This window comes from Paroedura picta, chromosome 1 (genome assembly GCF_049243985.1).
Source record: "Paroedura picta isolate Pp20150507F chromosome 1, Ppicta_v3.0, whole genome shotgun sequence".
NCBI lineage: Eukaryota > Metazoa > Chordata > Lepidosauria > Squamata > Gekkonidae > Paroedura > Paroedura picta.
Genome location: NC_135369.1, coordinates 202,630,004 through 202,701,129, shown reverse-complemented (window position 1 = coordinate 202,701,129; position 71,126 = coordinate 202,630,004). Strand labels below are relative to the sequence as shown.

Genomic DNA, 71,126 nt, shown 5'->3' with positions numbered 1-71,126 from the left:
GGGAAATGCAGTTTGTACCAGATTCAGCCAACTCGTGCCCAAACCCAGGCTGATTTGAATACTTTTCAGACAGATTGAATCACACATGCCTAGTACAAACATATATGCAAAAAAATATGCTCTCGCTGATCTAGCGAGGAATCACTAGCACATTTATGTTTGCATGCTATGCATTGAGCCCAATACTTATTTCAGTCTTTTGCAACATTCATCTTTAAACCTCCCCTCCCCCCGCTCCGGAGGAGCGGGAGGAATAAAGGATAAGGGCAAGTGGGGAGGAGTTAGGGCGGGCCCTGTCCGTGATAAAAACTCGGAGGGCCCAATCAGGAGCCGCGAAGCGGCTCCTGATTGGGCCCTCCGAGTGTCACTCGGGGGCCAAGCAGCCAATGGGGAGCCGCGCAAAGCACGGCTCCCCATTGGCTGGTTGGCCCAGCCTCGCCTGGCCCGGCCGGAGAGTCACCGCTCAGAGGAAGAAGCCTTCCCCAGCGGTAAGTCCTCCGGCTGGCTTCCCCTCGCCCAGGGAGCCTTCTGCCGGGCCCTGGGGCAGGCTCGCCTGCCCTTGGGCCTGGCAGAAGGCCACAACGCCCACTCCCGCCGTCTGGAGCCTTCTGCCGGCCCCTGGGGCAACCAAGACTGCCCCTGGGCCCGGCAGTAGGCCGCAGAGCCCACTGCCCCTGTCCGGAGCCTTCTGCCGGGCCCTGGGATAGCCGAGCCTGCCCCTAGGCCCAGCAGAAGGTCCCAAGGCCACCTACCTTACTCTGTTCAGACAGATTGAATCACACATGCCTACTACAAACATATATGCAAAAAATATGCTCTCGCTGATTTCTTGCAGTGTTATACATGCTCTATTCTGAGCTGTTTTTCCACCTCAGTGAGATGTTGTGCAAGGAATCACTAGCACATTGAGCCCAATACTTATTTCAGTCTTTTGCAACGTTCATTAATGTATATCGCTAGTGAGTATCTGTTGACAAAACTGGCAAGGTGTAGTGGCAGGGCTTGCAAAATTGCAAAAAATTTATATCCAGGTTCATTTCCACTTCTGCATCTGTAGATCCAGCTCAATAGCTTCCACTTATGAACGGCGATACCTGTTTTGGTCTCTGTCTCTGGTAAGTTGTTGTCTCTAATTTTGCCGGAGGAGGGGGGGTTTCTACATTTCTAAAACATTGCTTACGCAAGCTGCCATTCCTTTTCAATTTAGCTTCCTTCTCAGGATCTTTAGAAGTTAAGTCTTTTAGCAGGAGTGCATGTGTGCTGTGATGATTAATACACCCTGGTTCTAGTGTGCATGCATGTAAACACATGCATGCAAGCAGTAGGGTACCATGTGCAAATACTGCCATGGTGGCCCTGAAGCATGGGCAGACTAGAGGTGAGAGAAGCAAAAAATAGCAGAGCTGTTGATCCCAAAATTGCCCAGGCAGCATTCCTATAACTCCTCAGCTGTTGGAAGGACCAGAATCCTGGAGGTACTTACAACTAGACTGCCCAGTATCTTGCAAAGCCTTCTGACTGCCAGCTCTGAGTTGAGAAATACCTGGAGGTATTTTGGGAGTGGAGCTTGAGGAAGGAGGGTTTGGAGATGGGGAGAGACCTGAGCATGGTAGGATGACATACAGCAGGGAGGCCAAACTGTAGCTCTCCAGATGGACTAGAATGACCATGGAGAGACTAGTGCCCTGGCTTCCTTACCCTGCTGCTGAACTCACCAAGTCCTTGGTCCTGTATCAACTCTGTATCAGAAGCCAAGTCCAATATCTGCTTTCATCTTTGGCGCTCTCTCAGCTCAGGAGACCCTGGAGGGGAGAGCCAAACTGGTTTATGTTCCTTTGTTCCTTGCCAGAATGAACAGTCCTCACCCCCTGAAGCTTCTTTTGCTGGTTTGACTCTAGATCTTCCATCTCCTCAAGACATCATGCTTGCTCAGAGCCACTAGAGAAAGGGACAGACCAAGCCTGTATGAATGCTGATTCACACTCTTTGGGTCTGGAGGGGTGTCAGGTACACATGAGCTTGGCACTGCCTCCAAACCTCAGCGGATAGTCATGCATGTTGCCCTCAGTGGATAACCCTACAGCCCCATTGCTTGCACTCAACACTCATAATTGCTTTCCCCTTCCCTTTTAAAATAAATTTCCTACTTATGGAGATCTGTCCTTGGAAAGTGTGCTTACAGTTTTAGGGATGTGGAGGGGGGGGGGCTAGTGCCCTGGCTTCCTCACCCTGCTACTGAATTCACAAATCTCCTAAATGTACCTGTTTATTCCCTTTTTCCAGACACTTTGGCACTGGAGCCGAGGCTGCTACCTCACCCTTCAATCAGTGATGCAAGATGGAAGAGGAGTTTCTGGTTTCTCCCTGTCTTGTGCCATACCTGGCTCATGTCCCTTTGGTTGTTTTCTCCCAGTTTGGAGTTGTACTCTTTAGAGATGCCCCCCTCTCTCCACACATGGCCTTCCCTAGCACTCTGTAATGTGAATGCCTTATTTCTGTACCCAGTGGCAATGCAAAACAAATCTGCTTTCTTCTTAGCACCTGGCCAGAGCTAGACCAACAGTACTTATTCTCACACTTTGGTAGATAAAACACAAGCAGTGCTGGAAAGTAACTTTGCACCCAAGCCCTGGTCAAGGATATGTGTGTATGTGTGTGTGTGTGGGGGGGGGGTCCGAAGGTATAACTAGCCTGGTCTCTTCTGCATCTTGTCTCTGACAATGTTTATCTGCCGATGATTCACCTCCGGCTACTGCCTTCTCCTAAAGATAGCCATCTGACGGAGAGGCTGATTCTGTGAAAGCTCAAGGGGGTGGCAGGTGGCAGTGGATGAGCGATAGGGTTGGGAGTGTCCTGCATAGTGCAGGGGGTTGGACTAGATGACCCATGGGGTCCCTTCCAACTTTATGATTCTATGATTCTAAGAAAGATTGCCTTAGGTTTTTCCAGTGATTGGGACTCCCGTGTGTTTGTCTTGAGGAGGGTTTGGAATTACACTCCATGGTCATGACACTCTCCCCCCTTCTGCAAGAGGGAGGAGGAATTCCTGGTCCCCCCACACAAACTTTTGCCATTTTGCCACAGAAAAGAGGCACAGTGCTCCCCCTGGTTGCTACCCTTTCCATTGGGAAAAGTGGAGTGGGAGGGAAACAGCTCTTTGTTCTTTTTGCAGCACTGAGCAAACGAGGAGTGCTTTTAAAAGCAAGTTCCCTTAGTGTGTGTCTGACTGCCACTCTAGTTGACCTGACGCACGCCAGGTATTTCGTCTTGTTACACTCATAGTTAGGATTTGACCTGCCAAAAACAGTTGGAAAGCATTTTTATTTGCCAGCTGAAAAATCGTGTCTCCAGCATCTGCCCGAGGAGGCAGACTAACTCATGGGGTTAAAAAAAAAATAGCAGCCATGACACTTGCCGTGAATATACAAAAGAGTCACCCTTAAACGAAGAGAGAAAACAGGGCAAGCTCCAAGCTATTAAAAGCCTGGTGGGACAAAAATATTTTGGCCAGCCACCGGAAAGCCAGTAATTTAGGGGCCAGGCCAGCTTAAATGGGCAGAACGTGTGAGTTGTGGCAATCGACAATCACAGTCTCAAACCAGCTGAAGTAGGTAGATAAAACATTTCTCATGTACTGAGGTGACTGTAAGCATGGCCACCACCGCCACATGGGAGTGGCCTCTCTGTGGACAGCACTGGCCCCAGTTGTGTGGGGAAAAAAGTCCCAACTGAGAGTCCCTGGCACACTTGAGTGTGTGTGGACATTTGATCCAGGTGTACAGAAGCTGGCCACAGGTAAAAGATTCCCACATGACTGGGAAATGGTCTGAAATGTCCTTGAGCTTCGATTAAATTTCAATCAACGGTGAATTTGCCTGGAAGGTGAAAAGATGGATTGATCACTTCAGAATGTCAGCTCCGTTCCCTTTAATTTCAGCAAGGAAAAAAAATCACCACACATTTTCCTCGCCTGGAAAGAATGAGTGGTGGGGGAAGGGGGACTTCCAGCAATGAGAAAGGAGCTTCATGTCTTAGAATCGTAGAATAATAGAGTTGGAAGGGACATCATGGGTCATCTAGTCCAACCCCCTATATTATGCAAGACACTCAAAAACCTATCGCTCATCCACACTAACCTGCCACCCCCTTGAACCTTCACAGAATCAGCCTCTCTGTCAGATGGCTACCCAGCCTCTGTTTAAAAACTTCCAATGAAGGAGAACCCACCACCTCCCGAGGAAGCCTGTTCCACTGAGAAACCGCTCTAACTGTCAGAAACTTCTCCCTGATGTTTAGACGGAATTTCTTTTGAATTAATTCAGCCACAATCAGATTTGCCTTTTTAGCCACCGAGTCACACTGCTGACTCATGTTCAATGTATGGTCTACTAAGACTCCTAGATCCTTTTTGCACCTGCTACTGCTAAGTCTCCCCCATCCTATATTGGTGTAGATGGTTTTTCCTACCTAAATGCAGAACTTTACATTTGTCCCTATTGAACTACATTTTATTCATTTTATATTTTGGAAGATCAAACTCTGAAAGTCTTGGTAGTCTTAGTAGTGGATTCAAATCTTGCTTTTGTCTTGTAGATCAACATGGTTGCCCAACTGTATCTATGAACAATGGGAAAGTGGCACAGATAAGAGATGTTGCTCTGCAAGGAGAAGAGACAGATTTTTGTCCAGTTGCAAGATTTTGGAGGGGATAAGCTTTCAAGAGCCACAGCTACCTGACAAAGGAAGCTGGGATTCTGAAAAGGTCATGTGCTGGATATCTCATTACTCTCTGAGGTGCTACAGGACACAAATCTAGCTGATAATGATTCAGCCCTACCTGAGTCCTGCCTGGTGAAATGAGCTCCCTGAGGACCTTGCCAAGTTCTGCAGGGCCTATAAGACAGAGCTCTTGTGCTGGGCTTTTGGTTGAGGCTGGCCAGGAACTACACCATAACAACTAACCGGATCTCCCCCTGTCCTCCTTCCTTCCAGCCCCATTCACCTCCTTATTCTGTACCATCTATACCAGTAATTAACTATACATTTATAATTTTAAATTTTAAGTTATGTTTTTATTGTTACTAAATGAATTGCAAGTTGACCGTGTTGTTCACTGCCCTAAGCTGTGGAGTCTGAGAGGGGTGATATAAAAAGTAAATTACAAATAAATATAAATAAATAAAAGGTGAGATAATATAGGAGTTTTTATTTTATGGTAAATTCAGGTGAGTATGCTCCATGCTTTGGTGGAGATGGATGGGGTTAGCAACAAGTCTCTTTTAAATGCCTTCTTTCCACAACTGGGAAAGTGTCTGCTATTAATTACTAACCTTAACATTTTTATTCCCCCCATGTGTGTGTGAATGACAATTGAACCCAAAGGACAGATTTTGTTATTCTTGCAAAGAACTAGCCAGGCTTCGTCATCATGCTGCATATTTATTGTGATGCTGTTTTACTAATTTACTACTAATTTACTTTCTCCTTATATCTGTACTCTTGTGATTCTTGTTCTATTGTCTGAGGAAATGTGTGTACACATGTACACCTAGAATAAAACTTTGCTGACCTTAAAAGTGCCACTGGACTCAAATGTTGTTGTATTTTATGGTAAAAACGACTATGAACTCACCTTGTATGATTTCAGTAGCTGGAAAAATGGCTGACTTGAGATTAACTCTGCTAGTGGCTCAATAAAATCAGCGTGCAGTAGCACCTTTAAGACCAACAAAGATTTATTCAAGGTGTGAGCTTTCGAGTGCAAGCACTCTTCCTCAGACTAGGAAGAGTGCTTGCACTCAAAATCTCATGGCCTGAATCAATCTTTGTTGGTCTTAAAGGTGCCACTGGACTCTGATTTTATTGTGCTACTTCAGACCAACACGGTGACCCACTTGAATCTGCCAGTGGCTGTAAACTTTAACATGAATGTATGGAATACTTCCCCCAATCTTACAACTGTGGGCAAAAGTACCTCCCATATTTTAATTAAAATGATAAGACTACCAGATTCAGCACCAAATAAAACTGTTTTTTGGGGGTGGGTGGGGCAGATAAGGTCAGCACACACCTGGCCAAACTGTACAAGTTCAGGGATTTAAAATAAAGGATTTGGGAATATCTGTTACACTGACAATGATTCCAGGCAGCTTGTTTCTGGGGAGGAAAAGGACCCGATCTCTGAAATTCCAGTTTATGGCTGTACAAGAAATATGAAATACGACAAGTATTACTGACATTAAGATCCTGACAATGAGACTGCAATAATAATAAAATGATCCTTGCACTCCTTCACTCAATGTAATATATAATATAATGATAGCGGACATAATATTGTAATGAGAAAAAAAAGAAGTGACAGGGAGGAGGGAATAATATATTTTTTACCAGATCAGTTTTACTTGCCAGAGATTTATAGGGCCAGCCAAGGTTGGAGAAGGTGCACTATTAAGGTGGTTCAGCATGGCACAACTATTGCAATCCATGTTTGCACTTACTGTGGGAATTGTAATCAGCAAGTCATTTGGTGAAATCAAAATTTCACCATTAAGCTGTTTAAGCAGCTGAGCAGTGCCAATGTGCCCACTAGTGATAAAGGTAAAGTAAAGGTAAAGGTATCCCCTGTGCAAGCACTGGGTCATGTCTGACCCTTGGGGTGGCGCCCTCTAGCGTTTTCATGGCAGACTCAATACGGGGTGGTTTGCCAGTGCCTTCCCCAGTCATTACTGTTTACCCCCCAGCAAGCTGGGTACTCATTTTACCGACCTCGGAAGGATGGAAGGCTGAGTCGACCTTCAGCCGGCTGCTGGAATCGAACTCCCAACCTCATGGGCAGACAGCTTCAGACAGCATGTCTGCTGCCTTACCACTCTGTGCCACAAGAGGCTCTCCACTAGTGATACCTAGTGATTAGTCTGAGGTTGCAGGGGGAAAATCACAAGCACATGGCTGGGATTCCATTTGTTTAAGCTAGTTTCCCACCCACTTCATCTTTATTAAAGAATAGAAAGAATGGGATGCAAGCAGAATGGGATGCAAGCAGAAGCAAGCAGGCAGCCGTCAGGCTCAGCTTGCTTTCTGTCTGTTGATGTGTAGCATATAGTCTGTCTGCAGTCTAGTCACAAAAGTCTTGCAATGTGCTGCTTTTGCAACTACTCTTTAAGCTTTTGTACTCCCCTTTACTAAGGAATGAGTACCCAGCTTGCTAGGGGTAAACGGTATTGACTGGGGAAGGGAATGGCAAACCACCCCGGATTGAGTCTGCCAAGAAAACGCTAGAGGGCGTCACCCCAAGGGTCAGACATGACCCGGTGCTTGCACAGGGGATACCTTTACCTTTTTTTCACTAAGGAAACTGAAACAGATGAATATGATATGTTTTGTAAAGAATCTTTCCCAGTAAAGATTCTCTCTTTTAAACCTCAAAGTGCTGTGAGTCTGGATCTGTGCCTCATCCACAAAGTTAATAATAACTGCATACTTTCGAAACACTCTGTTACTCTGCAGCTCTCAGGAGTGACTCTTGCAGTGACTCAGAACCAATTATCTTGTTTGGAACACTGGTCATCTGGAGGGCTGGGTTTTATTTGTTGTCAATGGTGTTTCATCAGACTGAAGGGAAGTGAGTAGCGGGGTACCTCAGGGCTCGGTGCTCGGCCCGGTACTTTTTAACATATTTATTAATGATCTAGATGAGGGGGTGGAGGGACTATTCATCAAGTTTTCAGATGAAACCAAATTGGGAGGACTGGCAAATACTCCGGAAGATAGAGACAGAGTTCAACGAGATCTGAACACAATGGAAAAATGGGCAAATGAGAACAAGATGCAATTTAATAAAGATAAGTGTAAAGTTCTGCATCTGGGTCAGAAAAATGAAAAGCATGCCTACTGGATGGGGGATATGTTTCTAGGTAACACTGTGTGTGAATGAGACCTTGGGGTACTTGTGGATTGTAAACTAAACATGAGCAGGCAGTGTGATGCAGCGGTAAAAAAGGCAAATGCCATTTTGGGCTGTATCAACAGGAGCATCACATCAAAATCACAAGATGTCATAGTCCCATTGTATACAGCACTGGTCAGACCACACCTGGAGTACTGTGTGCAGTTCTGGAGGCCTCACTTCAACAAGGACGTCGATAAAATTGAAAGGGTACAGAGGAGAGCGACAAGGATGATCTGGGGCCAAGGGACCAAGCCCTATGAAGATAGGTTGAGGGACTTGGGAATGTTCAGCCTGGAGAAAAGGAGGTTGAGAGGGGACATGATAGCCCTCTTTAAGTATTTGAAAGGTTGTCACTTGGAGGAGGGCAGGATGCTGTTTCCATTGGCTGCAGAGGAAAGGATGCACAGTAATGGGTTTAAACTACAATGATATAGGCTAGATATCAGGAAAAAGTTTTTCACAGTCAGAGTAGTTCAGCAGTGGAATAGGCTGCCTAAGGAGGTGGTGAGCTCCCCCTCACTGGCAGTCTTCAAGCAAAGGTTGGATACACACTTTTCTTGGATGCTTTAGGATGCTTTGGGCTAATCCTGCGTTGAGCAGGGGGTTGGACTAGATGGCCTGTATGGCCCCTTCCAACTCTATGATTCTATCATGGGGTGGAGCTTCCTCTGGTTCACCTTAAATGCACTGAAGCAACATTCAGCATGCATAACTGCTGATCACGCACACTGGGTTACGGTGCTGGAAAGTTGTCCACAGAGGGTTGTGAAATCCCTGGAGATTTCTTAGAACTGTTCTAACAGGGCAGTTCTCTTAGAGCTCTGACAGGCTCTCATACCTCCCAAGGTGTCTGTTGTGGGGAGAGAAAAGGAAAGATATTTGTAAGCTGCTTTGGAATACCTTTGGGGAATGAAAGGCAGGGTATAAAAACCAGCTGTTCTTCCTTTTCTTCTTCTCCTTCTTCTTTTTCCTCTCCTCCTCCTCAAAATCCACTCCACTGGGTATTTGCCAGAGGCAGATGGATAACAATCCACTGCTGCTGCATTCACTTTGCTCCCTGAAAATGCAAACGTTTGCGTACTTCGAGTGTGCTTCCTGAGAAGGCGAAAGAGCGGATGATTCGTGCTCCTTGCTGTAGGGAAAGCCAGTTGGTGCCTTAGCTTGTTCTGTGGGCTCTTTTGTTTTTGGAAATCAGTGAGATCATGACATTTATTAAGCACTGGAGGGAAAACCATTCTGAGCAATGAAATTGCTGAGCCGGATTACTGTGCATGGCAATTACTCCCAAAACAAGGTGGTGGCTTCCCTCTTTGACATGCAGGTTGGTGACTGGCTCAGCAACAGCTGTGGAATGAAGAGATTTCTGTTCTCATCACAGCCTCCCCACCAAAACAATTCCTGAAATTCAATCAAACTGCAGCACCTAGCGGCGACTACACAGGGGGCAGCTGGGCGGTGGTTGTCACTTTAGGGGACACACGGATCTGAAGACAAAGTGCAGCTTTCCGAGGGAGGGAAAACACAAACATAAATAGCCCCTGAGGATCTGGATTCATCGTCAGATCTTGGGAGCCAGGTAGGGTCCCCTGCGGTTAGTCCGTGCGTGGGAGACCACCACAGAAGATGGAGGAAGGAAAAGCCCGTCACCTCCGTTCATCTCTTGCCTCGAAACTGAAGGACTTGGCCCTATCTCTTCACTTCAGACATCAGAGGGGGACTACAGAGTGTCAGAGAGAGAGCAGCCATGACCCCGTGCCCCTTCCTTTCTACTGCTCCGGCTGCTATCCCTTTGATGCATGGAGTGTCCCTCCTGGAGAATCCTTCTGGCTTGACACCTTCTCTTTCCACACACTTCTCCATCTTGGCATCTTGAGGGCAGGCCATGCTTCCTGCATCTCCATCCATCCTTGATACTTTGTCTCAGTTGAAATCCTGTCCCTACTCCATCCTGTCCAGATTATATAATTATCAGGAATCAGGCAAAAGTCAGCGAGTGAATGTGATAAAGGAACTTCCAAGATCCAGGCAGAGTAAGGGTCCAAGGAAAGGCTTTATTAAACAGAACAATTGCTACTGCTAACATGGGTCAAGACTCATTGAGCAAACGTCTTGGCAGAGACAAAGATACATTAGACCAGGGGTTGTCAACCTGTGGTCCTCCAGATGTTCATGGACTACAGTTCCCATGAGAAATGTGATTAAATGTTAGATGTCTTAAAGGACTCATGATGCCATAAGGGGTGGCATTTAAAAAGCTTTGCATCTATGATTCTATGCATAGGCGTTTCAATTGAGAAGTATGCATTTTTTAATAATTAGCGGGCATCGTGAGACCTTTAATATATGGAGAAAGGAGATGGGTTGCCTGAAGTGATTGACAGGCAGAAGCACAATGTGTATAAGGCGTGTTGCTCTCTTCATTTCTAGCAGCAGTTGTGGAAGGTGAGATGCACAAAAAGGTGCAAAGGTAGCAGAAAATACAGCAGGAAATGCAGCAGAAAAGGTGAGGAGGGGCTTGGAAGCATGAAAAAAATAGCGCTTTGCCATTCAGCTGGCATAACACTTTTTAAACTGATGTGCGGAAATACCCTAGATTTCTGACTGCAAGCTAGTGGTTGTACCCATTGAATTGTCTACTCACCTGAACAGGACATGACCTGGGTGGCCCAGGTTAGCTAAGCAGGGTTGGTCCTGGTTAGGAGTTGGATGGGAAACCACCATGGAAGTCCAGGATTGGGACGGAGAGGCAGCCAATGGCCAACCAGTTCTGTTTATCTCTTGCCTTGAAAATCCAGACCCAGCCACATTAGTCGACTGCAACTTGATGGGACTTTCCATCACTAGTAAGAAGTGATTGTATCACAAGAGGAATCATATGACAAAAGATGAGAGAGTGCTGTTTTTTGTTTGTTTGTTTTGTATCCTTCTTTGTACGAGTGGAAGGAGTACCCTAACTGAGCAGTTGTGGGGTACCAAGCCCTGTTCTCCAGATTAGAGGTTTCTGTTCTTAACCACAGCTCCAAGCTGTCTGTCTTCAGAAAAACATCTCTCCACAAACGCAGCCAGGAAATTCGGTCAATGTAGCCAGGGAACATTTAATACAGAAGACCAAAGAATCTGAGTAATCAATACAAATGTGCTTGCCTAAGGAACTGGGAATCCGCTATGATGGTGTCAATAAACAGCAATAGGCACTTGAGGACGGGTGTGAATGACAACAAATTATTGAGTCGCCAAAGAACTTGGCATCGGTGTCATTTGACATAATTGGTGCGATAAATGGAACAAATCCCTCTCTGGGAATATGGAAATGATTAATCTATTTCTATGTCTCTAATAAGACCCTGTCTGGATTGCTAGAGCAATGGAGCAAAAAATGTCCTGGGCTCATAGCAGAGTGCTCATCTGGATATTTTTCCAGAGCTGTATGGTTTAGCGGTTAAGTAGAAGAAGAAGAGTTGGTTCATAGATGCCACTTTTCTCTACCTGAAGGAGTCTCAAAGAGGCTTACAATCGCCTTCCCTTCCTCTCCCCACAACAGACACCCTGTGAGGTGGGTGAGACTGAGAGAGCCCTGATATCACTGCTCAGTCAGAACAGCTTTATTAGTGCCGTGGTGAGCCCAAGGTCACCCAGCTGGCTGCATGTGGGGGAGTGCAGAATCGAACCCGGCTCGCCAGATTAGAAGTCTGTGCTCCTGACCACTACACCAAGATGGCTCTTTAATCTGAAGAACCAGGTTGGATTCCCCACTCCTCCATTTGCAGCCAACTTAATATCTTTGGGCTAGTCACAGTTCTCTCACAATAAAACCCCTAAAATACCCCAATTACATTGTTAAAATTCTTAAACCAAAAGATGGCAGCCTTTTATGGCTGTTGTGTGTTTCAGCCGTCAAAGTGGCCATTCCAGCTCGAAGCATCCAGTGCTGTGTTGCTGGGGGAGGGGAGGGGTGGCGCGGGTGCTGGCTTGCCAGTCAGCGTTGGCACCCGCGCCACCCCTCCTCCCCCCGGGCCGCGGTGCTGGCTGCCTTGGGCTGGAACGGCCGCTTTGGTGGCCGAAGCACACAACCCTATTTATAGCTCCATATCCTTTAAATTTTGCCAGTGGCAATTACTTCCATAATGGACTTCTGTTGTATTTTCCATAGCATATCTTAAAGATATACCCTATGGCTGCCATATAAGATGTTTTCAATCATAAAGTGACTTTGGGAACGACGAATTCTGCTCCAGTCAACAGCAGTCACCTGGACACACATTGTCAGTAGTCAGAAAATGCAACATTCACAGCTGTGGATGCAACATCCACACTGTACTCTGTGTAATCTGCTTTGATTCCAAGTGAGAAAGGCAGACTGTACATAACATCCTTATGCATTGTTGTTCCTCTATATATTTGTGAAACAGCCTAGGGGGTGGGATTTGACCGGCTGTCCAAGTTGGAATAGGGCCAATCAGGATGCAGCCAGCTTTGTCCTAGATTGGCCCTGCCCCTGCAGCTCCCACCCTCCGTCCCTGGACTCTAGCCTCTTTGCTCTCAGACTCCTCAGTGCCTGGAGCCAGCAGCAGGTAAGGGAAGAGGGCCCTGGGCAAAGGGTCATGATGGAGGGCTTCCTAATGAGGGCCTTTTGCCCTGCTAGGCTGGGTCTGCTGACCAGGGCCTCCCGGCCTGCTAACTGCCTGCTAAGGAGCTCTGTCCTGGGCCTGCTAACAAGCTGCCCAGCCCCCACTCACCCCACTTGATCCAGCTGCGAGCTGTGGCCCAAAGCCACCTTAAGCTGCCTGGCTGAGAGCCCTTTCAAGGCCCATTCTTAGAAATGGGCTTTGAAGCTAGTAAATGATATGAAACAAATGTTCTGTAGGTCAAGTACGTCTCCTCCAAGGAAGCTGGTTGACGGGCAGCCTGATTGTCACTGGGACATTCCAAGTGGCTGATCACAAACATGACTTTCTGGCCTGCACAATTAACACCTCTCTGCATCATCGCAGTGCTTGACCCACTGAGTGTCACAGTTGTAATGACAATGTTTCATTTGCTTTTTCCAAAAGCGGCTGTCCTTCTCTGGCACTGAATTCCATTGCAATAAAATGATTGCCAATGTATTTGGCTGAAGCAAGCAGAGAAACCACCCAGTGACCAACCTGGTTCAGGTTTCAATAGCGCAGTGGTCCTCAGCCTGGGTATCAGGACCCCATTACACTTTCTGTTTCAAGGGGGGGAGGGGATAGAGGAAGACCAGAGTTCAAATGGATCTGAATTCAGTAGGATCCACACCGGAATAAACAAAGTAAGTGCAGAATCGGCCCTGGCTCAACTGCCCACCAGCATCACTGCGTGCCCTTCATTTCTGGTTCTCCTCTTGCTCCAACTGCACGACTTGTCTGTTTCGTGACTCAGCCAGGCTTTGTGTGGACGCTATTAAAAATTTACTGTCTTCAGCATAATGCCACCCTTTGATACAAACAAAGAAAAACTGTGGCACAGGGATATAAACAAAAGCAGGGCTTCCCAAACAGAAAGTCCCCAGATGGCGATGAATAAGTCATGCAGTGTCCAGGGTCTGATGGCTGGAAGCTCCCAGATACCTGGGAAACATCAATTATACATTACAAGTTCTTCTTTTATTGCTTCTCACTAGCATTTCAAAAGGAAAAAAAGGAAATGGAGTGGGGGAAAGAGCGTTCTGAAGGCCAGGAAATATTCATCGCAAACTCTTTGGGTACCCTTAATCCAGGCTTTCTCAGCCAAGGTTTTATGAAACCCTGGGGTTTCTTGTTGACTCTCGAAGAGTTTTCTGAATGGGTGGGAGTTGTGTTTGTGTGTGTGTGTGTGTGCGCGCGTATACAGATATATATATATACTAGATTTTAAGCCCATTTTAGTTTTTAATAAAATGGGCGCTAGACTGACCTTGTGGGCGTCGTCCGTGGTTCTTTGTCAGCTCAGGCGAGGTGGGGCGACGATCCTAAGGCTGCAAGGGTGCTGCAGCGGCGGCGAGAAGGCGGGAGGGCCCTGGGCGGCCACGACAGGCATTTCCATGCGTCTCCCGGCCATTGGAGCGGCCGGGAGAAGGCGGCGCGCCCCCCCCCCCACCGCGAGCCATGGATAGGCTTCTTCCAGCGCGGCGGGGAGAAGGCGGGAGGGCGGCGGCCACCCACGGCAGCGATCTTCAGCCGCCCCCTGGCCATTGGAACGGCCGGGAGAAGGCGGCGCGCCCCCCCACCCCAAGCCATGGATAGGCTTCTGGAGGCGAAAAGGGGGGACGGTGCAGCCCGGCGACAGCAGCAGTCTTCAGGTGGGTCCCGGCCGTCGGAGCAGGCGGGAGAAGGCGGCGCGGCCCCCCCCCCACAGTGACCCAGCGGCCGGGAGAACGGACAGTTGGGCGGCTGTGCGGCTGGAAAGGAGCAGGGCCGCCGCGTCTGCGACGCGGCAGCCCTGCTCCTTCCCCCGCATCGACTCGGAGACAATGGCGGCCAAGGAGGCAATGGGGAGGCGCGCTTCGCGCGCCTCCCCATTGCCTCCTTGGTCCAGGATTGACACTCGGAGGAGCGAATCAGGAGCCGCTTCGCGGCTCCTGATTCGCTCCTCCGAGTTTTTATCCCGGACCGAGCCCGCCCTAACTCCTCCCCACTACCCCTTACTCTTTTATACAGTCCGTGGCGCCCGTGGCGCCACGGGCTGTGTACAGATATACACACAAATATAATTTGTTAAGTATCTATCAGGTGATATGACCATATATAGTCATGATGACCTGCTCTTCATCCCAAAATGGCCAGTGATGGGGCTGGAGGAAGTGGGAAGGGGTGGGGCCCCGGTGGGCCTGTACCCTGCTCTGCTTCCTAACCACATTCTGCATGATCACACCACTTCTGAGGTTTCTCCAAGCCTGAAGTATCTTTCAGGGCTTTCCCAACGGTAAAAAAGTTGAGAAAGGCTGGTTTAATGAACAGATTATAGGAATGGCACTGGGGATATCGCATCCAAGTGGATGCAGCCCTGTGGATATGGCACGTGTTGTTGTTAGGTGCGAAGTCGTGTCCGACCCATCGCGACCCCATGGCACGTGGGCCTGCCCAATTTGCAACTGGAAAAGGTAAACATGGCCCACCAATGCTGGCTTAACCGTTCCAAACAGGCATCAGAACTAGAGATCTGCTGAGTCCGGGAGTAGCCTGCCAGTTGGGTGGATCTAAGCACAATTACAATTGGGTATCACAGTTACAGGAAGCAGCCCTGGGTTGGGGAATATCTGGAGACTATGGGGATGGAGCTAGAAGTGGGAGGGACCTCAGGGGAGCATAATGCCACAGAGTGCAGTTCTCTTGGGGGACTCATCTCTGCCTCTTGGAGATGATTCCAGGAGATCCTCAGGTCCCACCTGGAGGCTGGCATCCCTAGTACCACAGTTAGGGTTGTCACCGATTCCGGATTGGGAAATTCCTGGAGATTTGGGGATTGGATCCTGGGAAGGGGAATTCCTGGGAAAGGAAAATTCCTGGGGAATTCTAGGGAAGGGGAAGGGGCAGACCTCATCCTTAGGAGCAGCCATTTTGTCCCGGGGGATGGATCTTTGCTGTCTGGAGGCCAGGTAACTCCAGCACCAAGCTTTGCCACTGCTGAAGATGTGTCAAGGTGGGGATGGGGGGTGGGCCAGCACTAGGATTGCCAGCTCTGGGTTGGGAAATACCTCGAAACTTTGTGGGAGAAACTTGGAGTGGTCCGGAATTGAGACAGGGAGGGATTTCAGTGGAGTCCAAAGCTGCCCTTTTCTCCAGAGGAACTGGCCTCTGTCAGCTCTAATTTCAGGGGATCCCCAGGTCCCCCCTGGAGGCTGGCATCCCTAGGCAGCACTCAGGGAAACAAAAGCAGGTTCCAGGGGACAGGCCTGGGCAGCTGTGAGGTGGTCATAGCCAGCTGGGGGAGGGGAGGAACCAGGAGATGCAACCCCCTTGTGGAGACCTGAGAAGACGGGATGGCGAGCAAGATGGTGGAGCACAGGTCTCCCCGGGTTACAAATGCCTGCAGGCATGTTTTGATTTTTCTGGGTCTGTGCCTGCCTGTAAATGCATACTTCTACCTACCATGAGGCAGGCAAGTATCTGCAGGACCACCTCTCCCTGGGTCCTCCCCTAAAAGGGCATTAAGATCAAGCCAGCAGAATTTGCTTAGGATCCCCAGTCCCAAGGGCCTCAACCAGACTGGCCTCAACCAGAAACAGGGCCTTCTAGGACATGGCCCCTGCCTGGTGGAACGCTCTCCCAAGGGAGATTGGAGGCCTGCAGGACCATGGATGGTTCCACAGGGCTTGATAAGCAGAACTTTACACCAGGCCTGTGGTTGAGGCCTAGAATTTCACTGACGTGAGATGGCCTCCCTATCAAAGCCTCAACGGTAGAAAATTTAGGGCTGGTCAGACTCCTCCTCTGCCTCCTCTCTCCTTCCTTGCAGCTGGAAGTTAGAATACGTAATCATGGGTAGTCAAACTGCGGCCCTCCAGATGTCCATGGACTACAATTCCCATGAGCCCCTGCCAGCATTCGCTGGCAGGGGCTCATGGGAATTGTAGTCCATGGACATCTGGAAGGCCGCCGTTTGACTACCCCTGTGACTTTTAATTATTTCTGGCATGCATTTATGTATTTGATTTGTCTGTATGTTTTATTATGTTGTATCCCACTCTGAGTGTGAAGAGAAAGGGCAATCTGAGGCAGAGGGCGTGGAGCTCAGATCATGGACTCTTGTTTGGGTTTTGCTGAATCCCCATTCCTAACCAATATTGGGCAATGTAATGGTTTCCAATAAAGTGCAACAAAATAAAACAGTGAACCCTTAAAAACACAAAACTAAAAACAATGCAAGAAACTAGCGGTGGGATCAGCCAATCAAAATCCTCCCCCCATTTGATTCCTGTTCAGCTTGCTGGAGTCCACCCTGAGCCATGCCACAGACAGATGTTAAAGTATAATAAACCACAGAGCTACAGGTGGGCGAGAAGATGTAATATCGCCCTTAATGCCAGAGGCCTCCAAGGAAGAAAAAAGGCATCCAAGGAAGAAAAAAGAAAAGGAAGAAAAAAGGATCCATAAGTCTGCCGGTCCTAGCCCCGACCAGATGCCTGGTGAAAGAGCTCTGTCTTTCAAGCCCTGTGGAACTGGGAAAGCTGTAGTGTCAATGTCTTTGCTGAACCCATGGATTCAATAAATACAATCAATAATAAATATGGTTTTTATACCCTGCTTTTCACGACCTGAAGGAGCCTCAAAGTGGCTTACAAATGCCTTCCCTTTCTCTTCTCCCAACAGACAGCCTGTAAGGCAGGGGGTGCTGAGAGAGCTCTGACAGAACTGCTGTCAGACAGCTCTGAGAGGACTGTGACTGGCCCAAGGCCGCCCAGCTGGCTACACATAGAGAAAGAGTGAGGAATCAAATCCAGCTCTCCAGAATAGAGGCCACTACTCTTAACCAGGACACCAAGCTGGCCCTTAGTAATAAGTCGGCATAATTGGGAGGGGGACAAGGCAAGCAAGCAGAAAACTGATTGTATAAGGCCAAAAGCCCTTGCAGTTAAGACACACCAAGGGACGTACGCAACTGTAACAAAAACAAGAAGAAAATAAGGCTAAAAGCTCTTAAAAACCCATAAACACCTTCTGAATAAACCGTCCAAACCGTTCAGCCTTTAGGCGCAGCCTGACCCATATTTTCTTGGCTGCCAAGGCAAATTGTGCTGCTGTATGGGAGACACGCTGCTCCAAACCTGAAAGAAAGAAAATTAATTTCTCCTGCCCAGGAGATGAATTTATACCCTTTAGAACGTTAGCAAGAAATTTATTTCTGGACTATGTGTACAAAGGGCAAAACAAAACAGAATGAGGAATATCTTCTGGGACTGAAGGGCCAGACATATATAGATGAGCAGAAGTCGGTGTCTTTCCATAGTGTCCTGCGAAAATGTCAGAAAGCACAGTTTGAAATTGTGCAGATGTTAACGCTGTTCTATGACTGGGGGAAGAAAGGTTGGGCATAAAAGAAAAAGAAGAGCTGGTTTTATACCCTGCTTTTTATTACCTGAAGGAGTCTCAAAGTGGCTTTCCCTTCCTCTCCCCACAACAGACACCCTGTGAGGCAGGTGGGGCTAAGAGAGCTCTGACAGAACTGCTCTCTGAGGATAGCAGTCTCAAGGCAGTGACAAGCCTAAGGCCACCCAGAAGCTCTGATGACTTGGTCCTTTTAAAACTATTTTAGAACCAGGGAGAAAATCTAGAGCAAGATTTCTGTCCAATGTAGCATCATTGTTACATCAATCTTGTAGAGTGAAACCAGCCACTAGGGCTAGTGTCCCTAACCTTTTTGAACCTGTGGGCACCTTTAGAACTCTGACACAGGACACAACCACAAAATGGTTGCTGAAGCCAAGAACAAAATGTTTGCCACGGGAGGGGGAGCCACCCATACAATATCAAGGAGTGCAATTATGCATAACTAGTAGAGCCAGCCTGGTATGCCAATTTCTAATCTGCTGAGCCGGGTTCCCCAAGCTTGGAGGAAAGGACTTTAGCCACTTAAGGGCCACACCTCAAACTTCTACATCATCTAGGTCAGTGGTCCCCAACCCGCTGGCCGCGGCCCGGTGCCGGGCCGCAGCTCCCTCTCCCCGCCCCCCCCCGCAGTAAAAAAATTCTTACTGCGGGGGGGGGGGGAGAGGGAATCAGGGCCGTGGATGCACACATGCGCCATGTGCAGGCGAAATCGTGCATGCGCGAAAGTGTCGCACATGCGCGATTTCGGCAGCGCATGCACGGCATGCGCGGGCGGGCAGTTGCCCTGCCGGTTCCCAGCCTCAAAAAGGTTGGGGACCACTGATGGTGGTGGGCTCATAGGTGGTGGGCTCATAGCCCGCTGCTTTTACATCTAATAGGAACAGCAATACCGATCTGCCTAGATCCGACCTTGCCTGTAGATTTTGTGATGAGTCCTAGAGTGGCACAACATCACCTCTGGGTTTTCGAAGGAAGTGACATCATGTTGTGCATGACAACTGGAGCTTTTTAATTACAATCTCCTACTGTCCAAAGGAGTAGCAGCAGGAAGCACCGTTTGCAGTAGCAGGTGACTCAGCAATCTGACATATTTGCACACACATTTACATTGCACATCCCCTTATGCCAAAAATGATGTGCCTTGTACTCATAGACTGAAAAAAAGAAACAAGTGTGGATCCCTTACCCCCTCCGTTGGTACTGCTAATAACAAGCAGCATGAGACCCAACCCCTTGAGGAAAAACTGCAAACTAGTACCTAACCACATTTAACTCAATTGATAGCCCCATGGACTTGGAATCATCTGTAAAAAATGTTTAAGATTTTAGATGTTTTATCATTTTAAGCACTGATGATCATGGACATAAATCCTTATCCATTGTTGTTCCTCTGTATATTTGTGAAACAGCCTGGGGAAGAACATGTCCGGCTATCCAAGTTGGAATAGGGCCAATCATTGGCCCTGCCCCTGCAGCTCCCGCCCTCCATCCCTGGACTCTAGCCTCTCTGCTCTCAGATGTGCTTCAGTGCCTGGAGCCAGCAGCAGGTAAGGAGAGAGGGCCCTGGGCAAAGGTTCGCGTTGGAGGACCTGCTGACAACGGCCTCCAGGCCTGCTGACAGCCTGCTAAGGAGCTCTGTCCCGGCCCTGCTAATGAGCTGCCCAGCCCCCGCCCACCCCACTTGATCTGGCTGTGAGCTGTGGCCCAAAGCCACCTTAAGCTGCCTGGCCAGGGGCCAGGGCCAGGGATCCTTTCAGGGCCCGTTCTTAGGAACAGGCTTTGAAGCTAGTAAATAAACAAATAAACAAATAATTGTGATTTTAGGGGGATGATTATTTTTGTGAACCGCCATGAGCCCACTGTCAGGAAGGGTGGTATATAAGCCTAATAAATAAATACGTAAGCAAATAAATGTTACTTTTGCCACCTGAGAATTAGGAACAAATAAATACTGACATTGGAAAACAGAGTGTAGTAAGCAAAAGAAAGTGTATCATTTGGACACGAAACAGTCTGATACAGTCAGGGATAAAGAGGACAGGCAGCATATAACCTTGCCTTGGAAAGATTTTCACCCATTTCGAAATTGGTTTCTGTCAGCGCCTCCTCCCCAGATTTCCCAAAAGACAAAAGTCCTTGCTCTGGCGGAAAGCACCACAGAACGCAGAATGAATTTGCAGGATGCAGCCCAACGAGGTCACCCCATTTCTGTCACATGGAGTTGTCCTGAACCTTTTTTATAAATCAGAACTGACGTCTTACAGACTCCAAACTGCAGTTAGCCTCACTGGCTCTTGAGGGGGAGGAGTTGAGAATCTTAACCACAATTCTCATAGGATACAGTAAGATGCTGGAAAATCTTTTACAGATGATGCTGGTGAAATCATCTACGCAGAAGTGGTAGGGACAGCCTGACTTCTGCTTTGCTCCTGACAAACTCTTTCCAAGTAAAGAAGGCCCCACTGCAAACAAACCAGGCCTCCATATTCTGCTGTTATAACTCAGAAAGGTTCTTGCTGGTCTCCAGTACGGGTGTGCAAGGAGAAAAAAAGTAGGTATATTGGACCCCAAAATATTGATATTCACCAGTATTCCTTTATTTGGGATCAATTTTTTCCTAAGTTTGTTATACCTTATGGGGAACATTAAAGCCAATGGCAAACCCTATCGCTCATCCACTGTAACCTGCCACCCTCTTGGGCCTTCACAGAATCAGCCTCTCCGTCAGATGGCTATCCAGCCTCTGTTTAAAAATTTCCACCACCTCCCGAGGAAGCCTGTTCCACTGAGAAACCACTCTAACTGTCAGGAACTTCTTCCTGATGTTTAGACAGAATTTCTTTTGCATTAATTTCATCCCATTTGTTCTGGTCCGTCCCTCTGGGGCAAGAGAGAACTACTCTACTCCATCATCTATATGGCAGCTTTTTAAATACTTGAAGATGGTTATCAGATGTCTCCTCTCTAGGCTAAAGAGACCAAGCTCCCCCAGACTTTCTTCATATGTCTTGGTGTCTAAACCCTTCACCATCTTTGTTGCCCTCCTTTGGACATGCTCCAGTTTGTCTACATTCCTCTTCAACTGGGGTGCCTAAACTGAACACAGTACTCCATGTGAGGCTGAACCAGAGCAGAGTAAAGTGGTACCATCACTTCCTATAATCTGGACATGATACTCCGTTTGATACAGCCCAAAATCCCATTTGCCTTTTTAGCCACCGAGTCACACTGCTGACTCATGTTCAATGTATGGTCTACTAAGACTCCTAGATCCTTTTTGCACATGCTACTGCCAAGACTAGTCTCCCCCATCCTATATTGGTGTAGATGGTTTTTCCTACCTAAATGCCAAACTTTACATTTGTCCCTATTGAACTTCATTTAATTCAGTTTAGCCCACTCCTCAAGCCTATCAAGATCATCCTGTATTCTGATTCTGTCTTCAGTTGTGTTTGCTACCCCTCCCAGTTTAGTATCATCATCAAATTTAATAAGTATCCCCTCTAAACCCTCATCCAAATCATTTATAAATAGGTTGAACAACACAGGCCCCAGGACAGATCCCTGGGGAACTTCACTTGTCACTCTTCTCCAAGAGGATGCTGAACCATTAACAAGTACCCTCTGGGTACGATCTGTCAACCAGTTATCAATCCACCTGGCAGAATTAAATACCATGCTCCTGGGATCAGCCCACTTAAACACCCTAGTTAAAGTTTTACTTTAACAGTTAAGTTCAAAAATAATTGTTATAATCACTAAAACCCTTATCTAGTAGCAGCTGTCCAGTCATAAGCGGCTATGTCTCTCCAGATATTTCCGCCTTTGCACATTTCTGGGGGGGGGGGGAGAGCAATAGATGTTCTTAGTTCACTGGCCCCAACCAAAAGTTTGGGGGAAGAGCTCTGTTTTATATGCCCTGCAGAACTGTTGTGTCAGGTCCAGCAGGGCTTGGATCTCCTCCAGGAGCTCATTCCACCAAGTGGAGGCCAGGACATCCCGGCCCTGGTTGAGGCCAGATGTACTTCCTTAGGGCCAGGGTTCACCAGCTGGTTGGTATTGACAGACTGTAATACTCTTTGAGGGGAAGAGACAGAGTCTTTCGGGTACTACGTTGGGCCCAGACTGTGAATGGCCTTAAGATTAAGCACCAAAACCTTAAACCTGATCCGGAATTCAACGGGGAGCCAGCACAGTTGCGGACGTACAGGCCGAATGTGGTCTGAATAAATAAACAAGCAAGTCAGTCAGTAAATGAATACATTCTCTTTTAATTTGAGTTATCTTCTCCAGTCATCTCAGTTGTGAATACTGTTAAGGTTAGGAGATTAAAAGGATTGTTCTGGAAGATTCTATCGGGCCACAAACCAGCCTGGTTTTAAGTATAGGCACATGAGCATTTCAAGGAGCCTTCATGTCCTCGAAGCGACATTGGGCTTTCCCAAAGTGTCAGTTATAAAGAGTCAGCTGATTCCTCTTCTGGGGATTGGACACTGCGATTTTCAAATGCCTCTCAAAAAATGCAGCCGCATGCAAATCAATTAATTACCACAGCCATAACGGGAACTCCCTTACTGAGCAACTGCTGAACCGCTACCGGGAACGCTGCCTCAAATACTTGTCCTTTTAATCCTTCCTCACAGGATTTAATTCTCCGTAACATCAGAATCCCCACCGAAAAATGAACCTGGTATTGGGGACCCAAATAACCAAGATAGGAATGCTGATAATTTATACTCCTGGTATCCAGATCCCATTGACTGCTGGATCAGGTTCAAGGTTCTGGTTCTTGCCTTTAAGGCCTTCGTGGCTTGGGTCCCATTTATCTGAGGGACCGCTTGTCTCCTTATGCCCCCTCCAAAGGGGCAACAATCCAGTTCTTCTTCTAAGGAGCAACCATGAAAGAAGCATGTGGGCACATAACAGTGAAAAAAACTGAGACAGAAGGAGCAGGGTGGACACCTGTGTACTGTGACTACCCCATTTTTTTTAGGGCAGAGGGGCATTTCGGTGGAACAAACATTCCAAACCACAGGTTCTTGACACCCATATCTGCACACCCATGCCCTCATTTGCCACCACAACCTGCCACACAACACACACATTCAACCCCATGCCTTTACAGACAGGACAACTCCTCCCCTTCCTCTTCCCACTGCCAAGCTCTAGCACCCATTGTATTCTTGGATACAATGGGCTTTGCCCCTAGTTTATAAATAAATTAAATAATCCCGGCCTCAGTACTTATTCTGGAAGGACCCCACTGCTTCATTCCTGCCATTGTGAGAACTTTATTCATTTACTAGAAATAAAGCCCATTTTATTTTTTAATAAAATGGGCGCTAGGAGCCGGTCTTCTCTCGGCCCCAGGAGCGGGCTCACAACAGCGAGGCCGCTCCCGGGGCTGAGAGAAGGCCGGCTCCCGGCCCCCCACCCTTCCCTCTGGAGCCTTCTCCCGGCCGCTGGAGCGGCCGGGAGAAGGCAGCGCAGCCCCCCAGAGGACTCACCGCATCGGCTGGCAGTCCAGTCTATGCAGTGATTCCCCGGCCGGGCGAAGCAGCCAATGGGGTTCCCTATTGGCTGCTTGGCCGGGATGGACACTCAGAGGGGCCAATCAAGAGCCGCAAAGTTTTTATCCCGGACAGGGCCCGCCCTAACTCCTCCCAGACAGCCCTTACTCTTTTATTCAGTCCGCGCCGTACCGCGCCACGGGGCTGTTTAAAGATACTTATACTAGGGGCAAAGCCCATTGTATACAGGAATACAGCGGGTGCTAGAGCTTGGCGGTGGGAAGAGGAAGGGAAGCTCATCTGTACCTACTCATGAGTAAAACACGCATCCTGTGGGCCGCTCTGCTATATGTCTGGTAACTCTTTCTTGCAGGGGTCAGACCTACCCAGGACGTGTTTGGTTGTACAGCCGGTAAGCCTTGGGACACATTCTGATATTTTTTACTCTTGAGAAAACTCTGAAATATTCTTAAGGCTTGAGAAACCCCAGAAGTTGGTTCAGAATATGGTTGGGAAATACAGCAGTGTCCATGCCCACCTGGGGCCCCTCCCCTTCCCACCCCCTCCAGGCCCATCATTGGCCATTTGGGAAGGGGTGGATGGGTCGACATGACCACATATGATCATCTTATCCAATAAATATGAACAAATTTTAAAATTTCCAAATACAAAATGTGGCTCCCACAATTTCTTGGTCTTTTTTCAGATTGGTTTTAAAGACAAGGATGTCACTGTTGATAAAATGTTATGTGACCACATGCTCCTTTCATGGTTGCTCTGGATTTTTGTACCCTGATGTTTACTACCCAAAGGAGTCTCAGCTGTTTACAAACACCTTTTCCATTAGTCTCCCCACAATAGTCAACCTGTGAGGTATGTTGGGCTGTGAGAGGTCTGAAAGAACTGGGAATGGGCCGCAGTGACCCAGCAGGCCTCAGGTGTCTCAAAGCATTTTCCAATCATCTTCCCTTCTTCTCCCTCTCACTATTTACAGTTGCAGGCTGTAAGTATTTATTTAGAGTTTCCTGCACTTTCCAGACTCACAAGACTGATGCTGGTCTGCCTGTCTGCGCCCCAGAATACAAACAGTTGCTGGTAAGGGCTGGCCATAACCCATAGGCCAGGAGGGACACTCCTGCACCACTCCCTCCCAACTGCAGGCAAAAATGGCTCCTTTGAAGGCTGGACTCTGAGGCATTGTACGATTTTGAAGTCCCACCTCCAAACCTCCAGGAATATTTCCAACCCAAGGGTAGCTAAGCTCCAGGTGGAGCTTGGAGAGCTCCTGGAATTACAGCTCACCTGCAGAGTATAAAGATCAGCTTCCCAGGCAGAAAGGGCTACTTTGGACAGGGTTGTGGTAGAGAAAAAACATTTAAGGCTTCCCATACAGGTTGTTGTTGAATGGAAAGACTCGAGGCCTACTGCACAGGGTTGTTGTGCAGATGAAACAGGAGACAAAAGAACCAGTTTTGTCTGCAGAATAACACTGTGCAGTGGCCTCAGATCTGCATAGAGTACAAAGAAAAAAGACACATGGCTTGGCTGCGTCAAATTCAAATTCAAAAAACCTTTAATGGCATATAAAACATGAGAACAAGGGTAATTCATAATTGTCTAACCCCCGGCCAGAGCAGTATTTTAAGTGAGAAGGGGCTTTTCTGTGTCAGGCAACTGTTTGGCAGAAGGGGAAAGCCCCCCCTCAAAAGGAAGGCCCTCAGGCTCCCCTGCGTTGCTCTCAGAAATACCTCCCTCCCCTCAGTCAGGGCCTGTCAGAGGCTCCTTTGCAGCAGGCCTGAAGGGAGGGGGGAGGGAGCGCACTCTCCAGCCTCCTGCCAGCTCTGTCAGGGTTCTGAGGCAATTTGCATTTGGACTTGACAGTTAGGACAGCCTTGGGGCGAAAAGGGCTGGCACAGCCTCTGTTCTCATCCCCCTTGGCAGCCCTGCTGACCTCCTCTCCCTCTGGTGGTCAGGAGCAGACTGGCAGCCAGACTGGGCTGGGTGAATGGAATTTTGGTCTGTCCTGGTGATGGGCCAATAGGAAGGCGCTTTGCGCCTTCCAATTGGCCCCTCCGCTTGTCAGTCCAGGGCCAAGGGACCAATTGTTGCGCCCCCCCCCCCCCATCATGGACTGAGCCCACCCGAACACCCCTTACTGTTTTATTAATAGGGAAAAGATGATCTGGAAGTAGAGTTGAGTATTGTAGTGGCCAAGTGTGCAGATGAAAACCAAGGCTGGCTGAGAAGAGCTCCAAGAGGACCTCGACAAACTGGGTGAGGATGTGACAATGCAGCCCATGAACTTCAGTGCTGGTAAGACAGAATGAATGTGGAGCAGAAAATTTTAAAAGTTGGGAATCTCTCGGGTTCTGCTCTCTTTGCAGATTTAAACTCTTCCCGCACATAGAGGTGAAAGCCAGAATGAACTTCTCATTTAGGAGGTGAACATGCCATTTTCAACAGCTGTGATTACTCGTGAGCCAGGCCAACTTTTGGCTCACCTTCACTGTTTCCCACCTTCCATCCCACTGTATCCTACACAGCCCCCCTCCAAAAAAATTGTTTCTTGGGGTCAGTGGGTTTGCACGAAGAACATGGGAGTAAAGTGGGGGTGGTCTGACTCTGCAGTGGGAGGGAGGATTTAGCAGAAATCACTGCACACCGTTCCCAAAAATGGGCAGTCCCTAAAGTCTTTAGAATGGCATGGCTGGTTATAGGCCAGGAGTCCAGATGGTACGGAATAGCAAGGAATGATTACGCTTGATGACTTGGATGTTTGCTTCTATTAATCCAGCCTAAAATTATATCGCTATGGCCTGGGTAGCCCAGAATAGCCTGAGTTCAGATTTCAGAAGCTAAGCAGTGTTGTTTCTGGTTAGTGTTTGGATGGGAGACCGCCAAAAAAGTCCAGGGCCATCACCGCATGGAGACAGGCTCAAATCAAATACTCTTTATTAAGGTACTAGACCAGTGATCAAATTACAAAGTACATAAAAGAATAATTGATAAAATAGTATAAAATTTGAAACATTCCAGCTATAAGAATCAGCATTATAATTTTAAAACTCACAAGCATTATTATTATTATTATTATTATTATTATTATTATTATTATTATTATTATTATTATTATTTCGATTATTATTTTGATTATTATTTCGATTATCTCAAGCAATTGAGACTATAACTACCTAAGTTGCTCCGAATCCACTGAGCTCTTCCTCGTTTTGATAGCTCTCCAAGCAAATCTGTCCACAACAGAAGTTATTTCTGTGCGTTTGTCTGACAACATGTCTTTGATCGCCTCCGAGTTGGACTTATTCTTTGGGGATGGTATAAATTCTTTCCTGAATTGATCGTATAGCCTACATTGGAGTAATACATGTTCAGATGTCTCAATGCTCCCATCCTGGCAGATGCATAAACGATCGCAGATGGGTATTTTTTTTAATAAGCTTTCCCTAAAAGCGGATGGAAGCATGTTATATCGTAGGAGCGTAAATGATCTATGATCTGGGGAAACGAGATTGGATAAATAAGGTAATGGCCTCAAATTATTCAGTGGAGGCATTGGAAAAAGTGGATTTTTTACTTGATTGAAGTCTTGTTGGCGGTGCCAAGAATCCAAGATTCTTTGTTTTATTGTCTCCTTTGCTCGGTCAAAACCAAGAGACAGTATTAACTGTTTGGATAAAACATATGAGCAAAGTTTTTTTTCTCAAGAGTGGATATCCACGGCACAATCAAAGAATCAGACATCATTAGATAAAGCAAACCCTTTGTGGAAAAAAGCAATTTTAACCAGTACATGGATGTACATATCCAAATTCTGGTCTGGACAGTATACATTCCTGTTTCCACCCGGATTGCAGCGTTGGAAATGCTGGTTGTTACTTGGAGCAGGGATCTTAAAAATTTAGCCTGGGTCTTTTCTAGGCTGGAAATATTGGCATTTATACACAATGGGGCCCCATACATCATCTGTGCTAGAGGTTTTGCCTTGAACAGCTTAAGGGCTGCGGGAACATTACGCCCACCTTTGTGCCAGAAGAATTTCTGAATGGTACCTGAGCTTCTCTGGGCATTCAAGGAGATATGTGATATATGGGAGTTTCTACGGCCATTTGATTGGAGCAGTACTCCCAGATATTGGTAAAATCTGACCTGTTCTATGGGTGATGAGTTGAGACACCATATATATGTTTTAGGCTTGTTACCAAAAACCATAATCTTTGTTTTTGAATGATTGACCTCTAGCTGATTCATTCGGCAGTAAGTAGCCAGCAGAACCAAGGCCCTTCTCATTCCATTTGGCATTTCTGATAATAGGACAGCATCATCTACATACAGCAGTGGCAAGATATGTTTGTTAGCTAATCTGGGGGATGTAATTCAGTATTCCAGAAATGTATATATAAAGATTTAAACAATAGGGGTGATAGGACACAACCCTGCTTGACTCACATGGAGGCAGGCAATGGTAAAGCAGCTCTGAAGGCCTCTTGTCAGGAAAACCCTATGGCAGCCTTACTCAACTTTTTAACCATTGAGAAACCCCTGAAACATTCTTCATGCTTTGAGAAACCCCGGAAGGGGCATGATAGTGCAGAATATGGTTGGGAAGCAGAGTTGTGCACACACCCTCCCATGGCCACTCCCTTTCCTAACCCATCATTGGCCACTTTGGGAGGGGGGGAAGTCAATATGACCCAATGTGGTCATTTCACCGTATAAATGTTCGACAAAGGTTTTAGAATATATAAAATATAAAAACTCCCCCCCCATTTGGGAAACCCTCCCTGGGCCATCAAGAAACCGCAGAGTTTCATGAATCCCTACAGGGTTGCCATAAGTCTCCTTCTGGCCATTAGACTAGCAGGGTATCACATCAGCATCAGTGTGTCCGCTTTGAGTACAGTTCGTCAGCCAGTTGCGAGACCATCTTAAGGGACTGAGACACTTGGGTAACAAAAACTCATGGCCGAATGTCTTGCTGGGTTGAGCTGGCCAGAGATTCCGTAGAGGCTGACAGTCATGGAGCTCTGACCATGACCCATTCTCCCAGCAGGCTGATGGGTAGGCGGAGCTTGACCTGGTGTCGCTCCGTCGTCACGGGTGGCCTGCTGTTGTGGTTGCCTCCTTGTGGTTGGTGGGCCAGAGGTGGTTGGATCCGCCTGTGTTTTACCTATGCTCATTTTGCATAACAACAAAGCAGTGGCCACATTTATGCTCAAAAGATCAATTCTGTGTCCGTTTCCTCTGTACTCCCGGAAACTGTTCCCTGCAATGCAACGGAAACTCACGGTCAAAAGCCTTGTTGGGTTGTTTGCTGTGGCTTAGTGAAGCATCTCTAGTCCCGGGTTCAATGGCCAACATCTCCAGTTAAGAAGGCCCACGTGGTAGATGATGCTTGAGATCCTGGAGAGCTTCTGCCAGCCTGAGTAGACAATATCAGCCTTAGAATCATAGAATCATAGAGTTGGAAGGGACCTCCTGGGTCATCTAGTCCAACCCCCTGCACTATGCAGGACACTCACATCCCAATTGCTCATCCACTGTAACCTGCCACCCCCTTGAGCCTTCACAGAATCAGCCTCTCCATCAGATGGCTATCTAGCCTCTGTTTAAAAATTTCCAAAGATGGAAATTGACAGACTGATGGTCTGATTCAGAATATGGCAGCTTCGTGTGTGTTCAAGGTATGTTGTATTAACATCACTCTCCATTGACTACACGTCTGTTTACACGCAAGCAACAGTGACTAGAAGAGAAGGTTTGTCCTCCCCCCTCCCCCCTTGTTTGAGAAGAGCTCTGCTTTAGGCAGAGGGAGATCCATTTTGAATTCTCACCATGTAACAGCTTAGGTGCAGAGCTCCTCTAATGAGCCATAGGAAGCTGTGCATTTTTCTTGTTTTATCTTCCAGTATCTCCTACCCCAATCGTTCTAGTAAAATAGTCTTTTTTATCCTTTAATACTGCCTCATCTGATCTCATCATTTAACTCTGCTAATGTTATTTCAATTGCTATTGCTACTTTTACACAAAATATACACAACATTAATGAATCCATGCAAAATGACCTGCCTGCTGATGCAAACCCATCTCATGGGGACAGGTGATAGTCCACATCCTAACCGCCCCCCCCCCCCAACCTGGTGTTTGTTTAAAGCTCCTTCAGAGCATTTTAAGATTGAGGTTGCTGGGCTATATGGGACCCAGTAAAAGGGAAGCATCCTGCAACACCGAGCCGCCCTAAGTAGAACTGTAGGATGCCATTGTACAATGCAAAGCCGGAATGAAACATCTTCCAGAAAAGCAGAAATTCTCTCCAGCTGGGACACGGTCCAGCAAATGAGCGGAGATATTGCCTGGCATGCGAGCCAATGTTCCATAAATACAACATGTGCGCTTCTTCCCAGTCACGTTGTATATTCGAAGCCAAAACTATTTATATAGCTGGGAAAGAGGAAGTCACAGATGGAAAACACTTGCTGCAAAAGGGAACTGTTACCTAGAGAAGCAGTCCCAAACCCCCAGTCCAGGGACTGGGACCAGTCCGTGGATCAGTTGGTACCGGGCCACAGATTCTCCTCATCCTCCTCCCCTACTGCTGCCTCGGGGGCTGCCCTGCCACTCTGCCCTGGCTCACCTTTAGTGCTCTCCGGCGGCCGCCATGGCTGGGGCTCCCCCTCAGCGTGGCACTGCGCAGCTGCTGCTGGCAGCGCCCCCCAGTGGGCGGCAGGAAGTCAGAGGTGCCGGTGGGAATGCAAGTGGAGCAGGGGCTCAGGCGGCGGTGGAGACATCCCTCGGCAAAAGACTACCCCTCCCCGGCCCTCAGTAAAATTGTCAAGCGTTGACCGGTCTCCGGTGATAAAAAGGTTGGGGACCACTGACCTAGAGGACAGTTCCTCAGCTTGTGGGTCCAGATCCACAAATCGGAAACGATGTAGACAGAGTTAGATTGACAAATGTTAATGGAAAAATTAATAGGACTGGGAAGGGGAAGGGGAGAGACAGAGAGAGAGAGAACTACGCATTTAGCATAGTTCTATCCTACATTAATGGCCGTGGCCCTTAAAATCTTGGGAACTGTAGCATAGTGTGGGTGCTAAGAATTGTCAGAAAGCTCTATCCCTCTCAATCATGTACACAGAACTAGAACTCCTTGCCCAGGTAAGGAAAAGGAATGCTATTAAACTAACACATCTGCCATGGGGGTGGGGTTGTTGTTGGTTTTGCCCTCAAGTCAAATCACAGGCAACATACAGGGATACCTCATGAGGTTTTCAAGGGAAGAGATGTTCAGAGATGGTTTGCTGTTGGGATTGCAATCTGCAAGTATTTTGGTGAAGTCAGCCTTGAAGAGCTGTTGTTAAGCTGCTTAAGCAGCTGAGCTGCACCTATGTGCTCACTAGTACACCTAATGAGGTTGCACTGAGGTTGCAGTGGAAAAATCCCAGCACATGCCTGAGAGATCTCTTTGTTTAAGCTGGGCTCCCGACCACTCCCGAAAAAGAATGTGTGTGCGAGTGTGCATGCACTCTAAAGCAAGCAGCATCCTTCGTTAGGCTCTCTGCTCTCTACATGTAGCCTGCCTGTAGCCTAATCACAAAAGGCTTGCTATTTTTTTCTTTGTAACTACTCTTTACGTTTTTGTACTCTATTACAGTATGGGGGTAGGATCTTAAAAGGTGTAGCAACTTCAATAACGGAAAGAAATGTATAAGATTTGATAAAAAAAATTCCCAATTTTTTTGGGGGGGAGGGGGTTGAGAGGCATGCTTGGTGCGCCAACTGGTGGATGGGATTTTTTTTTCTGCCTCTATAGACCAACACATATTCATTGGTCCAGGCAGCTTGCTATTTTTTTAAAAAAAAAACCATTTCAGGGAGAAGGGAAAGGGAGGTGGGCACGAGGGTGGGCGCTGGAGACAAAGATCATGCTATGTCAGGCCACTTTGGTTACACACAGCCATTTCCCTAGTGGTTGCTCTCTTCCCTCTCGCGCAATATAGTTGCACTTTAAAATGGCTAGCTCTTTAAAATGGAGGATATAGCTGCCGGTTTGCTGCTGGAACACTGGGGGCCGTTCCGCATTCGTCCAAAATAGCACAATGGTTACTAATAAAAACGCTACAGTTTTGCCGTTATGCACAACGTCGTTGACAATCTGCAACACTCCTGAAACCGATCTGCAAAAAGCGCTTCGTTGTAGCGCTTTGAGGGAAATCCCAAAAAGTGGATTCACCCTCCGGAAAGCGCTACACTCTTGCAACCAATCTGCAACACTAGCGGGAAAGTTCTGTGCGTTACCACTGTTGCGGTTTCTGCAAAGTCCCTCCCCCTGGCTCTCTCCTCTGATCTTCCGGCGAAGCGATCGCGATTTTTTTTTTCTCCGAGCGAGCAGAGATCAACGCACCGGCGAGCCTTCGTTTACCCAGGGAGGCTTCCCTGGCTGCAGTCCCTCTGTTTAAAGTCACCAAGCACAAGCATCATAGAGGCCCGTTTGCTGGTTTATTTTCCCTTTATTTTTCACACTGTTTTCGGCTGAAAATCGCGCCCGTGAGGGGGGGATTTTTTTTTTTCACTCGGGGGGAGCGTGGCAACGATGAAACGGCAGCTCAAACACCACCTGCCAGCTGGATGGGTCTCTCCGTTGCAAAGAATCAACGCAGATTCGTTGCAACAGGCGTTTTTTTTTTTTTTAACCTTTATTAAAGGGAAAGGGGCTGTTTGGGAGCATGCTAACGGCCGCCCATTGGCTGCTTGACGGCCAGGGGCGGGATGAGCTCGGCAATAGCGCTTCCTTTCTAGCGATTTTTGCCGAGACCAGAAGCCTGTGGGAAACGATAGAAACGCAACTGGATTCCACTACAAAGGCAGGTATGCATAACGACGAATTCCACTATTTAAAATGGCGATTTTTCGTTCAGCAAACAATTTGCTACATGGATCCCGGTGCGGAATGGCCCCCATTATTGTGAGTCCAGGACTTCCTGGAGCAACCTTCAGCTCCTTAGTGCATTCAAAGCATGTGTTTAATAAGAAAGCATTTGGTTAGATCTTTTTATTTGCGATGCCTCTTTTAGGGACGTTATATTAATGAGGCCATGAATTTTTACTGTGCGTATCTCTTTTCTTTTATGTGTTGTCAACTCTATTGACTGTGTTTTTTGTCAGCCCCTCTAGGATCATCATAATGAAACTGAGGGATTGACAGCCACGGAGGACAATAAATGTGCTTGGCTTTGGGAATCAAGGGAGCGAGTGGAGCCAGGTAGAACGCGAGCCTCACTGCTTCTCCTACAATCTCGAGCTTAGATTACAACACTAAATACTTTGACATACCCTGGACTCAACAAGGACAAAGGTTGTTTTTTATCTCACTATGCATGCTAACCTTGTTTAACTTGTATGTGGTTTAATAATTAACAATTGGCCCATGGTTGTGTGAATTTTGTTTTGTATTTTCTGTCACAGCTTTAATGGGGCGGTGTTGGCACGGACAGAGAGCCTGCCAGGGGCGGTTCGATCGAAGGATCGAACTAAGAATGCTGGGGGTCCCGAAATTTGGGGCGGCTTGGAGCAAGTTAGGCCACGCAGCTGTGTGGCTGGAAACTTGCAGAGCCAGGTGGCCTATGTGGGCAGAGGAGGTTTGCACCTCTCTCTGCCACAATAGGTTGGATCACCTCCTGATATTATGGCCAAGTGGCAAGGGAGACTTGTACAACAAAAGGGGAATGCAAGGGACTCCCTGGTGCCACTGTGGCAGGTAGTTAAGTGAAAAGGTGCAGGCTCTGGTTTCGTGCCAAGTGTTGGGCCAACAATGTTGTGTAAAATAAAGCTGTGGCCATATATTAAGCCAGCAAAGTGCCCTTAGTCATCATTTCCCACCCCGAAAAGCCCCAACTGCAAGTCAATGCATATCTAGCTTTCAACATGCAGCCTGGGTCTGTAGGTTCCAAAAGACTATCTTCTTCTTCTATACATGCCTGCCTATCAATTGAGATTTTCCACTGAACACTTTATCTGCTCCTGTCTTGACAAGACTATGGGACAGAAGGACAAAGCCACGGATCACATGCTCATCAGAGGATTACTCCCCCCCCCAAAAAAAAGAAAATCTGTAGCTTCGCATTTAAACAATGCCATACCAAATGACCTAAATGCACCATTGTTTGTCTTCACAGTTGAGCAACAAGGACAGGGTCTTCTTTGTAGGGGCACCAACCCCTTTGGCGTTCCCTCCCCATGGCGGCCAATCTGGCAGATTTATTAGCACAGCTGGAGCCACAGATGTATGATTTAAGCATTCTATTTCCTCCCACAACTGGCTGCTAGAAACAACAGTTCACAATATGTCCAAGAGGATTCCAAGAGAGTGCAACCAGGGGGAAAACTCTGAAGGAGAAATTGAAATGGGACCTTAATTAGATGGCAGACCATGGGCCATTCCACACCCAGAAAATGTAGTGAAAGAGTTACCTCTTCCAGAAGCTTTTTTAAAAATGTTTTCATGACATCATCAGCAACCAGGGCCATTCCGCACTGGGATCCATGTAGCAAATTGTTTGCTGAACTAAAAATCGCCATTTTAAATAGTGGAATTCGTCGTTAATCAGTAGCTATTTTAATTGGCAACCATTGTGCAATTTTGAAGGAGTGTGGAAAGCCCCTGGATTTAAATTCTGGGTGGAAAAGTACCGCGTGGATACTAGGAGACTTTTTCCCCAGCAAGAGTAGGGAGATGGCAGTCTACAAGGAGCAGTGGAAAGGAGACTTGACAGTGATGTCCCAGGAGGACAAGAGCAGTATAATTGCCATGTTACCTCCTGGGATGGAACATCTGAAGTTCATGCAAAGGCAGAATTTGTCCATCAATAACCTCCACTAGTGACTGTACTTTCTCACTATCAGCTCTGCATACCCATGTGAATAATCACTTCAGGAATTTCCACACCAGAGATGGGCGGATCCATGAATGTCTAGCATGCAGTACGGAAATTCTCCTTGCACTCAGTGGAATTAATGTGGCTAATGAAAAAATCCATTACAATTAGAGCATGAAGAACTGCAACGCAAAAATAGCCTTCTATGGGGACAAGAACCAGTAGGACACAGCAGTCAGGGTGTCAAGCAATGTTCTAGGCAACCCAGGTTCAAATCTCTTCTCTGCTAGAACTCGGGACTCTTCTATGAGCTACTCGGAGGAAGGGCAAGATTCAAATGTAGATAATAAAACTAAACAAGTTCATATGTAGACCTGCTCAAAATGGGAAGAAACCAAGGAAGCGTTAGCAAGGGAATCGCCAAGAGAGGAGACTAGAGAACAAGGTGAACACGATCTGCTTACAGTGGGAGAGACAATACAATGACCAGCCCTGACCTGACACTTGTGGCAAAAAGAAGACCTACAAGGAAAAGAAAATGGCCTGTAACCATAATTTTCAGAAGATTATTGTTTTAAAACAAAACCCATACACTGCCCTGAGTTTTTAAATATGGGGTGGAATAGACACCCCCAAATAAATAAATACACACCAAACCCCCAAGACTTTTGTCAGAAAGCTTGCACAGCTTGGAGGCTAGTCAAACAACATTTCACATTCCAAACCTTTCAGGTGTTTCAAAGTTGCAATGATGGACTGAAAGAAGAAATGGGGTATAAAAAGCTAGTAAAGGCACTTTGTTATTACCAGCTGACCTACAACAGAAGCCCTCGGCATTTAGTGAAACCCTGGGGTTTCCTGGCAGTCCTGGAAGGCTTTCCCAAATGGCTAAATTTGATTAACATGTCCCGTGGGTCACTAGAGTGAACTTCCTTCATTGCACGCCAAGAAAGAAGGCAGGGGGAAGGAAGAGAGAGCAGAGTCAACTTATCCACCCGGGCCGGTAGACACAGTGCCGAGAGCCCATGATATTTTTATATCACCACCAAAATGTTTTAATTTATTTTACAATCGTGGGGGGGGGGGGGGATTAACTTTTAGGGTCAAAGAAAATGTTTTAACTTTCTTTCTCCCACTGGAAAAAAATGAATTTGAATCATAGAATCATAGAATCATAGAATCATAGAGTTGGAAGGGGCCATACAGGCCATCTAGTCCAACCCCCTGCTCAACGCAGGATTAGCCCTAAGCATCCTAAAGCATCCAAGAAAAGTGTGTATCCAACCTTTGCTTGAAGACTTCCAGTGAGGGGGCACTCACCACCTCCTTAGGCAGCCTATTCCACTGCTGAACGACTCTGACTGAGAAAAACTTTTTCCTGATATCTAGCCTATATCGTTGTACTTGAAGTTTAAACCCATTACTGTGTGTCCTTTCCTCTGCAGCCAGCAGAAACAGCATCCTGCCCTCCTCCAGGTGACAACCTTTCAATTACTTAAAGAGGGCTATCATGTCCCCTCTCAACCTCCTTTTCTCCAGGCTGAACATTCCCAAGTCCCTCAACCTATCTTCATAGGGCTTGGTCCCTTGGCCCCAGATCATCTTCGTCACTCTCCTCTGTACCCTTTCAATTTTATCGATGTCCTTCTTGAAGTGAGGCCTCCAGAACTGCACACAGTACTCCAGGTGTGGTCTGACCAGTGCCGTATACAATGGGACTATGACATCTTGTGATTTTGATGTGATGCCTCTGTTGATACAGCCCAAAATGGCATTTGCCTTTTTTACCGCTGCATCACACTGCCTGCTCATGTTTAGTTTACAATCCACAAGTACCCCAAGGTCTCGTTCACACACAGTGCTACCTAGAAGCGTATCCCCCATCCAGTAGGCATGCTTTTCATTTTTCTGACCCAGATGCAGAACTTTACACTTATCTTTATTAAATTGCATCTTGTTCTCATTTGCCCATTTTTCCATTGTGTTCAGATCTCGTTGAACTCTGTCTCTATCTTCCGGAGTATTTGCCAGTCCTCCCAATTTGGTGTCATCTGCAAACTTGATGAGTAGTCCCTCCACCCCCTCATCTAGATCATTAATAAATATGTTAAAAAGTACCGGGCCGAGCACCGAACCCTGAGGTACCCCGCTACTCACCTCTCTCCAGTCTGATGAAACACCATTGACAACAACTCTTTGAGTGCGGTTCTCTAACCAATTCCCTATCCACCTAACGATCTGAAAATCCAGATTGCAGTCCTTCAACTTATCCATCAGAATTTGGGGGGTCCTTGGAAAACCTATTACATTTTTACCTAAAACAGAAAAAAAAATAGATTGTTGACATACTTAAACTTATAGCAAAAATATTTTAATCTTAATATGATTGTGGTGGAAGGGACCCACAAAGGCACAAATGCCTAGGGCTCACGAGACTCATAGCGTGGCCCTGGGCAAAGAAATGGAACTGGAGCAGCCGTCTGAAGCTGCCAGAGCCCAGCAGCCGTTTGCAGTTCCAGAACTTTGGGGGCTGCTTGCTTCTCTTCTCACTACGTCGCTTCAACTGACCTGGTCAGGTCGGGTGATGAATCCTGATCGAGGAAACTGCTCTAGATTTAGCGGTTTTTCTGGAAGGAGCAAGTCAAGGACAATTGGAGCAGGTTTGTGGCCAGGGGGAGATTTCGCCCCGGGAGGGGGGGGGGGAGACTGTGGCTCACTTGCCGTCTCTGTTGGCCATTCCGCACTGATTCTTTGTAGTAGGAGTGTGGCAAATTGAATTTGCTACTAATTTGCAGTTATGCACAACGTCGTTGACAATCTGCCACACTCCTGAAACCAATCCACAAAAAGCGCTTCGTTGTAGCACTTTCAGGAAATCCCAAAAAGTGGATTCACCCACCGGAAAGCTCTACACTCTTGCAACCAATTTGCAACACTAGCAGGAAAGTTCTGTGCGTTACCATTGTTGTGGTTTCTGCAAAGTCCCTCCCCCTGGCTCTCTCCTCTGATCTTCCGGCGAAGTGATCGCCATTTTTTTTTCTCGGAGCGAGCGGAGATCAACGCACCGGCGAGCCTTCGTTTACCCAGCGAGGCTTCCCTGGCTGCAGTCCCTCCCTAGAGCTGTTTAAAGTCACCAAGCACCAAGCACCACACAGCCCCATTTGCTGGTTTATTTTCCCTTTATTTTTCCCTTTATTTTCAGCCGAAAATCGCGCCCATGCGGGGGGGGGGGTATTTTCTTTTCACTTGGCGTGGCAACGATGAAACGGCAGCTCAAACACCACCTGCTAGCTAGATTGGTCTCTCCGTTGCAACGAATCAACGCAGATTTGTTGCAACGTGTTTTTTTTTTTAAACCTGCCTTAAAGGGAAAGGGGCTTTTCGGAAGCATGATAATGGCCGCCCATTGGGTGCTCGTTTGATTGATGCCCAGGGGCAGGACAAAGCTCGGCAATATTGCTTCCTGGCTAGTGATTTTTGCCGGGACCGGAAACCTGTGGGAAACAATAGAAACGCAACTGGATTTCACTACAAAGGCAGGTATGCATAACGACGAATTCCACTATTTAAAATGGCATTTTTTCATTCCACAACCAATTTGCAACATTGATCCTGGTGCGGAATGGCCCTGTGTGTTGCCCTGGATCTCCCAAAAGAGTCTCCAAGTTCTGGCTGAAGGCACAAGCCTTGTAGCCCAGTGATACCCTACCATGGTACTATTTGAGCCAACCCCTAGATACTGGGCTCTCTGTACTCTAATTTCCCTTACTTGTGTGTTTCTTTACTTCAGGGATTTTTTTTCCTGTTCTGCATGTGATTTTGTTTTTCTCATAGTCCGCTCAATATTACATTGCTTTATGTCCAGCATAAAAACCTGCAGTTTAAAGCCTCTTGTGGCGCAGAGTGGTAAGCAGCCGAAATGCTGTCTGAAGTTCTGCCCATGAGGCCGGGAGTTCGATCCCAGCAGCCGGCTCAGGGTTGACTCAGCCTTCCATCCTTCTGAGGTCGGTAAAATGAGTACCCAGCTTGCTGCTGGGAGGTAAAACGGTAACAACTGGGGAAGACACTGGCAAGGCCACTCTGTATATTGAGTCTGCCATGAAAATGCTGGAGGGCGTCACCCCAAGGGTCAGACGTGACTCGGTGCCTGCACAGGGGATACCTTTACCTTTAGTATTGAATTGAGCACAAAACAACAGAAACAGAAACTAGTGAAATGAACATGGCTGGATTTTACTGTGGACTGGCCAAATACACTTGCAAGCAATTGCTAAATGATTGGATGGAAAGCATATTATTCAGCATGTCTGGAAGGATCCTTGAAAATCCACCCATTGTGGCGTACACCCCTGCCCCATCCAGTATAAAGAGTTCTGGCCTCCTGCCACTCACCTTGTCATTCCTAGGTATGGCTGTCTGTCCAAGTCAGGTTCCTGACATCACCGCTTCAAGCCAGTAGAACCTGGAAGACCTTGAACCTCCGGTCCTTGGGAAAGAGCCAGGAAGCGAGAAAGTGACAGATTTTTGTCCACAACAAGGATCTTCCCCTCTTAGACCCCAGAAGGACCTTCTGAAAGCCCACCTAGTTTCCAAGCAAAATTCCTTGCCCACGCTGGAGAAGTCAGAGGCTGCCAAGAAGATATGGTCCTTTCCCTCTTTCCCGGAGGTCCACCCTGCATTTCCCTCATACAGCTGGCATTCCACCTCTGACTTGACGAAGGAGATCGTGGCTACTGAAGGAGTCCTTCAGAAGGTTTCAGGGATCTCTGTCAAGAGCAAAGCACAATCTCTCCAGTCCATGAGCCTTTCACAGGAGACAAATGGAGATGTTTTTGAGTTGCTAAAACCATATGAATGCTGATGAAGCTGCCTAAAGCTGAATCAGACCCTTGGTCTGTCAGGGCCAGTCTGTTGAGGCAGGCCGTAGCTCTCCAGAGTCTCAGAGGGAGGTCTTACCTCACTGCATTGTTGTGAGGATATAAGGGAGGGGAAGAGAGTGAGGCAAGCTCACGGGCCCCCATTGGGGAGAATGGCAAGATATCAGTGAGTGACATTTTTTACAGCATCCTGGGGTAAATCCTTGACCATTGGGCCTAGTGGAGCGGTTGGGGAATTGCGGATCTGGACATAATGGTCCTTTGCCCCCTCTTTTAGATGGCAATATATATTTCACATGGAAATCTGTGACTGACACTACCTGGGCTTTCAGTTCCTCTGCAGCAGGCGCACCATGCAGCTGCTACCCTGCAGAACGATTATTGCAAAGCTGGAAGAGTGGCAGACCGACCCCCGACCCACCATCCGCTGGCTCAGCCTGCACGGCCTGGGAAACATGGCTCTTCATGCACAGAAGGTAAAAGGCGCCCGGAGGGTCTCATCAGCCTGTTTTTGAGCTGCTAAAACCATATGAGTGCTGATGAAGCTGCCTACAGCTGAATCAGACCCTGGGTCTGTCAGGGCCAGTCTATTCAGGCAGGCAGTGGCTCTCCAGAGTCTCAGATGGAGGTCTTTCACATCACCTGCTGCCTTTCCCTGTTAAACAGAGATGCTGGAGACCCTGTTGGCCTTAAAGGAACTGCTCACAAAGAGTCAAAGCAGGCAGAGCCAGCTTGGTGTAGTGGTTAGGAATGCGGACTTGTAATCTGGTGAGCCAGGTTTGATTCCCTGCCCCTCCTCCACATGCAGCCAGCTAGGTGATCTTGGGCTCACCACAGCACTGATAAAGCTGCTCTGAACCAACTCTTCTTCTTCTTCTGTTCTGACTGAGCAGGAATATCAGGGCTCTCTCAGGCTCACCTCCCTCGCAGGGTGTCTGTTGTGGGGAGAGGAAAGGGAAGGCGACTGTAGGCTGCTTTGGGACTCCTTCAGGTGGAGAAAAGCAGCATAGAAGAACCAGCTCTTCTTCTTTTTCTTCTGAAGCTGCAAGCTGGATAGAGGCTGTGACTAAGTAATAGAGCTTGATGTGCCAAAGGCCCTAGCAGTTACATTCTCTAGCATCTCCAACCGAAAGGATCATGTCGTAGGTGATGTGAAAGACCTTTGACTGAGGCCCTGAAGACCTACTGCCAGTCTGAGTAAATAACAATGACCTTGATTGACAGGGTGGTGTAATTCAATATGTTTTATTTAAGTTCTCTCTTTTTCACCACCATACTAGCAAGATTTCAGAGGGAATTTAAAGTTTTGTAAACATTGACTACTCCCTTCCTCCCCTTTATAAGTTTACAAAGCAAAGGAGATCAGGAGACCAGATCTGTGGCACTTCCTAGCCTCTCAGTGCTACTGGAACCAAAAACTACATACAAGTCTGCAGCCATCTCTGTATAGTTACTGTACACTTTGGGGGAAGAGGAAGAGAAGAACTAATTCAATATGAAAGCTAGCCTGGACCATCGAGGCAGAAATTCACTTAGATCAAGGGGGATGGGGTGGGATCAACAGAGCCAAGATGCCACAAAATATGAGAGGCGTAATCGATAATATTGTGAATGCCCTGACCCAGATGGCCCAAGCTAGCCTGATCTCAACAGATTCTTGGCAGCTAAGTAGGATCAGCCCTGGTTAGGACTTGGATGGGAGACCAGGGTTGCGAAGCAGAGGCTGGCAAGGACAAAACACCCCCAAATCCTCTTGCCTTGTAATCCCTACAGAGTTGCCGATTCAGCTATGACTTGATGGCAGCTTCCACTGTTAATACCACCAGGATATATACAAGAAAATGCAGAATGGGTCATTTTTCATAATAGCAATGGCTGGAAGTAATGTTTTGTCCCTATGGTGTTTAAATACAAGGGCCATAGTGGGATAGAAATCCATAGTCCTGGTTAAGTCTAGATTGCAGCAGGTTCCTTTCAGGAATTTCAATCCAGAGCTTCTTTGAAAGTTTCCTAATTAAAGAATGGTCCTAGCAGATGATGGTGATGAAGGACCAGAAAGACACATCTTGGGTGCCTCTTGGGTGCAAAGGAAAACAGATCTTTGTTAGCCTCCTCTGTGTCTGGTGCCCCTGTGGCAGGCCGACCCATTCCCTATTCTTCTTTGCCACAGGTCAAACGGCTAAATTCCTTGGTCCTCAAAATGCTGGAAGGCTTGAAGGCCGTGAAGGAAGCCATCCGAGCTCTTGGCAATCTGCTCAGCCGCCATCGGAAAAGAGCGTACCTGGGTTCCAGCTGTGTTCGAATTGCCGAGCAGCTCCTGCCTCTGCTGAGAGACGTGAGGCCACTGGGGAGACGGAGACATAGGGAAATAAAAGGTCATGTCCACTTGGAATAGGTGTGTCTCCAACACCCATGGAATCGTGGCTCTGCTCCTTCCACAGAGGAGTGGAATCTGAAGGAGCAGAGGAGGCCCTAGGTGGGCCCCTAGCTTTCCCCTGCCACTCTGCACACACCAGGGGTGGTTTACGCATCACCCACCAAGTAAATGAGGCTGCCTTATGGGGAATCATACAGGTCCAGTGGGGTTCAGTGTTATCTACTCAGAGTAGCAGCGACTCTCCAGAATCACAGGTCTTTCACATCACGCCCTACCTGGCTCCACTCGCTCCCTTGATTCCCAACGCCAAGCACATTCATTGTCCTCCGTGGCTGTCAATCCCTCTGTTTCGTTATGATGATCCTAGAGGGGCTGACAAAAAACGCAGTCAGCAGAGTTGACAACATATAAAAGAAAAGCTGCCAGAGCCCAGCGGCCGTTTGCAGTTCCAGAACTTTGGGGGCTGCTTGCTTCTCTTCTCATTACATCGCTTCAACTGCCTTGGTCAGGTCGGGTGAGGAATCCTGATCGAGGCAACTGCTCTGGATTTAGTGGTTTTTCTGGAAGGAGCGAGTCAAGGACAATTGGAGCAGGTTTGTGGCCAGGGGGAGATTTCGCCCCGAGGGGGGGGGGGAGACTGTGGTGCACTTGCGGTCTCTGTGTGTTGCCCTGGATCTCTCCAAAGGGTCTCCAAGTTCTGGCTGAAGGCACAAGCCTTGTAGCCCTGTGATATCCTCTTCCCCACACAATTGTGCTGAACATGGACCTTACATTGGGAATGGGCTGGGTATAGGGTTGCCACATCCCCCTGGCTACTGGGGAGGCATTGCAGGAGGGGCATCTACATCCCCCCGGCCACTGGTGGGTCCTTCAGGACAGGAAACGCCTAGAAGTTTTGACACAGAGCTTCAGTGGGGTATAATGCCCTAAGGTTTAGTCTACAGAGTAACTGATTTCTATAGTCTGGAGATGAACTGTCATTCCAGGGGGATCCCCAGGTCCCACCTGGAGGCTGGCATCCCTAGCCAGGTACCACCTAGATGCTTGATGGAAGGAGAAGAATGCAGTCTAAAAGATATGCATGATTCTCTTACAGATCTGAGACGGCAAGTCCAAGAGGGGCGGAATACAAATAAAATGTTAAAATAAATAAAGTCAAATACCACTCTCTAGCCCAGTGGTTCTCAATCCAGTGGCGAAGATTAACAACATTTAAGGTGGGGTATAAGCTTTCAGATGCACACGGAAGCATCTACCCAGCCTTCAACTCTGTTGGTCCTAAAGGTCCCACTGGGCTCAAACTTTGTTCTACTGCAGAGGTTCTCAACCTGGGGGTCGGGACCCTTTGAGGGTCGAATGGCCCTTTCACAGGAGTTGCGGCAGGACAGGCAGCATGGCTGGGGGGCACCATCCACACAACAACCTTGCGGGGTAGATTGAGATAGAACATTCCTCTGTCTGGAGCAGCGGAAAAGAGCGAGATCGGCTTGGTGGGACAAGAGGCAGAACTGAACTGAGAAACCCCGGGGAGGGGGGGGGACCAATTGATATACAATCCTGAACAATGGATCTTCACGCCATGGGTCAGTTTCGGTTTAATTTCTGTGAAAGAACACTTGCTTAATTTTATGGTTGGGGGTCACCGTGACATGAGGATCTGTATTAAAGGGTTGCAGCTTTAGGAAGGTTGAGAACCACTCTACTCCTGCTTTAGACCAACATGGCTACACACCTGAATCTATCTTGTTAGAATGTATTATGATGCACCTACCATGGTACTATTTGAGCCAACCCCTAGATACTGGGCTCTCTGTACTCTAATTTCCCTTACTTGCGTGTTTCTTTACTTCAGGGACTTTTTTCCCCCTGTTCTGCATGTGATTTTGTCTTTCTCATAGTCCGCTCAATATTACATTGCTTTATGTCCAGCATAAAAACCTGCAGTTTAAAGCCTCTTGTGGCGCAGAGTGGTAAGTAGCCGAAATGCTGTCTGAAGCTCTGCCCACAAGGCCGGGAGTTCGATCCCAGCAGCTGGCTCAGGGTTGACTCAGCCTTCCATCCTTCTGAGGTTGGTAAAATGAGCACCCAGCTTGCTGCTGGGGGGCAAAACGCTAACAACTGGGGAAGACACTGGCAAGGGCACCCCGTATTGAGTCTGCCATGAAAACGCTGGAGGGCGTCACCCCAAGGGTCAGACGTGACTCGGTGCCTGCACAGGGATACCTTTACCTTTAGTATTGAATTGAGCACAAAAGAACAGGAGCAGAAACTAGTGAAATGAACATGGCTGGATTTTACTGTGTGAACTAGCCAAATACACTTGCAAGCAATTGCTAAAGGATTGGATGGAAAGCATATTATTCAGCATGTCTGGAAGGATCCTTGAAAATCCACCCATTGTGGCGTACACCCCTGCCTCATCCGGTATAAAGAGTTCTGGCCTCCTGCCACTCACCTTGTCATTCCTAGGTATGGCTGTCTGTCCAAGTCAGATAGAGGCTGTGACTGAGTGGTAGAGCTTGATGTGCCAAAGGCCCCAGCAGGTACATTCTCTAGCATCTCCAACCAAAAGGATAATGTCGTAGGTGATGTGAAAGACCTTTGACTGAGGCCCTGAAGACCTGCTGCCAGTCTGAGTAAACAACAATGACCTTGATTGACAGGGTGGTCTGATTCAATATGTTTTATTCACGTTCTCTCTTTTTTACCCCCGTACTAGCAAGATTTCAGAGGGAATTTAAAGTTTTGTAAACATTGACTACCCCCTTCCTCCCCTTTATAAATTGACAAAGCAAAGGAGATCAGGAGACCAGATCTGTGGCACTTCCTAGCCTCTCTGTGCTACTGGAACCAAAAACTACATACAAGTCTGCAGCCATCTCTGTATAGTTACTGTACACTTTGGGGGAAGAGGAAGAAGAGAAGAACTGATTCAATATGAAAGCTAGCCTGGACCATCGAGGCATACATTCACTTAGATCAAGAGGGGTTGGGTGGGATCAACAGAGCCAAGATGCCACAAAATATGAGAGGCGTAATCGATAATATTGTGAATGCCCTGACCCAGATGGCCCAAGCTAGCCTGATCTCAGCAGATTCTTGGCAGCTAAGTAGGATCAGCCCTGGTTAGGACTTGGATGGGAGACCAGGGTTGCGAAGCAGAGGCTGGCAAGGACAAAACACCCCCAAATCCTCTTGCCTTGTAATCCCTACAGAGCTGCCGATTCAGCTATGACTTGATGGCAGGTTCCTTTCAGGAATTTCAACTCAGAGCTTCTTTGAAAGTTTCCTCATTGAAGAATGGTGACTGACCAGTCATAATGGTCAGTAATACCATTATTGACCATTATTACTGACCATTACGACCATAATGGTCCTTTGCCCCCTCCTTTAGATGGCAATATATATTTCACATGCAAATCTGTGACTGACACTACCTGGGCTTTCAGTTCCTCTGCAGCAGGCACACAATGCAGCCGCTACCCCGCAAAAACATTCTTGCCAAGCTGGAAGACTGGCAGACCGATCCCCGACCCACCGTCCACTGGCTCAGCCTGCACTGCCTGGAAAACATGGCTCTTCATCCACAGAAGGTAAAAGGCGCCCGGAGGGTCTCATCAGCCGGTTTTTGAGTTGCTAAAACCATGTGAGTGCTGATGAAGCTGCCTACGGCCCATAGTGGGATAGAAATGGTCCTGGTTAAGTCCAGATTGCAGCATGTTCCTTTCAGGAATTTCAACCCAGAGCATCTTTGAAAGTTTCCTCATTAAAGAATGGTCCTAGCAGATGATGGTGATGGACGAGAAAGAGGATGAAGCATGCATCTTGGGTCCCTCTTGGGTGCAAAGGAAAACAGATCTTTGTTAGCCTCCTCTGTGTCTGGTGCCCCTGTGGCAGGCCGACCCATTCCCTATTCTTCTTTCCCGCAGGTCAAGTGGCTAAAGGCATTGGTCCTCAAAATGCTGGAAGGGTTGAAGGCCGAAGAAGAGAGGACCATGAAGGAAGCCATCCGAGCTCTTGGCAATCTGCTCAGCCGCCATCAGAAAAAATCGTACCTGGGTTCCTGCTGTGTTCGAATTGCCGAGCAGCTCCAGCCTCTCCTGAGAGACGTGAGGCCACTGGGGAGACAGGGACAGAGGGAACCAGGCTTGCAGGCAAAAAATGGCTCCTTTGAAGGCTGGACTCTGAGGCATTGTACGATTTTGAAGTCCCACCTCCAAACCTCCAGGAATATAACCAACCCAGGGGTAGCTAACCTCCAGGTGGAGCCTGGAGAGCTCCTGGAATAACAGCTCACCTGCAGAGTATAAAGATTAGCTCCCCAGGCAGAAAGGGCTACTTTGGAGAGGGTTGTGGTAGAGAAGAAACATTTAAGGCCTCCCACACAGGTTGTTGTTGAATTGAAAGACTTGAGGCCTACTGCACAGGGTTGTTGTGCAGATGAAACAGGAGACAAAAGAACTAGTTTCGTCTGCAGAAATACATATGGCTTGGCTGTGTCTAACCCCTGGCCAGAGCAGTATTTTAAGTGAGAAGGGGCGTTTTTGTGGCCTCCCTGTCAGCCAACTGCCAGTAGGGGAAAGTCCCCCCCCCCTCAAAAGGAAGGCCCTCAGGCTCCCCTGCGTTGCTCTCTGAAGGAAAATGCCTCCCTCTCCTCAGTCAGGGCCTGTCAGAGGCTCCTTCGCAGCAGGCCTGAAGGGGGGGAGGGGGAAGAGCACTCTGCAGCCTTCTGCCAGCTCTGTCAGGATTCTGAGGCAAAGTGACAGTTGGACATGACAGTTAGGACAGCCTTGGGGCGAAAAGGGCTGGCTCAGCCTGTGTTCTCATCCCCCTTGGCAGCCCTACTGGCCTCCTCTCTCTGCGGTGGTCAGGAGCAGACTGGCAGCCAGACTGGGCTGGGTGAATGGAATTTTGGTCTGTCCTGGTGAGGGGCCAATAGGAAGGCGCTTTGCGCCTTCCTATTGGCCCCTCCACTTGTCAGTCTGGGCCCAAGGGGCCAATTGCTGCCCCCCCTTCACAGACTGAGCCCACCCCAACACGCCTTACTGTTTTATTAAGAGGGAAAAGATGCTGTGGGTGCTGCTCCAAGATGGTTGCCACAGGAGGTGGAGGCAGTCACAAAATGGCTGCTGTGGCTCACCTTCAGTCATACAGTGAAGGACCTTGTGCTGCTGACAAGGTGACATTATTAAAAACCTGCATCCCCAATCAAATATCCAATGGCCAATCAGAAGTCCTGCTGGGCCACAACCCCACCTAGCCCCACCCACTTTCTAAAAACACTTTCCAAGAGGCAGAACAGATGTGGACAATGTTCATAAACACCACCTCTGTACCAAGTCACACTCTCTGAGACTAACTAGCCTACCTCACTGCATTGTTGTGAGGATATAAGGCAGGGGAAGAGAATGAGGCAAGCTCACTTGGGCCCCCATTGGGGAGAATGGCAAGATGTCAGTGAGTGACGTTTTTTACAGCATCCTGGGGCAAATCCTTGACCGTTGGGCCTAGTGGAGCAGTTGGGGAATTGCGGATCTGGACATAATGGTCCTTTGCCCCCTCCTTTAGATGGCAATATATATTTCACATGGAAATCTGTGACTGACACTACCTGGGCTTTCAGTTCCTCTGCAGCAGGCGCACAATGCAGCTGCTACCCTGCAAAACAATTATTGGCAAGCTGGAAGAGTGGCAGACCGACCCCCGACCCACCGTCCGCTGGCTCAGCCTGCACGGCCTGGGAAACATGGCTCTTCATCCACAGAAGGTAAAAGGCGCCCGGAGGGTCTCATCGGCCTGTTTTTGAGCTGCTAAAACCATATGAGTGCTGATGAAGCTGCCTACAGTTGAATCAGACCCTTGGTCTGTCAGGGCCAGTCTATTCAGGCAGGCAGTGGCTCCCCAGAGTCTCAGACGGAGGTCTTTCACCTCACCTGCTGCCTTTCCCTGTTAAACAGAGATGCTGGAGACCCTGTTGGCCTTAAAGGAACTGCTCACAAAGAGTCAAAGCAGGCAGAGCCAGCTTGGTGTAGTGGTTAGGAATGCGGACTTGTAATCTGGCGAGCCAGGTTTGATTCCCTGCCCCTCCTCCACATGCAGCCAGCTAGGTGATCTTGGGCTCGCCACAGCACTGATAAAGCTGCTCTGAACGAACTCTTCTTCTTCTTCTGTTCTGACTGAGCAGGAATATCAGGGCTCTCTCAGGCTCACCTCCCTCACAGGGTGTCTGTTGTGGGGAGAGGAAAGGGAAGGCGATTGTAGGCTGCTCTGAGACTCCTTCAGGTGGAGAAAAGCAGCATAGAAGAACCAATTCTTCTTTTTCTTCTGAAGCTAGGATCAGCCCTGGTTAGGACTTGGATGGGAGACCGGGGTTGCTAAGCAGAGGCTATCAAGGACAAAACATTCCCAAGTCCTCCTGCCTTGTAATTCCTTCAGAGTTGCCGATTCAGCTATGACTTGATGGCAGCTTCCACTGTTAATACCACCAGAATATATACAAGAAAATGCAGAATGGGTCATTTTTCATAATAGCAATGGCTGGACATAATGTTTTGTCCCTATGGTGTTTAAATACAAGGGCCATAGTGGGATAGAAATCTATGGTCCTGGTTAAGTCCAGATTGCAGCAGGTTCCTTTCAGGAATTTCAACCCAGAGCATCTTTGAAAGTTTTCTCATTAAAGAATGGTCTTAGCAGATGATGGTGATGAAGGACCAGAAAGAGGATGAAACACGCGTCTTGGGTGCCTCTTGGGTGCAAAGGAAAACAGATCTTTGTTAGCCTCCTCTGTGCCTGGTGCCCCTGTGGCAGGCCGACCCATTCCCTGTTCTTCTTTCCCGCAGGTCAAGCGGCTAAAGGCCTCAAAATGATGGAAGGGTTGAAGGCCGAAGAAGAGAGGACAGTGAAAGAAGCCATCCGAGCCCTTGGCAATCTGCTCAGCCGCCATCGGAAGAAATCGTACCTGGGTTCCTGCTATGTTCGAATTGCCGAGCAGCTCCGACCTCTGCTGAGAGACGTGAGGCCACTGGGGAGACGGGGACAGAGGGAAATAAAAGGTCATGTCCACTTGGAATAGGTGTCTCCAGCACTCATGGAATCGTGGCTCTGCCCCATCCACGGAGGAGTGGAATCTGAAGGAGCAGAGGATGCCCTAGGTGGGCCCCTAGCCTTCCCCCGCCATTCTGCACACACCAGGGGTGGTTTACGCATCACCCACCAAGTAAATGAGGCTGCCTTATGGGGAATCATACAGGTCCGTGGGGTTCAGTGTTATCTACTCAGAGTAGCAGTGACTCTCCAGAATCACAGGTCTTTCACATCACCTCCTACCTGATTCAGCCCTACTTTCCCCCTGGGCAAATTTCCTCTTTGTCAAGCACACTTCAAGAGCTGGAGCAAAGGGGGAAAGGGTGGAAGGGAAGGTCCCACATCCCCAGAATGCATCCTGGGTCCCCCAGTGTGGTGCCAGGGGTGCTATGACACCTGCCAGTACTTCTCTGGGTGCTCACTGAGCTTTTCCAGAAGTAGGCATGGGTATTGCATGACAGGCCTTGGCCACTCTCAGGCTGGGCTTGAAACTGGCTGCCTTTGTCCAAGCAGAAGGGCTTTCCCTGACTGCAAGGACAGGCAGCCACTGGCGGGTCTGTTCAGAGGTGGCTGGCCGTTGCCTGCCTCTGCTCAGCAACCCTGCCCTCCCTTGGTGGTGGTCTCGCCCTCAAGGCCTAACGGGAGATCTGGTCAGATCTGGCAAGCCTGGGCCTTCCCAGTCAGGGTGGTTTGATTTCATCGGTTCCAAAATGCAGATATACCATGTATGTTTTAAATGGTGAGGCGCCCTTTGCGTTCCTGTAAGGGACGAATGGTGGGGTACAAATGATGTAAATAACCGGTCAATGAGTTCTAAGCAAGATTTCTTTCTGTGCAGGGCCGGGAAGGAGTGCGTGCTGCGGCCATCGGCCTCTTTGGAAAGCTCCTCCACAAACTCCGGCCCAGGCACAGGTCCCAGATGAAAGAGCAGATCCTCTCCCACATGGTCTCTTTCCTGCTCCATCTACAGGAAACCAGCCTGGACGTGGTGGAGGTCAGAGCCAACCCCACCCCCTGCTCTTTCTCTGGGCAACATCCTTTGAGCCTGCCTGCAGTCCCTCCTTCTTGTTGAATGCGAGCAACTTCTCTGCTCTGCGGAATGAGTCCTTCCTCTCTCTCCCTGTCTCTCAGTCCTGATCTTGTACTCCAGATTAGGAAATCCCTGGAGATTCGGGGTGGAGCCAGAGGAGGGCCACGTTTGGAGAAGGAAGAACCTCAATAAGGTGCATGGCCCTAGACTCCACTTTCTGAAGCTGCCATTTTCTCCTCCAAGGAGACTCATCTCTTTGGCCTGGAGAACAGTCGCCATTCCAGGTCTCCAGTCCCCACCTGGGAGATGGCGATCTTCAAGTTTGGTGCTGTTTATTTTGCTTTGTTTTTATCTAGCACTTCCTGCTTGGGGCTCAGAGAAGCAGACTCTTGTGCATTCTCTGAAAATATCCAAATGCCTCCTTTTTGACTTCTGACAGCTCGCAAGCGGAGAGGGCTGGATCCTGCAGATACATCCCTCTAGTAGTGGGTAAGAAGCCTTCTACTGATGCAAGTGTTGGAAAGCCCAGTCTCTAGTGGAACTACATTTGGGCATCACGTGGCTACCCCATCGAGGGGTCTCAAGGCCAGAGATGTTCAGAGGTGGTTGGCCTTCGCCTACCTCTGCCCAGCGGCCCTGTGATGGGCTTCCTTGGTGCTTTCTCATCCATGTGGCCTGTCCTGCTTAGCTTGCACACTCTAAGAAGCTTGGGCTTGCCTAGGCTACTCAGTCTGCTTCTGATAAACGCACACATTAGGGCTGCGGAAAGCCCAGGGCTACATCCGTTCCCATGCAGGGCTCGCTCATCCACTGCGTAAACCCGGGTGACCGCCTAGGGCACCAGAGCTGGGGAGGCAACTCAAGAGCTAGGGGGCCACAGGCAACCCCAGGGTGTGGTGCCCAAAGGGAGCTGAGCAAGCATCCCTCCTATGCTTGCCTACCACCCCTGCTTAGAAGGAAATCCTAACCGCCCTGAGCCTCCGGGGAGGGCGGTATATAAGTATGATAAATAAATAAATACTGTGTTCAATGGGATTCACTTTCACTTAGGATTGCAGCCCTCTTCCCGTGAAGGGAATTTGCACAGGATGGGCCTATGTCGGGGGCCTAGCATGCTGCTTTAAGCATCCTCGCATCCCAGTCCTACTTTCTGAAGCCCCTTTCTCCCTCCCTTTTTGATGTTCAGAACTGTGAATGGACCTTAGCCCGGTGCAATGACCTCATGGGCTGGAAGCTTCTGGAGCAGTTGGATGTCATGGCCCATTACGACAGCCAGGAAGCCCTGAGCCAGATCTCCAGGCACCTGGTGAGTGAAGAGGGGGTGGACGTCTTTCATCTGCTTTAGGAGAGAGCAGGGAGCCTGGCAGATCCTGTCCATGTCCTGCCCACGTCATGAGTCTGCCAGGATTTGGCTCTTTCATGCCAGAAAAGAGGAGTTGGTTTTTGTACCCCACTTTTCACTACCTGAAGGGGTCTCAAAGCAGGTTACAATCGCTTTCCCTCCCTCTCCCCACGACAGACACCCTGTGAGGGAGGTGAGGCTGAAAGATCTCTGACAGAGATCTTGGTCCAAACAGCACTACCAGAGCTGTGACGAGCCCAAGGTCACCCAGCCAGCTGAATGTGGAGGACCGGGGAAGCAAACCCAGCTCTCCAGATTAGAAGTCACCTCTCTTAGCCATTACACCATGCTGGCTCTCCAAGCTGTCTTTGATCAGCCCCACTTTCTGAAGATTTCTCTGGAGCTTCTGGGCAAAGTCACATGGGGCCAAGCAAAGCATTCCAGACATCCTTGCCCCATGCACTTAGCATGACATGCTGGGCCAGTTCTCCAAGGAGGGAAGGACCAAGAGGAGGGAAGTCCCCATGCACTGATTTTCAGTTGCTGCTGGCTGTGAGGCAGCAGACACACTTCAGTCAAGAAAATGGCAGTGAGGAAACGACTCATACCCCCCAGCCCCTAACTCAATCCAACTCCCCCCCCCCATTAACTGTTTAAAAACAACCCAACAGAGCTATTTGGCAACCCCATGAAGTTACATGGGTGATGAGCTGGCCCTGCCCCTTCCGCAGATGGGGGCATCACCCAACCCCGTCCTCTTTTGGTGCCCATGGAGGAAGGCCCACTGGTACGGTTGCCAGCCCTGGGTTAGGAAACACATCGGCTCATTCCACACATGCTGGATAATGCACTTTCAGTGCACTTTAGAAGTGGACTTTCCCCAGCGGCGAAAGCAGATTGAAAGTGCATTATCCAGGGTGTACAGAATGAACCCCGGAGATTTTGCGGGGAGCGGAAGGGGAGGGCCTCAGCAGGGTATAAAGCCATCTTGTGTTTCCTCCAAAGCAGAACTGATCCTGGTCATCTGGAGATAAAGGGTCATTGCTGTAAATATCCAGGCGCCACCTGGAAGTTGGCATCCCTACCCAAAGGGCCGCTGACCCCTGGCAATCGCTAGGTCCCATCCCCTATTACCAACTTTCCTTCTAATGTACACATAGAGCTGCTCTGTCAAGTGTCACTGCAGACATCATTAAAGGCAAGATGTAGGGAAGGAACTATCCTGGCAACTCGCCACCTGGGCTGGTTTTGATTCCAGGGCTTCTCGGTTTGGAGGGGGATCCAGAGCCATCTGTGTCCAGCGCAGCAGCTGTCTCCCTGCACCAAGTGAGGCTCTTGCGTCTGCTGGGAAGGGCATTTTGCTGCCTCTCCAGGTCGGAGGAAGAGAAGCCGCGCTTTGAGGACAGCCCTTTCAGGAGGAAGAGAAGCCTGGAAGTCTTTGAAGAGTTGTATTATTAAATGTTTAAATTATATTAATATTATATTATTAATAAATACAGTATATTATATATATTATATTATATATATTATATATATATTATATTATGAAGTATTATGTCATTATATGTTATATTATTGTATTATATTATGAATATGTTATTATTAATACATTATATTAAATTGTATTAAACTGCTTTTGTATGACTAAAATATACTACTTTTTTGGGACTCCATCATCCCCTTGTGAGAACAGCTGGCCTTTAGCAAGTCCTGTGTGGGTGTCTTGTCCTCATCTCAGTTTACAAAGATTCAGGTGGAGAAAGTGGCACAAAGCAAACAGACCTGCAGACCCATTAACCCAGTTTCCCTAAGATTCTATTAAGATGCTCCTTTTGAAGATTTTCCTGGGCACGTCCCATCAAATTCTGGATCCACAGGTTTCCACTTCTGCAATGGTGGCCCTATTGCATTGTTTCATGATTGTTTTCCTGGGCTGGTTCTGCACTTACAGTTTTTTTCCATTGTTGATCCTGCTGAATACAGATAGACCTGAACCCAGGTCTTCTTCCTTTGTTTTTCACAAACTGAAAAAGAACTTGCATTCTGCACTTAATTGTGTGGCTGCTCTCTCCCTTCTGCTTGATTGGGGAAGCTAAGAGGGGGGAGGGGAGCTATCATTGCAAAGCTCCAGCAGGCATTAAAGGAAGGCTGGAGAGGTACTTATTTCTTGCCGTCTCCTCTGCAGGCAAAGTGGGGGAGGGGGGACATTTAGAGGGGGGACATTTTTCTTTTCCTGAGTGAGCAAGGCAAAGGAGAACAAGGGGGGGAAGACAATTGGAAATGCAAATCTTGGCACACTGAAGTGTGAGCTTGGAGCAGAGTCACTCTAGAAGTGAGGGCAAAAATAAGTCTTGCGAGGGAATGGCAACGGGGAACCAGGCAGTTTTTGAACTGATGCCTGACCAATCAGCGAGAGACTGCTTGGCTATGCCAGGCAAGGGGGAGGCACCGGTGTTGGGGGGGGAGAGTTAATCTGGCAGAATGCTGACATCTACACTTGATATTGGGGCTTTTAGAGCGGTTTTCTCAAATGTAGTGAGTTGTATCCACTCCTGGATATTGCGGGGGGAAAGTAGTGTCACCGTAGATCAATCCTAGATGCTGCAGAGGGAAAATTTAAAGCGCTAAATATCAAAATGGAAATTGTATAATGTGTAGATGACTTTTTAAAATTCGGGGTCACAGGGGATAGCATTTATGTCCCCTCTCAACCTCCTCTTCTCCAGGCTGAACATTCCCAAGTCCCTCAGCCTTTCCTCACAGGTCTTGGGCCCCAGGACCCGGATCATAGAATCATAGACTCGTAGACTTGTAGAGTTGAAAGGGACCTACAGGATCATCTAGTCCAACCCCCTGCACTATACAGGAACTCACAATTACCCACCTATTCACAGTGACCCCAATTTTATGCCAAAAGGACCCCCACAAGAAAATCACCTTCGTCACTCTCCTCTGCACCTCTCAGTTTTATCCACATTCTTTTCCAAGTGAGGCCTCCAGAATCTGCTATGCTCCACGACAATGAATGCACTGATGCATATTGCCATCAACCGCTTTGCTCAGGTCTTGCAGACGGAGATCTGTGGATTCCTTGAGTGGATTTGTCCATCTTGTGTTCAGTCTTCCTCTTTTCCTGCTGCCTTCAATTTTGCCCAGCATCATTGTCTTTTCCAGTGATTCTTGTCTCAGAACAGCCTTTACCATTGAGAAACCCAAAGAGTTTACCATTGAGAAACCCATTGGGAGTCCCAAAGTGGCTTACAAACACCTTCCGCTTCCTCTCTGCACAACGACCCTTGTGAGGTCAGTGGAGCTGAGAGAGGCCTAAGAGAACTGATCTGTGAGAACAGCTATAAGAGAACTGTGACTAGCCCAAGGTCACCCAGCTGGCTGCACATGGAGGAGGAATGAAAAATCAAACACAGTCCTCCAGATTACAAGCTGCCACCCTTTAGAACAGTGGTTCTCAACCTTCCCTGTTCTCAACCCCAACTTCAGCAGTAGCTTCAGAGGCAGTGTGCACGCAGGGGTGTGTGCATGCGCAGACAGTTGCACAACACTATAGGTGGCATGGAGGTGGCCATTGCCATGGCTCCGCCGCCTCTGTCCGCCGCCACCGCCACCGCCACCGCCTGCCTCCACATGCTGTTGTGCCTGCCGCTGGCCGCCCAAATGGGGTTCCAACCCACAGGTTGAGAACCACTGCTTTAGAAGAAGAAGAAGAAGAAGAAGAAGAAGAAGAAGAAGAAGAAGAAGAAGAAGAAGAAGAAGAAGAAGAAGAAGAAGAAGAAGAAGAAGAAGAAGAAGAAGAAGAAGAGTTGGTTCTTATATGCCGCATTTCTCTACCCGAAGGAGGCTCATAACAGAGTGCTCATCTGGATATTTTTCCAGAGCTGTGTGGTTTAGTGGTTAAGTAGAAGAAGAAGAGTTGGTTCTTAGATGCCACTTTTCTCTACCTGAAGGAGTCTCAAAGAGGTTTACAATCACCTTCCCTTCCTCTCCCCACAACAGAGACCCTATGAGGGAGGTGAGGCTGAGGGAGCCCTGATATTACTGTTCGGTCAGAACGGTTTTATCAGTGCTGTGGCGAGCCCAAGGTCACCCAGCTGGCTGCATGTGGGGGAGTGCAGAATCAAACCAGGCTTGCCAGATTAGAAATCTGCATTCCTAACCACCACACCAAGTTGGCTCTCCATACCACACTGGCTCTAGTAAGACTCTAGCCCAGGGGTGGCCAAACTGTGACTCTCCAGATGTTTGTGGACTACAATTCCCACAGGCCTCTGCCAATTGGCCATGCTGGCAGGGGGTCATGGGAATTGTAGTCCATGGACATTTGGAGAGCCACAGTCTGGCCTGCGTCTAGTCAGTGCCCTCTTAGTACAGTGAATGTTTTATTTGGCGATTGAAATGTATATCTCTCAGCATGATGCGAGGCAACAATAACGAAGCAGAAGCTCCTGTTTTAGCACTAGAACACAAAACAACTGCATTTTTTAAAAATTGTGAAGCAATTGTCAATGGTTGGGGAACATGAAAACACAGCTGGCGCAAAGATATGAAACCGCCCCCGCTGGAGAACCTCCAGAGATCAATTCCTTTGCCTTACTGAGCAAATAAAAGTGACTGACAAAGACAGGGAGGAGAATAATGGAGTTGCCTCATTTCCTGACATTTGGAGAAGGATTTCCGCAGCAAGGGTTCTGATTAATAAAATGGAGGCATTCTGGAGCGCTTGGCCTCCCACGTCCCACAGACGCCTCTGGTGTTCCCCAAGTGCTGATGGTCGAAAAGAAGAAAACAAGTTAGGCCAAACCATGCGTTCGATTGCCCAAGATGCTGTTGCGCATATGGACACACACCTTCTTCCTCCCCCACATGTCAAAAATTCAATTTGGGTGTCGCAAAACAACATTTCGAACGGAAGTCCACGCTACTTCAGTGGAAAATGGAGCTAGAAGGGACAGTGTCTAGCTCAAACGGAGAAGGCCGAGACATCTGTCTGGCAACAGTAGCGGAAGATTGTTCCAAACCACCAACCATAGTGTAAAGATCTCCACATTGTGACTGAAGGTATGCTGCAGCAGCCATTTGTAGATAAGCTTGTGCCTCGTGGCAGCCATTTTGTGGCACAATGCCATCTAAAGAGTAAACAACCAATCCTTGTATATTGACCAGGCTTTCTCAACCAGGGTTTTGTGAAACCCTGAAGTTGCTTGATGGTTCTGAAAGGGTTTCCCAAATGGGTGGGAGTTAATGAATTTTTAAATGTATTTTTAAAATTTGTCAAATATTTATTGGGTGATATGACTATATATAGTCATGTTGACTCACTTCCTCCTCCCAAAATGGCCAATGATGAGCCTGAGGGAGGTGGGAAGGGAAGGGCCCCAGGGAGGTGTGTATGCAGCTGTGTTTCCCAACCAAATTTGGCACAATCACCCCACTTCTGGGGTTTCTCAAAGCCAAAGAATATTTGAGGGCTTTCTCCATGGTAAAAAGTTGAGAAAGGCTGCACTGAGCAAACAGAAACTGAAAGGTCCAAGTAAAGGTCTGCAGCAAGTTGGAGTTTCTTTCCCACAAAAAGGCTAATGTGTAGGCATGTAGTCTGCCTTCAAGACCTTATAGAATCATAGAGGCCATACAGGCCATCTAGTCCAACCCCCTGCTCAACGCAGGATCAGCCCTAAGCATCCTAAAGCATCAAAGAAAAGTGTGTATCCAACCTTTGCTTGAAGACTGCCAGTGAGGGGAAGCTCACCACCTCCTTAGGCAGCCTAGTCCGCTGCTGAACTACTCTGACTGTGAAAAAGTTTTTCCTGATATCTAGCCTATATCGTTGTACTTGTAGTTTAAACCCATTACTGCATGTCCTCTCCTCTGCAGCCAACAGAAACAGCATCCTGCCCTCCTCCGTGACAACCTTTCAAATGCTTAAAGAGGGCTACCATGTCCCCTCTTAGCCTCCTTTTCTCCAGGCTGAACATTCCCAAGTCCTTCAACATCTCCAGTCCTTAAAGAGGTTCCGAAGATGATGGACAAGGGCTGTGCAAGTTCTCTGGAAAGTTCTTTAAGCACTCTTGGGTGCATTTCATCCAGACTAGGGGATTTGAACTCATCCAGTGCAGCTAAATGCCTCTTGACAACCTCTCTATCCATGTTAACCTGCCACTCAGACACTATCCTTTGGCTACGGCCATCTCTAGATGTGCCTAAACACTTTGACCTGTTGGAAAAAACAGATGTAAAATAGGCACTAAGCCTTTCTGCTTTTTCTGCATCCTCCGTTAGAGTTTGTCCATCCGCACCCAACAGTGGGCCTATTGCCTCCTTTACTTTACGTTTGCTCCTCACATAACTGAAAAATCTTTTCTTGTTACAATGGGCTTCCCTGGCCAATCTTAGCTCACTCTCAGCTTTGGCCTTTCTGATGATTGATCTACAGTGCCTAATAACCTGTAGGTACTCTTCTTTAGAGCTCTGTCCTTCCCTCCATTTCCTGAACATTTTCCTTTTCTTTCTTAGTTCCTCTTGAAGTTCTCTGTTCATCCAAATAGGCTTCTTAGAGCTCCTGCAGTGTTTTCGTCTTTCTGGGATAGTCATAGCCTACCTTGTGGTAGGCTAACCACAAGAGTCCTTGCAATGTGTTTTCTTTGTAACAACTCTTAAGCTTTTGTATTCTGCTTCAGTAAGGAGACATTTTATAAATAATCTTTTCCAGTAAAGATTATTCTCTGTTTTAAACCTCAAAGCACTGTGAGTCTGGCTTTACTGAGTTTGCAAGAACCTTGGGGTTATTGTGGATCCAATAGGGTTGCCAGTCCTCCCAGTAGAGGTGTGTGCCCACTGACAGGCCATGTTCTCCAGCTGTTGATCAGCTGGCTGGCAGGGGGACACACCTGGAGAAAGAGAAAGGCCCAGGCCTAGTTACCAGGATCACACAGAGTTTTTGCCCAAATACCAGAGTGTCACCTGGATGTTGTTGTGGGATGATGTCATTTCCAGGTCAACCCTGGTGACAAGGCCTTGGCCTTTCTCTTTCTCCAGGTAAGTCTCCTCTGATCCCTTGCCTGCTCCCAGAGGGCACTTGGCACTAGGATCCAACTTTATTTCTGGAGAAGGTTGTTAATGAAGCTGTGAAGGTTTTCCCCCAACTCAGTTTAGCCTATAAAATGGCTCCTCAACTTGAAGCAGCTGAACATACAGAAATAGCCAGTGGTCTTTAAGATGTCACTGGACTTTTATTTTGACGGGAATATGCTGCAAAGAAAGGCAACGGCTAACGGTTCACAGGCCCACATTTTGTAGAGCCCCATTGCTTCAAAATCTGCGCTGTGTTTAAAGCTCATTTCAAAGATCATTTCTATCAGAATATAATTTTAATTAACATTTTTAATTAGCCTACATAAATTTTTAAAAACTTTTTCCCTTATAGCAGTCCAACAGTCTCCCCTGCTCTTAGCGCGGGCTCTATTTTCAAAATCTAATCGACATCCGAGGTCTTTTGAAATCCACCCAAAGCTCTGCGATGATATAAACCGCAAGCACACTGAACTATTTCTATTAAAAATTATTATGCTGACACACACAAGTTTAATTTTTTCCCCCATTTCTTTTAAAAACCCTTTAAATTCCCCCGCTTCTACTGGCAGTTTCAGTGTTCCAAAGGTAAAGGAATATGCGGAAAAGCAGAGTGTAGATAGCCATGCATTCTGAGTCTGATTCGAGTCATGTATTTTTAGAAGCACTAGCTCTTTATGTCAGGAGTGTTAGCAGAGTTTGAACAGGCAAGAGGAGTGGAGCACCGTGCTGCTTGAAAGAATAAAATAGTTTTCTTTTGAGGAGAAACAACTTTGTAAGGAAACAGATAGGGGAGAATCCTGCCTAACTTTTCTGCTCTGCATTCATTCAATTCTGCTTTGTAGTTCCATCTGTTGTGGAGGCAAGCAGAGAGGAAGTATACTCGAAGGAGCAGGAAGTCTCCAGTGAGCCAATCAAGATGCTGGAGGAGAGTTTTTGAAGTTCTTATGCTAACAACACTGTCTCCTCCTATGCCCCCTCTGGGGTATTCTTCATAGATGCCGTTGAAGCACGCACACTGCAGATCGGGCAAATTCCAAAAATAGAGCAATGAAAATCTAACTTTCAGCATGCAGCCTGGGTCCGTAGCATCCAAAAGATTATCCTCTTCTCCTATACATTCCTGCCTATCAATTGAGATTTTCCACTGAACACTTTATCTGCTCCTATCTTGACAAGACTATGGGACAGAAGGACAAGGCCATGGATCACATGCTCATCAGAGGATTCCCCCCCCCCCCCCCGCAAAAAAAAGAAAATCTGTAGCTTCGCATTTAAACAACACCATACCAAATGACCTAAATGCACCATTGTTTGGCTTCACAGTTGAGCAACAAGGACAGGGTCTTCTTTGTAGCGGCACCAACCCCTTTGGCATTCCCTCCCCATGGCGGCCGATCTGGCAGATTTATTAGCACAGCTGGAGCCACAGATGTATGATTGAAGCATTCTATTTCCTCCCACAACTGGCTGCTAGAAACAACAGTTCACAATAAGTCCAAGAGGATTCCAAGAGAGTGCAACCAGGGGGAAAATTCTGAAGGAGAAATTGAAATGGGATCTTAATTAGATGGCAGACCATGGGCCATTCCACACCCAGAAAATGTAGTGAAAGAGTTACCTCTTCCAGAAGCTTTAAAAAAAAATGTTTTTCATGACATCATCAGCAACCAGTGTTCCAGCAGCAAACCGGCAGCTATATCCTCCATTTTAAAGCGCTAGCCATTTTAAAGTGCAACTATATTGCACGAGAGGGAAGAGAGCAACCACTAGGGAAATGGCTGTGCATAACCAAAGTGGCCAGAAGTAGCATGATTTCTGTCTCCAGCGCCCACCCTCATGCCCACCCCCCTTTCCCTTCTCCCTGGAATGGGGCTTAAAAAAAAAAAAAAAGCAAGCTGCCTGGACCAATGGATATGCATTGGTCCATAGAGACAGATCAAAAAAAATTCCCACCCACCAGTTGGCCTACAAAGCATGTCTCTCAACCCCCCCCCCCAAAAAAAATCTATACAGCATCCTAAAAAGCAGAGACATCACCCTGCTAACAAAAGTGCATCTAGTCAAGGCAATGGTCTTCCCAGGTGCAATGTATGGCTGTGAAAGTTGGACCAAGGAAGGCTGAGCATCAAGGGATTAAAGTTTTTGAACTCTGGTGCTGGAGAAGACTCTTGTGAGTCCCTTGGACTGCAAGGCAAACAAACCGGTCAGTCCTAGAGGAGATCAGCACTGTCTGTTCCTTAGAAGGCCAGATCCTGAAGATGAAACTCAAATACTTTGGCCACCGCATGAGAAGGAAGGACTCCCTGGAGAAGAGCCTAATGCTGGGAGCGATTGAGGGCAAAAGAAGAAGGGGATGACAGAGAATGAGGTGGCTGGATGGAGCCACTGAAGCAGTAGGTGCAAACTTAAATGGACTCCGGGGAATGGTACAGGAAGGCCTGGAGGATCATTGTCCATGGGGTCGCGATGGGTCGGACATGACTTCACAACTAACAACAACAACATGACCACATATGTTGACATGTCCGCCCCCTCCTCCCAAAATAGACAATGATGGGCCTGGAGGGGGTAGCAAGGGGAGGGACCCTGGTGGGGAAGGGGCAGGGTCCTGGTGGAGAAGGAACACAGCTGTGCTTCCCAGCCATACACTTCTGGGAGTTCTTGAAGCTTGAAGGATGAAAGGATGAGAAAGGCTGAACCAGCTAGAGCAGTGGTTCTCAACCTTCCTTTAATACAGTTCCTAATGTTGTGGTAGGGGTCTCTTGTGGCGCAGAGTGGTAAGGCAGCCGTCTGAAAGCTTTGCCCATGAGGCTGGGAGTTCGATCCCAGCAGCCGGCTCAAGGTTGACTCAGCCTTCCATCCTTCCGAGGTCGGTAAAATGAGTACCCAGCTTGCTGGGGGGTAACCGGTAATGACTGGGGAAGGCACTGGCAAACCACCCCGTATTGAGTCTGCTATGAAAACGCTAGAGGGCGTCACCCCAAGGGTCAGACATGACTCGATGCTTGCACAGGGGATACCTTTACCTTTACCTTTACCTAATGTTGTGGTGACCCCCAACCATAAAACTATGCAAGTGTTCTTTCACAGAAATTAAACAAAAACTGGCCAATGATGTGAAGATCCATTGTTTATGATTGTATATACATTTTTCTCGGGTTTTTCAGTTCAGTTCTGCCTCTTGGCCCACCATGGCGATCTTGCTCTTTTCTGCTGCTCCAGACAGACGAACGCTCTATCTCGATCTACCCCACACGGCTGTTGTGTGGATGGTGCCCCCCTGGTCAAGCTGCTTGCCCTACCATGACCCCTGTGAAAGGGTCATGCGATCCCCAAAGGGGTCCTGACCCCCAGGTTGAGAAACACTGAGCTAGAGATCAAGGATTATTTGCTTTCCTTTCCTCTCTAGAATGGAGTTCTCTAATAAATAGTTGTTATATTAGTTTAATAGCACAACCAAAGCCATGCAGACAAATAGGCTGCATTTTAGACAAAAGGAATAAAATGTGCAGGCATTGAAAGAATGATATCTGACTTAGCAGAAGGGCATGATCTGGGAATTGCAAACATGAGTTAGCATTGAGATCTGGCAACAGAAAAAGACCTTGGACAGGGGCATTGAGTTGAAGGGGACCTATGGTGACCCCTTAGGGCAGAGTTTCATGAAATTCTGGAGTTTCTTGATGGCCCAGGAAGGGTTTGCCAAATGGGTTAGAGTTTTTATATTTTTATATATTTTAAAACCTTTGTTAAACATTTATAGGGTGAAATGACCATATATTGTCATATTGACCTGCCCCCCCTCCCCAAATGGCCAATGATGGTTTGGGAAAGGGAGGGGCCTCAGGTGGGCATGTACACAGTTATGCTTCCTAACAAGTTATCACTGTCTTCCTAACAGGTTATCACTGTTCAAAGCAAGAGGAGTTCAGAAGTGTGGCAAGTTGTTTGCCCCACAAACAATAACTTGATGAGTTTTATGGAGGTGGACAATATTTTGGAAAATGCTTGATGGGATTTCCTAATGTGAACTATAGGTGTAAATGACTGATGACTCTGTAAGCACTGGATGGGAAAAGCTACAATGTTTGATGAATAGATTTAAGTGTTGCTTAATTAGGATAAATGTCTGCAGGGAAGTGGGGCTGGGTTTTGATGAGATTAGTCCAAGGTGAGTCAATAGGTTCTTGGGAGACCCATTGTCCTGAATACTGCATCTCTCTCATTAGTTAGGCAGCCATTCTTACTCACAGTTCTAAACTACGTGTCTAGGTTTGTCACTGATTGGTATCTATATTGTGTCATCTTGGGCCAGGTGATAATTAAGAAGGGTTTTGATACTACTCTAGCTATAAACTGCCCCACTTCAGGAGGAGGGGTCTGAGTGCTATCAACAAGAAGCAGAGTCAAACACGAAATGGCTGCCATAGCTTACTTTCAAGCACAAAGTGAAGATCTTGCTGTGGTGGAAGCAGCTGCCAGAGCAATTTCACTTGGCTCCACCCACTTTCTAAAAATACTTGCCAGACTCCAGAGAAGGCATTGGGGGTGTCATTGCAGACACAGTTACCATGTTGCAAACACTTGGTCTAGCAAAACAAAGCAATTCCTACAGTCTTTACTGTTGGGATGGTTTCATTTGGAATTCAGGAGGAAAAAAAATTCCTGCTTAATTTTTTTCAAAAAGCTGACATAGCATCCAACCTTGGCACTAGGATGATTTAGAAGATAAAAATTGCTGCTTGCTTGCAGCCACAAACACTCTATCAAAAGATCCTGATTTCTAAACAGCTGGTGGTTGGGTGTAGGGAATATTTAACCATCTGGTCTTTGAATTTATGATCCCCATCTATCGAATAAATAGAACTTGTTAAGGTAACACTATTGAAACATTTATTTAGTAATCATTTCAGTGTCTGCAGTAATTATAACAGCTCTTCTTATGCATATCACTCCTGAGATTCTGTGGTTTTTCAGTTTCCAAGCAATTGTACTAGCCCAGCCTTTCTCAACTTTTTTAAACCACTGATAAACCCCTGAAACATTCTTTGTTGTTGTTGTTGTTGTTAGGTGCGAAGTCATGTCTGACCCATCGCAACCCCATGGACAACGATCCTCCAGGCCTTCCTGTCCTATACCCTTCCCTGGAGTCTATTTAAGCTCACACCGACTGCTTCAGTGACTCCATTCAGCCACTTCATTCTCTGTCATCCCCTTCTTCTTTTGCCCTCGATCGCTCCCAGCATTAGGCTCTTCTCCAGGGAGTCCTTCCTTCTCATGAGATGGCCAAAGTATTTGAGTATTTGAAACATTCTTTAGGCTTTGAGAAACCCCAGAGGCATGTTTGTGCAGAATATAATGGAATTATAGCTGTGTACGTGCCCACCCGGGGCTCCTCCCCTTCCCACTCCCTCCAGGCCCATCATTGGGCATTTGGAGATCAGGTGATGACTTGACATATCACCTGATAAATCTTTAATATTTTATATGTATACCTTCTCCCGCCCGCTGCGGCGACCCTCGCAGCCGCAGGATCGTTGCCCTGACGCCGCTGCGCTGCAACAAAAGGCCGGACGCCAACCACTTCGCCCACATGCTAGGCTGCCACCCTGCACGGCCTACTGCGCCGACGACGACCGCTGCCACTCCCGCAGATCCGCCACAAGGTCAGTCTAGCGCCCATTTTATTTAAAAATAAAATTAAAAATAAATTAATTAATTAATTAAAAATAAAATGGGCTTTAACTCTAGTTTTATCATATTACAATAGTTGTACTGCATTGATTATAATCTGTTGAAAAACTACGTTACAATGCTCTCTGCATGGAACAATTCATAGCCCTGCCCCCTGTAGTTTTACCAACTCCGCTTTGTTCTCTAATGCAGTCACTAATCTGCATAACTAAGGAGCTTCTCTGCATGACTAATAGGCCATCTCAGGCAGGCAGGAGAGGAATGAATCGGTGAAAAGCATCTTTCAGAAACAACACTTAAAAGACGCTTAAAGCACCGAAGAGGCAGTTCACCTTGCAGAGCAAAATCAGTTTTGCGGAGTAAATTCACTCTTCTGTGCAGAGATAAGAAAAACAACAATGTATTTAGTAAGTTTTCATCAGCTTATCCATCATGCAGAAGGGGCCCTGGAAAGGCTGCAGACAGCTATTATGGAACTTACTGGCACGGGCAGCTGTCATGTGGCCGTGACCTGCAGCCTCCAAGACTCAGCAGGAAGTGGAAGGAGTACGGAGTGGTCAGGGGTGGGAGATGGAAGGCAATTGGGTTGCCACTGGACAGACAAGCAAGCCAGTTGGAGGAGGAGGCACTCAGGGGCAGGACAGCCGCCCTGAGTGGGTGTGGTGAAGAAGAAGAAGAAGAAGAAGAAGAAGAAGAAGAAGAAGAAGAAGAAGAAGAAGAAGAAGAAGAAGAAGAAGAAGAAGAAGAAGAGTTCTTTCCTATATGCCGCTTTTCTCTATCCAAAGGAGACTCAAAGCGGCTTACAATCACCTTCCCTTTCCTCTTCCCACAACAGACACCCAGTGAGGGAGGTGAGGCTGAGAGAGCCCTGACGTTACTAAAGAAGGAGAAGAGTTGGTTCTTATATGCCGCTTTTCTCTACCCGAAGGAGGCTCAAAGCGCCTTACAGTCGCCTTCCCTTTCCTCTCCCCACAACAGACACCCTGTGAGGGAGGTGAGGCTGAGGGAGCCCTAATATTACAGCTCGGTCAGAACAGCTTTGTCAGTGCTGTGGCGAGCCCAAGGTCACCCAGCTGGTTGCATGAATGAAACCTGGCTCACCAGATTAAGTACTGACTGCCACTTAAGCCATGACACCAGCTCCTCCTCTTAAGCCTTACCAGATATATTAAGTAGAACAGATTTAAATTTCCTAAACGCTTATCGGGTGATATGACCATCCAATGCCATCAAGAAACCCCAGGGTTTCATGAAACCCTGATTGAGAAACACTGTACTAGCCTGTACCCAACCATACATTCAAAAGAAATCATGACACAATTTTGAGGTAGTGGTGATTTCCCATGATTCCCCTCTCTGATTACTGACCCCCATTTTGTCCCCTGTTCTGGTCCAGTAGGGAGGCCCAAGTCTCCTGCTACAGTGAAAGACCTCTTCCTCCTAACCTCGCCCTACCACCACTGTCTGATGAAGCAATGGGAGAAAAACAAGGGGGAAACTGATGTCACAGCGATACCACAATGCCAATTCCACGGAGAACCTGGAATCACTCTGGGTTGGGAACTTGTTAAGGTTCTGGGTTGGGAAAGACCTGGAGACTTTGCAAGTAGAGCTGGAGGTGGGTGGGATTTGGGACGGGAAAGGACATCAGTGGAGATGAATGCCAAGTACTCTACATTCCAACGAAACCAGTTTCTCCAGGAGAACTGATCAAATCAAATTTATTTAATACAGCACTACTGTATAAAACACATAGCAAAAAAAACACTGGGAACGGATACAAAGTTAAAAAAAAATTTAAAATGGCATGATTAATTGGTCCATTGAAAAGTGCATAATAAAATTTCTCTAAAACACTTTGAATGGAGCGTGAGTTGTCTTTCCCGTGTGCTGAGCACATGAGCGCAAAATTTGGCAGCCTGCTCAATAATATGGACCTTGCTATTCCACAGGAGAAATCTAACTTTTCCTTTGTTAGAGCTAATGGCAGAATCCCTGAGTAATGAGAGCATATTTCTTGCAGAGTTGGAGGTGAGTGCTCGACTGACTCTTTCAGCTACTGGGATTTTCTTGAAGTGGCCCACCAGCATGGCAGAAGTTTGTCCCTCCGGAGATCAGGTATAATAGCAGTAGATCTCTAGGCTCCCCCTGGATGTTGGCGACCCTACCCAGAAGCAGCATCAGCATTTTGGCATCGTTTTCTAAGATTTCACCAACAGCGGAATCCTAGAGTGTCATACCATCCTCATTTCCAGATTCATGCCGGGAGACGCATTACCTTGAAGGTACCCACCTCCTGAAACTCCCACCAGTTGCCTCAGTTACTGGCAAAACATCAGGGACTAAATCAATCAGACCAGAAGGCCCACAACAACCTGCAAAGCAACAAGATTTCCCAACTTCCAGATGGAGATCTAGAGATCTCCTGGAATTACAAGCTGAAATCCAGTCCCCAGTGGAACCAGCTGCGTTGGACTGTACGACATTATACACCACAAAGCCTCCTCCCCAAGCTCTGCCATCAAATCTCCTGGAATTTTCCAGTCCAGAGTTGGCAACCAGACATCCATTACCCAAACCTTAATACCCCCCTAATAATCCTGGAATATTAGTTACTTTGTCTCACTTGTGTAGCAATCTCTCATTTACTTGAACGCACAGTAATCGGTCTCAAGGGTCATTCCAGCAAGATGATATTTGCTCTGTGCATGCAAATGTGCACTTTATTAATATAGTCATCAAATAGAAATCAACCCACCAAGGGCTGCTTGGAATGGGATGGCTGACCCCACAGGTCAAGTTAATATTGATTCAGCCCTGTTGTACACCTGCACAAAATACTAATAGATGCCCTGCAGTACATTTGGAAGAGTTCTCTTCCCCTGCCCCCTCTATTGCTTATTGATTGGAGCAATGTTCTTCAGGCAACGTAGCCAATTAGGCCCTAAAAGGGGGAAAAACATCTTAAGCGAGAGCTGCAAAAACAAAACAATTAGACTTTATAGTGTGTGGTTGGCTTCAAGTTTGCATTGCGCTCATGGGGTTTGCCTCAAGCCAATCAACGGTGATGAGGAAAGTCAAAGACATTCTGTTTTCCAACGTCAAGGCAAGTCCAGAAGTGAAGCAAACATAAACCCAGTGGCTTTTCCCGTCCTTTTGCCATATTATCATGACAAAGAGAACAAGAGAACTACATCATGAGCATTTTGTGCCCTTTAGAAAATGAGCTACCCAAGGGATCTGTTGCAACAGGAGGCATGTCCTACACAGGATGGAGGCTGGAATTCAGCAGCGATGGAAATGGTCTTTATTTTTTTCTGGGTTTTGTCAAAAGGTCACCTTTTCATGTTTATGTCTGAAGCTATCCAAATAAATTGTGGGTGATGCGGTGAAGTCGCAGCTGACTTACTGCAACCCTGTGTGGGTTTCAAGGCCAAAGATGTTCAGAAGTGGCTTAATATGGTCTGTCTCTATGTGTAGGGTAACAAATTCCATGTGGGTTAGAGCAGTGGTCCCCAACCTTTTTATCACTGGGGACCGGTCAACGCTTGACAATTTTACTGAGGCTCAGAGGAGGGGGGGGTAGTCTTTTGCCGAAGGACGTCGATGCCACCTGAGCCCCTGCTCCACTTGCTTTCCCGCCGGCACCGCTGACTTCCTGCCGCCCATTGGGTGGCGCTGCCAGCAGCAGCTGCACAGTGCCATGCCAAGGGGCAGCCCCAGTCATGGCGGCTGCTGGAGAGCACCAAAGGTGAGCCAGCAGCAGAGTGGCAGAGCAGCCCCTGAGGCAGCAGCCGGGGAGGAGGATGAAAAGGAGCTGCAGCCCGGTACCAACTGATCCACAGACCGGTACCAGTCCCCAGACTGGAGGTTGGGGACCATTGGGTTATAGAATGCCAGTTATCTCTCGTTGAGGGGGGACGGGGACGGGACAGACGGACTATGTTAACAAATAACTCTGTTCTGAAGCTGAGCGCTGTGTTCAAAGTTTTGTCATGTGCCATGCTTGGCTCATGTCAATTTGGTTGTTTAATCCTGGGCTTGAGTTGTACTCCTGGGAGTCTCCCCTGAATTCTGCCGTATCCAGCTTTCCTCCAGCTCTCTGCGTTTCAGAGGGCTCTTTGCAGGGCAAATGTCTTATCTCACATGCTAGGATGGTATGCAAAACAATCCCAGTAGTCCTTCAACACCTGCATGTTCCCCAGTTTTCACACTGTAACTGATCAAACAGAACGTGGGAAAGAATATTGGTGCCCAAAATCTAGTGATGGGAGGGTGTGGGTTCAGAAGGCCTGGGATTCTTGTGTGTTTGCTCTAAGGGGATTTTTGGACTGCACTCCGGATCAAAACAGGCTGACCACCGGATCACTAGAACTTCTTTATGGCTTACTATTGACATCAGCAAAGGCTTGAGTTAAAAGATAAATTTTGAAGACAGCACTCAGCTTGATCACAGACTGATTTGCTAATCGGGTTTCCCTCCCCTACAAGGAGAGATAACTGGCGTGCTATAGCCCAGGGGTAGTTGACCTGTGGTCCTCCAGATGTCCATGGACTACAATTCCCATGAGCCCCTGCCAGCCTACCGCCGCTTCCAAACGCCTCCTGTCTCTCCCTCCCTTAGTTGTCCTCAAGCCTGCCCATTAAATGCAGGTAGTGATGTCACTTCCGGTGATGCCACTTCCATTTCATGGGCTCCTCCGTGGTCAGAAGGCTGAAAAAGGCTGCTTTAGCATGACAAACTCCATGTCATAATGCTGCTTGCTCTGCCTCCCTTGGAAAGGCTTCCTGTACGCCAAGAAGCCGGCAGAATAGCTGTGAGCCTCAGAAATGGCCTCAGCTGAGCACAGTTTCTTATCCATAGATAACGACCCCAAGAAAATGGGGAAACATTCTTAGGTATGTAGGCGTGTGCGCTTTGGCTCACTTCGGCCGTCTTAGAAATCACTGACGCCTGAGGCGGCCAGTTCCACGGCACAGAGAGGAGGGGCGGTGTTGACGACGGGCCATCCGGCAGCTACCCACAGGCACAAAGCTCTGCCCCTGTGTATAGCCACCAGCTGGTGCACCACTGCCACCCCTCCTCTCTGCTCCACGGTGCTAGCCTCCTATGCACTGCCTCGAGCTTCGGTGATTGCCAAGGCGGCCGAACCAAGTCGAAGCGCACACCCCTATGCATGTATCTAAGAATATTTCCCCGTGTTCTTGGGGTCGTTATCTACGGATAAGAAACTGTGCTCAGCTGAGACCATTTCTGAAGCTCACAGCTATTCCGCCAGCTTCTGGGGTAAAAGAAGCAGTATGCTATCAGCTATGATGGGATGTACTGAGTTGCCATGTTATGTAAACAGCGGGAACGGAAGTGATGTGAAAGCGAGGTTAAGTTGGTGTACAAATGTAAGGTATCATGGAGGAGAAGTTAGAACAGCCTTTTCTAACTTTTTGACCATGGAGGAGCTCCTGAACTGATCTGTCAGGCTTCAAGGAACCCTGGAAGTGATGTCAGCTGGCCACACCTCCCTGCCACGCCCCCAGAAGCTACATTTCACCGGAAGTGACATCAACACCTGCATTAATAGGCAGTCTTGAGGAGGACAGAGAGAGGGAAACACTGGAGGTGGTTTGAGGCGGGAATAGGCATGAAGGCTCCACCCACTCCCAGGCACAGAAAACATGAGAGAACTCATGCTCAGAAGGGGGGAGGGGGAGCAATGAAATGGGCAGGTCTCCTAGCTTATGGTTGAGTCCATTAAGGCAGGAGGAGAAATGCTGAGGACCCCCTTCAGAGCTCCCACCGACCCCTGGGAGTCCAAGCCCCCTATTTGGGAATCCCTGAATTAGAAGAATGCTTCTATAACGTTTGTACTGAGGAGGGATTCTTCACACATAGCATGATAAAGTTGTCTTTGAAATTGACTCCTGGTTTATGAACCCCTCATTCAGGACTCAAATATTTCCCCGTCAACACTACCGAGATGTTTCCTGCAGATTTTGTTGTTGTTAGGTGCGAAGTCGTGTCCGACCCATCACGACCCCGTGGAGACTGATCCTCCAGGCCTTCCTGTCCTCTACTATTCCCCGGAGTCCATTTAAGTTCACACCAACTGCTTCAGTGACTCCATCCAGCCACCTCATTCTCTGTCGTCCCCTTCTTCTTTTGCCCTCAATCGCTCCCAGCATTAGGCTCTTCTCCAGGGAGTTTATTCGCCTTGCAGTCCAAGGGACTCGCAAGAGTCTTCTCCAGCACCAGAGTTCAAAAGCCTCAATTCTTTGATGCTCGGCCTTCCTTATGGCCCAACTTTCACAGCCATACATTGCAACTGGGAATACCATAGCCTTGACTAGATGCACTTTAGTTGGCAGGGTGATGTCTCTGCTTTTTAGGATGCTGTCTAGATTTGCCATAGCCTTCCTCCCCAGGAGCAAGCGTCTTTCAATTTCTTTGCTGCAGTCCCCATCTGCAGTGATCTTGGAGCCCAGGAAAATAAAATCTGTCACTATCTCCATTTCTTCCCCATCTATTTGCCAGGAATTGAGAGGGCTGGATGCCATGATCTTCGTTTTCTTGATGTTCCTGCAGTGCGAACGTTCTTTTTACTTTCTGATGGAAAACTGCAATTTCGCAAAAGTCATTCCGCAGCAGGGCTGTATGGTTTCCTGCTGTATGGTTTCCACAGTTTCTCTGAAAGGATGCAGCCTCACTGTTGCCACCTTACTTTTCCTCTCTTTTTTTGGTGCACGAATGTTAACGCAGCAACATAAATTTAATCACCCTTAACATTCATTATCAGGGTTAATAGTGTTGCAAATAGTGTTGTAAGGCAAAAGGTAGAAAGAGGTGGGCATGCCCATGGGACACTGGCAACCCGAAACGGTGGTGCGGCAGGAGGAAAAACAAATTTAGGTTTGCTACACTCAGAAACAGTGAGTTGAGGCCAGAAGTAAAATTAAAGTTGGCATAAGCCAGTATTCAGAAACTGTAGGCTAAAGGGGAGGGTCTTCCAGTCTATGCCTGTAAGCAGGGCTAGTTTATCCATGTAGCCTGTGCCAAGGGCCCCGCACATCCTGAAACTGGCTCTGGTGCAATGGGCCCTGTGCATCTTCGAACCAATCCTGGCTGGAAGGGCTGATTTTGGTGAGGAAATGGCGTGATTGTTGAAGTCTTTACGGATGACAATACAGGGGTTTCCTCTACTGTGGAAATGCTCAGAGTCTGCCCTTCCAAAACTGCCATTTTCACCAAG

General features: G+C 47.8%; 1 protein-coding gene and 2 long non-coding RNA genes across 4 annotated transcripts; 2 read left to right on the top strand and 1 right to left on the bottom strand.

Moving 5' to 3' along the window:
* Window positions 1-36,533: 36,533 nt before the first annotated feature.
* Window positions 36,534-42,089, bottom strand: LOC143823017 (uncharacterized). 2 transcript variants are annotated; one of them, XR_013226371.1, is made up of 4 exons: window positions 41,923-42,089; window positions 38,976-41,614; window positions 38,786-38,879; window positions 36,534-36,708 (listed from the first exon to the last, which is right to left on the bottom strand). It is a non-coding gene; the product is annotated as an uncharacterized LOC143823017 (long non-coding RNA). The 2 variants fall into 2 exon arrangements; XR_013226363.1 differs by having other exon boundaries at window positions 38,786-41,614.
* A 3,642-nt stretch (window positions 42,090-45,731) lies between these two features.
* LOC143826978 (maestro heat-like repeat-containing protein family member 6) lies at window positions 45,732-49,870 on the top strand. Its single transcript, XM_077316111.1, has 5 exons — window positions 45,732-45,756; window positions 47,271-47,414; window positions 48,490-48,662; window positions 49,572-49,727; window positions 49,865-49,870. Exons 3-5 carry the CDS (start codon window positions 48,513-48,515, stop codon window positions 49,868-49,870), a joined length of 312 nt encoding a protein of 103 aa, XP_077172226.1. The 5' UTR covers window positions 45,732-45,756; window positions 47,271-47,414; window positions 48,490-48,512.
* A 264-nt stretch (window positions 49,871-50,134) lies between these two features.
* LOC143822984 (uncharacterized) lies at window positions 50,135-52,544 on the top strand. The gene is made up of 3 exons (XR_013226353.1): window positions 50,135-50,252; window positions 50,950-51,069; window positions 52,364-52,544. It is a non-coding gene; the product is annotated as an uncharacterized LOC143822984 (long non-coding RNA).
* The last annotated feature ends 18,582 nt before the right edge of the window (window positions 52,545-71,126 follow it).

Bases quoted from the DNA above. Each gene is read 5' to 3' on its own strand.
- LOC143826978 (XM_077316111.1), top strand. From the start codon at position 48,513: ATGATGGAAGGGTTGAAGGCCGAAGAAGAGAGGACAGTGAAAGAAGCC. The intron at 48,663-49,571 runs GTGAGGCCACTG...CTTTCTGTGCAG, and splicing joins TCCGACCTCTGCTGAGAGAC to GGCCGGGAAGGAGTGCGTGC.